This window comes from Budorcas taxicolor, chromosome 1, assembly GCF_023091745.1.
Source record: "Budorcas taxicolor isolate Tak-1 chromosome 1, Takin1.1, whole genome shotgun sequence".
NCBI lineage: Eukaryota > Metazoa > Chordata > Mammalia > Artiodactyla > Bovidae > Budorcas > Budorcas taxicolor.
In genome coordinates this window covers 140,195,503-140,267,591 of record NC_068910.1, presented here as the reverse complement: position 1 = coordinate 140,267,591, position 72,089 = coordinate 140,195,503, and the positions used below count along the sequence as shown (strand labels likewise).

Below are 72,089 nucleotides of genomic sequence, written 5' to 3'. Positions count from 1 at the left end.
CTTGCCTGGAAAATCCCACGGATGGAGGAGCCTCATAGGCTACAGTCCATGGGGTCACAAAGAGTCGGACATGACTGAGCGACGACATGTATCAGTCCTTGGAGATTTAGCACTAATTGGATTGATGAAGGTGATCATCTCTTCATATAGTCATTCAGGAACTCAAGAAGATCAAGTCTGTTGTATCTTTTCCCCAGTGGTTTCCAAAGTTTTCTTGGATGTTAAAATTTAGCTAAAAGAAGGGAAAAGATCACAGCAAATGGCATGTGGGAGGTTTTTAATGGGAAGGCCTGAAGCTTAAACTTTTACTTATTGGCTAGGAAACTATCAGGAAGCCATACCTAACTGCCAGTGAGATTGAAAATGTAGTGATATGGCTGTGTGCCCAGGAAAAGAGGAAATGAATTTTGTTGAATACAGTTTTTTTTGTCATGGATACAGGGACCTACTTTTTATTATATAATCGGTGGTTACTGCCTTAACTTAAAAATAATGGGTGTATTTTATCTTTGCATGGAAATAATCACAAAAATGACATGAAAAATGCCCTTGATGTGCTTTTTGCTTTAAATTTTGAGTTTATTTTGTGATTTTAAAGTTAAATGCATGCCCTTTATATAAAATGGAAAAAGAAAGATAAAAATAAGTAGGCAGAAGAAACTGTCCAATAACCACCGTGATCTCACCATAACAATCTTATGAGGGGAAGTGAAATTACAGTCTCTATTTTACAACTGAAGATGTTAACCCCCAGGAACTTAAAGAAACTTGCTGTATCTAGGAAGTTGTGGAGTTTAGAGGAAGGCAATCTTTCAGAGAGGAGGATACAAGAATAGAAACTGAATTATTAATAAATACATTTTGCAAGTCATTTTAGAATTTTGCTGTTACTTTGGGAGAGGGAATAAAACTGGAGAAACATGTAATGCAAGGGAAATAATGCAACTGGGTTTATATATTTTGTGTTTGAAGTACATTTTAAATATCTATGTGTAACTGTCCAACTGGCGGTGTGAACCTGGGTACTGGAAAGAAGACTTGTCAGAATATTGAGATTCATGTGTCAATGACAGAGACTTTTTTTTTGGATTGTGGAAGGCTAGAATTGATTTTTGTTTCTTTTCTTGATGCTCTGGTTTGTTTCCCTAAGAGCTCCCACTGGAACAGTTAGAGCTGGATGCAGCCTGAGAGGCGGGCCAAGGTTCTAAATGGTGAAAGTAGCAACTAGTAGACTGCCTGATATTAAAAACATCCAGGTGTTCAATTCTACTGAGCCCCAAGGTTGTTATTCTTAACTGTTGTGAACATCTGTTCCTATAAGTATCAGAAGACAGAAAACTTGGAGAACTTTCTTTCTGACTCTTACTAATGAGCTGTATGAACTAGAAGAAATTATTTTTTCACTCAAGATTCTGATTTCTCATATCAAAAATGAGGAGACTAGACTAAATAATCTTTAATTACCTTTCATTTCTACAACCCAGAATTTATGATAAAAGTCATAACTATTCTAAACTTCCCAAACTTGATACTTTCTTCTGCTTTTAGAGAAAATTTACTTTTGTTGTCATTCTAGATATGTAGGTATAACCTTATGTAGATAATATTATTTTTATAAAAGTCTCATCAGTTCTATTAGACCATAACTACCATAGGTTAGAAAAGCAACAATTATCCGTGTCTTCCTTGGCATCTAGTACAGAATCTTGCACACAGTAGGAATCAATACAAATTTAAACAAGGAACAAAGACATATTTACGCTGAAAACTTGGAGTGGTTTGCTGATTTCTCTGACAATAACATTCCAAAGTTTGAATCCATTCTCATGAAAAGTGTATTCTAGAACCATTGGACTTAGAGCATAAGACTTTCTGGACAATTGTAGAATAAAGCTTGAATAGCCCCCACAATATTTCTCATGCCTGTAATACTAATGTATAAAAAATTCTCTGAAAGATATACCTCAAGTGTCTATGACCTGGTGAAGTTTCTCAATTGCACATTGAGCATAGTGTGGCAATATTCACTTATCTTCACTCATTGGAACCTTGGCCCTACACTGCTTTGACAGATTGTCATGAGTACATCTTGTCAAGCAGGGTTTTCCCTTTGGAAAATTTCACACAGCTTGTGTTGCTAGTGAGAAGGAAAGGAAAACATAGCAAGCTTGCTTCACCCAATTAACAAAGACATGTAGGTTGCCTTGTGCAGCTGGGCAAGTGGCAATGGAGAAAGTTAATTTTATGGTCTATGAAAGACTCTCATTTGTGGTGACAAACTCAGGAACTGAGAAGAGTACTATAAGCTCTCTCCAAAAAATTTCCAATTTCTTTGCTTTGATGATTGAAGCAATGAAAAAAAAAACACAACTCATTCTTTGTGTAAGTAGGAATGGTTCAGTATGTATATCAACACATTAGAGATTACTGAATAATCATCAATGTGGATCTTAATGGGTAGAATATTTAAGTTTGTATCTTCCTCTCTGGTATTTAGACCTGATAGAGGGTGTTACACAAAAGGTATTAAAGTTTTAGTTATAGAAATGTTGTAATAAGTATAAAATCTAATACTTCTAGACTGTGATCGCAAGTTATTTCACTGTTAGGATCTCAGTTTTCTCGTAGTTGAATGATTTAAATAGTACTATATTTTCTTTATTGTCATCAGATCATTTTGAAGATCACTGTATAACCATTTGTGGAGCTGTAAAATCCAAAGCAATATATCAATATAGGTGTATATATGGTTTTGCCATATTACTGTTGTCAGTGAAATATTGCTTCCAATTATTTGCAATCACTTAAAAAATATAATCCTACATCCTCAAAGTTTTGTGAGATTAATGACCCATTTTCATGCAGATGTATACTCAGAATTTTGCCATACTTTATTTTTACCTATTTTACAGATTAAAAAAAGGGAGATGCAAATCTTTAGAGGCTTCTTCTATAATACCACCAAGTCTCAAGATTCTGTGGAATTTTATCCAAATCTACTATTTTCTGCTTCTGCCATGCTATTTTAAATGGGGTCATTTAGGGACACCATCTGTTGAAGTGATAGTTGGGCAAACCCCTAAATGAAATGAGACTACAAGTCATCCCTGGGGCAAAGAGCACTCCAGCATGAAAAAAACAGCAAGTGGAAAGGTCCTAAGTCAGGGAAGAATTGTTGGCTTCAAGAAATACCAATAAGTCTAGTTCTGTTGCAGCCAAATGAATGAAAGAGAAAAAGTAGAAAGAGAGAAAGTCAAAGATATGGGCAGTTATCTATCTATGAAGTCCCTCAGACCATTGTAATTGCTTGAATTACATTTTAAAAGTGGTGATATGCCATTGAAGTATAAATAGGGAAGCAATATAATCTGTTTTATATTTAAAATGGACCTTTCTAGCTCCTATGTGGAGCACACAGCCTAAAAATGAAAGCAGGAACAATATTGGAGGGATAAGGGTAGACTATGGCTTTGCAGGTGGCTCAGCGATAAAGCATTCACCTGCCAAAGCAGGAGACACAGGAGACGAGGGTTTGATCCCTGGCTCAGGAAGCTCCCTGGAGTAGGAAATGGCAACCTGCTCCAGTATTCTTGCCTAGAAAATTCCATGAACAGTGAAGCCTGGAGGGTTACAGTACATGCATATGTAACAACATAACAGTAGACTGGAGCTTGGCTTGGCAGTTGGGATTATAAATAATCAGATTTGGATTTTTTTTTTACTAATGCCAACAATTATATTGATTTGTTGAAAGTAGGAATTGAGAGAATGAACAATTAATAAAATGTCTCAGGTTTTTGGTGTAAACAATAGCACTAATGGTGGGGTGATTTTGAAGGTAGTGATTTTGGAGTAGAAAATCTTTGAGCTTTTTAGAAAATCTTTGAGGTGCTTAATCATCCAAGGGAGGAAGTTGAATAGTCATTTGGATTTATAAATGGCAATCCACTCCAGTACTATTGCCTAGAAAATCCCATGGACATGGGAGCCTGGTAGGCCCCAGTCTATGGGGTCGCAAAGAGTCAGACACGACTGAGCGACTTCACTTCATTGAATTCAGATAATAGTCATAATAATAATAGTTGTGTTTTCAACTCAGATAATGAAAGCAACACAGAGAAGCTATCATCCTTGCTATAACCATCAGCTCATGTAATGGGTTAATTGTGCTTTGTATAAGATGTCTGGCTGCAGGGTGTCAGAATACCTGAGAAATGGTGTAAGCAAAGAATCTATCTAATAACCTCATATAACAATATGTCTTCAAGGAGTTGTTTCAGGTTGGATTGCTTTTGATGACCTCTAGTATGTAGACTTCTACTAATTTTTTATTCTGCCATGCTGAACATTTTGATTTTTTTCCTTTAAACTTATTACTTGGTGGCCACATCAACTTCAAGAAGTAATGAAGGCATGGTGAATTGCCCAAGTCAGGTTAAGCTGGGACTTTATCAGAGAGGAAAATCTTCTCTACAGGGGCTCTGATCAAATTGATGGATCCTTGTTTTTTATTGGACTATTTTTTTTCCCAAAGAATTAATGAAAGAAATTCCCTCTTTACATTTTTCCTTTCACTGCTTTTAATGAGGGATTTGTAGTTGATGGCTAAGAGGGAAACTATGAATTGCGTTAAAACATAGAACTGAAAACACTAAATGAAAATGATAATAATAGTCTCTCACCATACCTTAGAGAGTGTATTTGTGGTTAATGGATGTGTGTGTATGGATATGTGTGTTTATATGTGTTTATGACTATCACTCAGAAATTATTTTGAGTGAAATGTCTCAGAATTCTGGAAACACAATAAGCCATACCTTTATCTCAAGACTCATATCACACAACTGATCTTTGCCAACCAATTCAGCTTCCTTGTTACAGCAAAACGTTAACAGCAGAAAAATCTATAGATAAAAAGTAAATATGAAGGTACCTGGAATTATGTAAGAGATTGTAAGACACTGGGAAATACCAAGATAAATTTTTTCGTCAATATAATCATTATTAGTTATAATTTGCTTTAATAACATACTTTTGCTTTCCAGATTAGGCATTTTAAAAATTTAAAATCGATTCTGCAAAGCTCATCACCATACCATAATGTGGCCCTTTGGCCTCAACTGCTTTCGTAGCTGGGGAAAGATATAGCTAAGTTAATGAGGAGCTTTAAGGAGGAGGGAAATTTTCAAAGAAAAGTGATGAGAAGGAGTTCCTTTTAGACATGTTCTAATATTTAATACTGTACAGGAAACTTTCAATGGTCTTTTAAGATTCACAGGAATGGTCATTGTGTAGGGTAACTCAATGATATCAGACTTAGTATGGAACTTTTCTTATAGTAGGCAGAATGTATGTTACTAATCTTTTTTTTATTATTGCAGTCAGCATGATATGCAGTATAGCAAATGGATTGGCTGGCATTTTAATATTTCTTCTGCTGTTTGTGGCATGATATTCTAGTCTGATGGCCTCGTCAGATTCTTAATTTGAGAGATGGATTACTTGATCAAGATCATTCACTATCAGGACAAGAACAAAACTTCATTTTTCTGATCCCCAAGGTTAGTAGTGAGACTGGTAAAAGCCAGCTAATGACATTTTTCCTGCTCAAGATTTACCTTAATATTAGGTCATTTTAAAGAATGGTATTGTCAATAAAGAGGCTCCAAAAGAATGGTTCTCTTTTTCTTGGCATTAGTATTACATCCTGAATTACATACTGAAAATGCCAGATTATAGGACTAAATTCTGCTACTAGAACAAGGGAGATTAACCATGGCAAAGTTAACTGAGCAAAGAAACTCAGTAAGCAAATACATCCATTCTCTCTACTGAAAAAAGGCAGGGATTACCTTAGAACTTTCTGGAAGCTTTCCTGTTGCCTTGACCTTCTGCTGTGTGCTCAGAGAGAAGGAAACTCTCTGAGAAACCTTATGAAGAGTTAGTCAGTGATTATGCCTTTTGCTTAGGAATACCATCTCCACTAAATACAATTCAAATTAAAAGCTTAGCATCAATATCATCTAATTAGATGAGCTTTTCCCTCCAAGTACAATGATTGCTTCTTTCTCAGTATTGTTATTTTAGCTGTTTGTATACATGAAAATTGTCCTGGAATTTCTAGGGACATACATTACTAGATACCAACTGGTAGTTTGTGTGTTCCATTTTTTTTTTTTTCAAAGACTCCCATTAGACTGTCAGAAACTGTTCATGGTTTCCCAGCCTCTCAGATGCAACTTGTCAGTCAATAAATTCCTTAAGAAGAAAAAGATCAATGTGCTGAATCTTGCACCCACCTTTCTCTCCTCTCTATTTTGGCCTCTCAAGTCTGATAGTTTTAGAAGATATTAGTGATACCATTGAGCAGCCCTTTTAAATATGGTTTCCGTATTTTCTAGCTGTTCTCAAAAGAATGATTGATCTGCAATAAACTAGGGTAAAATTATCAGAAAAAGAAATTACTCTTAGAAACAAAGCAAAACTTAAAGGTATACATAAATACCTTTTTCTTATCAACTTTCTTAAGCAGAAAGTCCATACAAGAAACTGTATTTATTTAAAATGTGTTATCAATGAGTATTGACAGCTGTATATACCCCCAAACTCACCATCTTGTGATATATAACATTTCATTGTGTTTAAAAGATCCTTCTTGTGGCTTTATAGTTAGTTGTCCCTCCACCTCTGGCTGCAAGCAACCATGTATATGATTTTTGTTGCCACAGTTTAACTGGTATTTTTATAAAGGGAATCATCTCATATTGTCATCTTCTGTGTCTAGCAGCTTTCTCCTAGCAAAAGTATTTTGAGATTTTTCTATATTATTGTATGTATCAGTAGTTAAATCTTTGTTGAATTGAATTCCACTGAGTGGATAATGAGAGAGTCACTTCCTAGGCAGGTTGATAAGAAGTCCCCAAGGAGAGAGGGGTCTAGAATTCTCAAGGAGGAAGAAAGGACAAGCCTTCTTTTTCCCCCCTCTACATTCCTTAGGATTATGTATCCTGCCCGAGGACAGTCTCTGGATTAAGCCTGGCTAAAGTTGGACACCACGACTGAGCGACTGAACTGAACTGAACTGAACTGAACTGAATGTTATATTAAAATGTAAATTAAGGGAGTAGGTCTGGTGAGATCTTTACAACTTTCAGACATTCTTTGGATTCATTGGAGAGTAAATAACTCCATTGCTAACACTAGCAAGGGGATTACTCTTTCTACCCCCTTCTGATGTCTATGTCAGAAGCTTTCTCTATCTCCTTTATACTTTAATAAAACTTTATTACACAGAAGCTCTGAGCGATCAAGGCTTGTCTCTAACCCTGGATTGAATTCTTCTCCTCCGGAGGCCAAGAATTCTGGTGTCTTTGAGTGGTTCAGCAACAACCTTTCAATAACATTTTCTTTTTATTTTATTGGCTCACTCAATGTTGAACGTTGCCTTTTCTCCATTTTGGAATATTGCAAATCAAGATATGAGCAATTATAGATATACCTTTTCATGGACATTGGTTTTATTGACTTGTGTCAATATCTAGGAGTGAAATGGCAGAGTCTATGGGCAGTATATTATCAAATTTATAAGAAATGGAAGAACTGTTTTTGTTGGTTGTATCATTTTACACTCCTACCTGTAGTTTATGAGAGTGTCAGTTGTTCCATATCCTAGCCAACATTTGTTACTGTCAGTCTTTTTCATTGTAACTGTTTTTAAGGTTGATAGTAGTAGTTCTTTGTGTTTTAATTTGTATTTTTTAATGATTAATGATGTTGAGTATCTGTTCATGTAGTTATTGGCTATTCACATATATTATTCTATAAATTATCCATTCAAATCTTTTGAACATTCAAAAAAAGAAAAGAATTACTTTCTAACTATTGAGTTGTAAGAGCTGTTTACATTTTCTAGATAAAAGTTATTTGATATATATGTATGCAACTTTTACATGAATATTCTTGTATGTATGTGCTATGATTATGCCTTATATATTTTAAGATATGCTTGTTTACCCTTAATTCTCCATGGTTATGCTTACTTTAAAATAAGTAAAATCGGTGTCTTATGGGTTTAGTGTGTATGCTTAAGCCTTTAAAACATTTAGATTTTGTGTGAATTAAGGTTAAGTGTTTTTTTTTTTGTTTGTTTTGGTTTTTTCCTCTCGCACGCTAGTAAAGTGATGTTTAAAATTCCCCAGCCCAGGCTTCAGCAATACGTGAACTGTAAACTTCCAGATGTTCAAGCTGATTTTAGAAAAGGCAAGGGACCAGAGATCAAATGGTCAATATCCGATGGATCATAAAAAAAGCAAGAGAGTCCCAGAAAAACATCTATTTCTGCTTTATTACCTATGCCAAAACCTTTGACTGAGTGGATCACAATTAACTGTGGAAAATTCTGAAAGAGATGGGAATACCAGACCACCTGACGTGCCTCTTAAGAAACCTGCATGCAGGTCAGGAAGCAATAGTTAGAACTGGATACGGAACAAGAGGCTTATTCCAAACAGGAAAAGGGATACATCAAGGCTGTATATTGTCACCCTGCTTATTTAACTTCTATGCAGAGTACATCATGAGAAACGCTGGGCTGGAGGAAGCACAAGCTGGAATCAAGATTGCCTGGAGAAATATCAATAACCTCAGATATGCAAATGACACCACCCTTATGGCAGAAATTGAAGAACTAAAGAGCCTCTTGATGAAAGTGAAAGAAGAGAGTAAAAATGTTGGCTTAAAGCTCAACATTCAGAAAACGAAGATCATGGCATCTGGTCCCCTCACTTCATGGGAAATAGATGGGGAAACAGTGGAAACAGTGTCAGACTTTATTTTTCAGGGCTCCAAAATCACTGCGGATGGTGATTGCAGCCATGAAATTAAAAGACGCTTAGTCCTTGGAAGGAAAGTTATGACCAACCTAGACAGCATATTAAAAGCAGAGACATTACTTTGTCAATAAAGGTCTGTCTAGTCAAGACTATGGTTTTTCCTGTGGTCATGTATGAATGTGAGAGTTGGACTATAAAGAAAGCTGAGCGCCGAAGAATTGATGCTTTTGAACTGTGGTGTTGGAGAAGACTCTTGAGAGTCCCTTGGACTGCAAGGAGATCCAACCAGTCCATTCTAAAGGAGATCAGTCCTGGGTGTTCATTGGAAGGACTGATGTTGAAGCTGAAACTCCAAAACTTTGGCCACCTGATGGAAAGAGCTGACACATTTGAAAAGACCCTGATGCTGGGAAAGATTGAGGGCAGGAGGAGAAGGAGACGACAGAGGATGAGATGGTTGGATGGCATCACCCACTCGATGGACATGGGTCTGGGTGGACTCTGGGAGTTGGTAATGGACAGGGAGGCCTGCCATGCTGCGATTCATGGGGTTTCAAAGAGTCAGACACGACTGAATGACTGAACTGAATCTGATTTCTCTTCGTTTTCATGCTACCTTTTGAAAATGCATTCCCCTCCCTCACATTGGCTTGGCATCTTATTTTAAAATCAATTCATCTATATGTTTGGGTGTATTTCTGGATATTCTGATTTGTTCCATTTATCGTTACATCTATCCTTAGGCCAATACTCCATTGTTTGATTATTATAATGTTATTGTAATTTTCAGAGTCTGGTAGTGTAAGTTATCCAGGGCTCGTTTTGTTTTGCAATGCTTTCACTATTCTACATAATTTGTATTTCTACTTTTAAAATCAACTATTCAATTTCTATAAACAACTTTTCTACAGAGATTTCATTGACTTTGTAGATCACTTTGAAGAGATTTTACATCTTACTGATATTGATTCTTCCAATCCATCAGTTCAGTTCAGTTCAGTCGCTCAGTCATGTCCGACTCTTTGCGACCCCATGAATCGCAGCACACCAGCACACCAGGCCTCCCTGTCCATCACCATCTACCGGAGTTCACCCAGACTAACGTCCATTGAGTCCGTGATGCCATCCAGCCATTTCATCCTGGGTCGTCCCCTTCTCCTCCTGCCCCCAATGCCTCCCAGCACCAGAGTTTTTTCCAATGAGTCAACTCTTCACATGAGGTGGCCAAAGTATTGGAGTTTCAGCTTTAGCATCATTCCTTCCAAAGAAATCCCAGGGTTGATATTCTTCAAAATGGACTGGTTGGATCTCCTTGCAGTCCAAGGGACTCTCAAGAGTCTTCTCCAACACCACAGTTCAAAAGCATCAATTCTTCGGTGCTCAGCCTTCTTCACAGTCCAACTCTCACATCCATACATGACTACTGGAAAAACCATAGCCTTGACTAGATGGACCTTAGTCAGCAAAGTAATGTATCTGCTTTTGAATATACTATCTAAGTTGATCATAAATTTTCTTCCAAGGAGTAAGCGTCTTTTAATTTCATGGCTGCAATCACCATCTGCAGTAATTTTGGAGACCAAAAAAATAAAGTCTGACACTGTTTCTACTGTTTCCCCATCTATTTCCCATGAAGTGAGGGGACCGGATGCCATGATCTTCGTTTTCTGAATGTTGAGCTTTAAGCCAACTTTTTCACTCTCCTCTTTCACTTTCATCAAGAGGCTTTTTAGCTCCTCTTCACTTTCTGCCATAAGTGTGGTGTCATCTGCATATCTGAGGTTATTGATATTTCTCCTGGCAATCTTGATTCCAGCTTGTGTTTCTTCCACTCCAGCGTTTCTCATGATGTGCTCTGCATAGAAGTTAAATAAGCAGCGTGACAATATACAGCCTTGATGTACTCCTTTTCTTATTTGGAACCAGTCTGTTGTTCCATGTCCAGTTCTAACTGTTGCTTCCTGACCTGCATACCGATTTCTCAAGAGGCAGGTTAGGTGGTCTGGTATTCCAATCTCTTTCAGAATTTTCCACAGTTTATTGTGATCCACACAGTCAAAGGCTTTGGCATAGTCAATAAAGCAGAAATAGATGTTTTTCTGGAACTCTCTTGCTTTTTCCATGATCCAGTGGATGTTGGCAATTTGATCTCTGGTTCCTCTGCCTTTTCTAAAACCAGCTTGAACACCAGGGAGTTCATGGTTCACGTATTGCTGAAGCCTGGCTTGGAGAATTTTGAGCATTACTTTACTAGCATGTGAGATGAGTGCAACTGTGTGGTAGTTTGAGCATTCTTTGACATTGCCTTTCTTTGGAATTGGAATGAAAACTGACCTTTTCCAGTCCTGTGGCCACTGCTGAGTTTTCCCAATTTGCTGGCATATTGAGTGCAGCACTTTGACAACATCATCTTTAGGATTTGAAATAGCTCAACTGGAATTCCATCACCTCCACTAGCTTTGTTCGTAGTGATGCTTTCTAAGGCTCACTTAACTTCACATTCCAAGATGTCTGGCTCTAGATTAGTGATCACATCATCATGATTATCTGGGTCGTGAAGATCTTTTTTGTACAGTTCTTCCGTGTATTCTTGCCACCTCTTCTTAATATCTTCTGCTTCTGTTAGGTCCAGACCATTTCTGTCCTTTATCAAGCCCATCTTTGCATGAAATGTTCCCTTGGTATCTCTAACTTTCTTGAAGAGATCTCTAGTCTTTCCCATTCTGTTCTTTTCCTCTATTTCTTTGCATTGATTGCTGAAGAAGGCTTTCTTATCTCTTCTTGCTTTTCTTTGGAACTCTGCATTCAGATGGGTATATCTTTCCTTTTCTCCTTTGCTTTTCACCTCTCTTCTTTTCACAGCTATTTGTAAGGCCTCCCCAGACAGTCATTTTGCTTTTTTGCACATCTTTCCCATGGGGATGGTCTTGATCCCTGTCTCCTGTACAATGTCAGGAACCTCATTCCTTAGTTCATCAGGCACTCTATTTATCAGATCTAGGCCCTTAAATCTATTTCTCACGTCCACTGTATAATCATAAGGGATTTGATTTAGGTCATACCTGAATGGTCTAGCGGTTTTCCCTACTTTCTTCAATTTGAGTCTGAATTTAGTAATAAGGAGTTCATGATCTGAGCCACAGTCAGCTCCTGGTCTTGTTTTTGCTGATTGTATAGAGCTTCTCCATCTTTGGCTGCAAAGAATATAATCAATCTGATTTCAGTGTTGACTATTTGGCGTTGTTCATGTGTAGAGTCTTCTCTTGTGTTGTTGGAAGAGGATATTTGATATGACCAGGGCATTTTCTTGGCAAAACTCTCTCAGTCTTTGCCCTGCTTCATTCCGCATTCCAAGGCCAAATATGCCTGTTACTCCAGGTGTTTCTTGACTTCCTACTTTTGCATTCCAGTCCCCTATAATGAAAAGGACATCTTTTTTGGGTGTTAGTTCTAAAAGATCTTGTAGGTCTTCATAAAACCGTTCAACTTCAGTTTCTTCAGCGTTACTCATTGGGGCATAGAGTTGGATAACTGTGATATTGAATGATTTGCCTTGTAGACGAACAGAGGTCATTCTGTCATTTTTGAGATTGCATCCAAGTATGGCATTTTGGACTCTTTTGTTGACCATGATGCCTACTCCATTTCTTCTGATGGATTCCTGCCTGCAGTAGTAGATGTAATGGTCATCTGAGTTAAATTCACCCATTCCAGTCCATGTTACTTCGCTGATTCCTAGAATGTCGACGTTCACCCTTGCCATCTCTTGTTTGACCACTTCCAATTTGCCTTGATTCATGGACCTAACATTCCAGGTTCCTATGCAATATTGCTCTTTACAGCATGGGATCTTGCTTCTATCACCAGTCACATCCACAACTGGTGTTGTTTTTGCTTTTGCTTCATCCCTTCATTCTTTCTGGAGTTATTTCTCCACTGATCTCCAGTAGCATATTGGGCACCTAATGACCTGGGGATTTCCTCTTTTGGTATCCCATCATTTTGCCTTTTCATGCTGTTCATGGGGTTCTCAAGACAAGAATACTGAAGTGGCTTGCCATCCCCTTCTCCAGTAGACCACATTCTGTCAGGCCGCTCTACCATGACCTGCCCATCTTGGGTTGCCCCGCTGGCATGGCTTGGTTTCATTGAGTTAGACAAGGCTGTGGTCCTAGTGTGATTAGATTGACTAGTATTCTGTGAGTATGGTTTCAGTGTGTTTGCCCTCTGATGCCCTCTTGCAACACTTACCATCTTACTTGGGTTTCTCTTATAAATGCATAATATTTCTCCATTTAAGTTTTTGCTAATTACTGTAATTCTCTGTAGTTTACAGTGTAAAGGTCTTGCACAATGTTTTTGAAGGGTTTTATGATTTGGAGATTAATGCAGATTATTTAAAATCTCATTTTCAGTGTGTTTGCTGCAGGTATACAAAATGAAGTTGATTTTCTACAGTAACTTTGTATATTAAGGGAATTATGAGAAATTATTTGTATTTAACTGTTTATTGACTACTTTAAATCTTTATTTATTTAAACTTTAATAATTCTTAAAAATCTGAGATTCCCTCTGATATCAATTCTCTTGGAGTCTAAAGAAGTTCAATTGCATTTTTTGTCATTTTACTTTGTTTGAAAATGTCTTTTAAAAAAAACTCAATTATATTTTTACTTGATATGGAATTCTGGGTTAACAATTAGTTGTTTTTTTTTTTTTCCTCCTCTCTAGAGTTTAAGTATGTTGTTCCACTGTTTTCTCTCTGTTCTTAATGGTCTGATGTCATATATACTATCATTTGAATCATAATTCACCTGGATGTAAAGTTTCTGTTTTCTGGATACTTTCAGTATTTTCTCCATCCAGATCTTTGACTTTCAACAGTTTGACTGTGATGATATGCCTAGGTATTATTCTTTACAAATTTATCTTGTTTGGGATTTACTGATATTTTGGAACCAATAAATGTGTTTTTCATCAGATTTGGCAAATTTTAGATCCCTTTCTTCAAAACTTTTCTGCCCCAAACTTGCTTCTTTTCTTTTTGAAACTCTAATTGCCTATGTGCCTTGAAATTACCCATAAGTCACTGAGGCCCAGATTATATTTTTTCAGTCTTTTTCCCCTCTTTTTCAAATTGGATTATTTCTATTGATCTATATTCAACCTCACTTAAACTTCCATTTTCCTACTTAACCCTAACCAGGAAATCTGTAGTTTAGATCTTATATTTTTCAGTTCTACCATTTCTATTTAATTCCTTTTTATATTTTCTATTTGTATGCTGAGACTTCTTATCTTTTATTTCTTGAAAGTCTATTTCTCTTTATCTCATTGAGCATAGCTATAATAACTATATTAAAGTTATTGTCTGATAATTCCAACATCTAGTCATCTTAGGGTTGACATCTGTTGATTTTCTTTTTCCTTTAAAATGTGTCACTGTTTCTGGCTCTTTGTACATGAAGTGACTTTGAATTGAATTTGGGGCATTCTGAGTTCATTGTGCAGGTTCTAAATATTGTTGTAGTATGATAAATAGTGCTGATACTTTTTTTTTTAATCCAAAAATTAACTTGGAATCAAATTAAGCTCAAAATAAACTGTAGTGACAGTGCCTCATATTGTGCATTGGTTCTTCAGATCTTAAGTTCTAATTGCTTTACCCATGCATGCCTACTTCAAGTGTCAGTGATTCAGGCTTTAGGGATTCCTTTTCCCTGGATGGGCTTCCTGCATAGCTCAGTTGGTAAAGAATACACCTGCAATGCAGGAGAGCCCAGTTCAATTCCTGGGTCGGGAAGTTCCCTGGAGAAGGGATAGGCTACCTACTCCAGTATTCTTGGGCTTCCCTGGTGCCTCATATGGTAAAGAATCCACCTGCAATGCAGGAGACTGGATATTTCTTTTCCAGAGGCTCTGGTTTCTTTGGGTTCTCCTCTACGATTCTGCTGCCAAAAAGAGTGAATTTTTTTTCTATTGCAATTATAGCAACTCTATGCCCAGTACTGCTTCTGTGATGGTTTTCTGTGCAGAGCAGTTAAGAAAGAATATTCTCACTCCCTGCTGGCACATGCTCCAAGTTTCAAATCCCCCTGCAAATGATTCTCCCTCAGCTTCCATCTCCAGTGCCCTCCGGTAGTTGTGTCTTGACAGTCAATAGCTCTTATTTGTGGAAAGATCGTTTTATTAGGAGCTTATCCTATACGGTAGAAACAGAACCCTGGTATACATATCATGAGAAAGCCAACAATAGCTCTATTTTCTATATATTTTAACCCCTTTTCAATAAAAAATTAATATTCATTGTTCCAAAAAATAAGTTAATTAAGATAGACAAATTATTTTTCTCTAAGTTATTATCTTTATATACAAATTGTACCATAGTCAAAATATTTCCTGCTTTCAAACCCTCTTCTTCTGCTCTGAAACTTTACCTATGGAAAAAATTATTTCATCAGTTCCATCAACATAAATATTAGGCAATGATATCTGGGAAGAAGTTATTTGGATGACTTTCAAAAAAAAAAAATTAAGCTTGGTAGGATCAAGCTGTTACATGGTCCTGCCATCTTTTGTACTGCAATGAAACAACTATATCTCACCCTAATGTGCACATGAACATGAATGAAAAGTAAACCTTTGTCACTTTAAGCCTAAGATCTTGGAGTCATTTGTTATTATAACATAACTTGGCCTAAATTCATTGATATAGACATTCTGTATGATTTAGCCTAAGCTATGACCAACTAGATAGCATATTAAAAAGCAAAGACATTACTTTGCCAATAAAGGTCTGTCTAGACAAGCCTATGGTTATTCCAGTGGTCATGTATGGATGTAAGAGTTGGACTATAAAGAAAGCTGAGCACCGAGGAATTGATGCTTTTGAACTGTGGTGTTGGAGAAAACTCTTGAGAGTCCCTTGGACTGCAAGGAGATCCAACCAGTCCATCCTAAAGGAGATCAGTCCTGGGTGTTCATTGGAAGGACTGATGCTAAAGCTGAAACTCCAATACTTTGGCCACCTCATGAGAAGAGTTGACTCACTGGAAGAGACCCTGATGCTGGGAGGGATTAGGGGCAGGAGGAGAAGGGGATGACAGAGGATGAGATGGCTGGATGGCATCACCAACTAGATGGACATGAGTTTGAGTAAACTCTGGGAGTTAGTGATGGACAGAGAAGCCTGGCATGCTGCGGTTCATGAGGTCACAAAGAGTTGGACACGGCTGAGCGACTGAACTGAACTGAACAGATAACGTATATGAATATGAGACAAATAGTATATGTGAATATGAGATGGGGTAGTTTTCATTGTAGATATTAATAACACAAATAACAATGATAACAAAAACTTTGGTTTTACTAAATAATTTCCTATTTCTTCAGAAAGAAGAAGCATAAAGTGGTGGGCAAAACTCTATACTGAGATGAATCAAATTCTGTTCATTGTTTAGACATTAACGATGCATTACCTTTTGAAAGACACTTACTCCTTTATTCTTTGATGTTCCCATTTGTATAATAATAAGGTTACTTTTATAACTTCTGAAAATTTGCTAGCTTTAACAGATATAAAATTTATGAATGACAACAAAGCAAGATTCACAGTTACTACTGCAAAGCCTGTCTATAATGAGGTACTCAGAATAATACCAGAAGGACTTCTGTTATAACAGAAAAAGCCTACCTACCAAAAAATATCTAGGATTCTAACATATATTAAGATAGTAACTTATGCTTAAAATTTCTATGTACCTCTCACTCTTTTTCTCTGCCATAAGCAAGTAGTATATTGCAACTTTTTGTGATGTAAAACAGTCACTGATTTTCAAAATATCTACAGATATCGAGTAGGCTGAGAAAACTGCTCAAATCCGAAGAAGGTGTTGTTCTTATAGACAAAGGCTGCTCTCACAGCCTGTTTCCCGGAATGAAAACTCACAGGGAGCAGCGATAAGAGAAGCCATAGCAGCCAGAGTTTGAAAATAAGAAAGTTTGTTTCTGTAAATCACTGAAGTTTTGGTGCTATTTTTTTATATAACAAAGCCAACTGTTAGACAAAATGTGGTACCAGAAATAAGTGCTGCCCTAAGAAAATACTCCAAACTATATCATAAGAAATGTGTAGCAGGTCAGTGATGGAAAGTTTTTGGAGTGTAGAAAAAAATGTCAATAAATATCACTGGAGGTAAAGACTTGGTATATTTAAGATATTGAGAACTTGAAAGGCAAACAATGTACCTAATAAATGTGTGGATTTAGGCAAATGGGTTTTGTGATACATAATTTTACTATGGCTTTTGTTTACTAGCTGTGTTAGGTAAATAATACAAGACAAACACTATTTTATGTGCTTAGAAAAGAATTGGCCCATTTGTAGGCAAGGATGCAAAGAAAAAAATTTTAGAAATTCTCAATGTTGCAAACTTAAGATTTGTAAGTTTTTACTCATGTCTAATGGGTTAAAGAACAAACAGAGAAATTATTCAAAGAATCATTCTTGATTTCAAGGCATAAACCAAATCAATGATACAGCCATGATTCCCTTTGTTAAGATATCTCTGTAGTTTAATACAGATCCCAAAGCATCTTTTTAGTTGGACATACAGGCTCAAGAAGAAGGGATTAAACGTGTTCTTACAAAGAGGTTTTGTTTCTGATGTGAAACAACATTGGTTTTCAAAATATCTGCAGGCATTAAATAGGCTGAAAAATTGCTTGGTTTCCAAGGAGGTCATGTTTTTCATTGCATTCTTCAGATTTAGACAAAGGGGAAAATGAAAAAGACAGGAACTCTCAGAAAACAGACTAAAGATTCATGGAGAGTGATAAACTGTGAAGTCACTTGAAGGAAGAATGTTGTTGTTCAGTCACTAAGTAGTGTCCAACTCTTTGCAACCCCATGGACTGTAGCCCATCAGGCTCCCCTGTCCGTGTAATTTTCCAGGCAAGAATACTGGAGTGGATTGCCATTTCCTTCTCCTATAGGAAGTGTGCCTGGGCCCAATCAATGATACACTACCAAGCTTCAAGGTAAGAAATTAAATAATATTTGCCCAATGAGATTAACTTATATGCAGAGTGCATCATGAGAAATGCTGGGCTGGAAGAAGCACAAGCTGGCATCAAGATTGCTGGGAGAAATATCAATAACCTCAGATATGCAGATGACACCACCCTTATGGCAGAAAGTGAAGAGGAACTCAAAAGCCTCATGATCAAAGTGAAAGAGGAGAGTGAAAAAGTTGGCCTAAACCTCAACAATCAGAAAACGAAGATCATGGCATCTGGTCCCATCACTTCATGGGAAATAGATGGGGAAACAGTGGAAACAGTGACAGACTTAATTTTCTTGGGCTCCAAAATCACTGCAGATGGTGACTGCAGCCATGAAATTAAAAGACGCTTACTACTTGGAAGGAAAGTTATGACCAACCTAGATGTCATATTGAAAAGCAGAGACATTACTTTGCCAACAAAGGTCTGTCTAGTCAAGGCTATGGTTTTACCAGTGGTCAGGGATGTGAGAATTGGACTATAAAGAAAGCTGAGCGCTGAAGAACTGATGCTTTTGAACTGTGGTGTTGGGGAAGACTCTTGAGAGTCCCTTGGACTGCAAGGAGATCCAACCAGTCCATTCTAAAGGAGATCAGTCCTGGTTGTTCTTTGGAAGGAATAATGCTAAAGCTGAAACTCCAGTACTTTGGCCACCTCATGTGAAGAGTTGACTCATTGGAAAAGACTCTCATGCTGGGAGGGATTGGGGGCAGGAGGAGAAGGGGACGACCCAGGATGAGATGGCTGGAATGCATCACCAATTCGATGGACATGAGTTTGAGTGCACTCCGGGAGATGGTGATTGGCAGGGAGGCCTGGCGTGCTGCGATTCATGGGGTCGCAAAGAGTCAGACACAACTGAGCGACTGAACTGACTGACTGAATGTGATTAAATAATTTCTGTAACCCAGTGACCTCTGAGCAGTTTTCCCTTCCCCTTTTAACATGAAGTGTGCATTAGTGTGTGGGATAACAAAATTTTTAGCTACATGTCTCTGGATCAAAAGGAGCAATATGTGGATCTGATGTAAAAGCTATTATGAGTCTTAGTCTTCAAAGCTGAGTCCATGACGAGATGAAATTTTAGGGTATCTTCCTTGGAAAAATAAATAGAATATTTTGCATACAGAAATGAGAGAAGTAAATATTTGTGATCAAAAGAGAAGTCTTTGATAGACAACATTATTCACAATCATGAATTTCTCCTTTTCCGAAAGGAGTTTTTACTTGCTCACCAATTGTTTATTACCAGTGCCTCCTATGGGAGAAGTTTACATCAGCAATGTGTTGACATGGGGCTTAGCTTGCTTTACCAATAGATTATGAGGAAATAAGTTGCATCTACAGGTAATCAGAACCTTTTAGAGACATCCTAAGTTTTTGCCTTCCCTTTTGCTCTTTGGTCTATTGACCTAAAACAAATTTCCAGTTATTTCTTCAGCAAAAATGGGTTTATTTCAGATCAACACATGATTACAATTCAGGGTCTGCAATCATTATAAATCACCTGCAAATCACTAACAAAAATAAATGGAGAACTCTTAAAAAGGAAGAAGGGCAGTTAGTTGGGAGAGCTATAGTAAACAGTCAATGGTTTTTCATTGCCTGCATTGTGATAATCTCTTATTGATTGAGCTCTTTCCGGGAAAGGAGAGGGAGTCTTCCTTTTGTTGGGCTCTACTATTGCAGGGCCCTTACCTGCCTCCTGAAAAATCTGTATGCAGGTGAAGAAGCAACAGTTAGAACCGAACATGGAACAACAGACTAGTTCCAAATTGGGAATGGAGTACGTCAAGGCTGTATATTGTCACCCTGCTTATTTAACTTATATGCAGAGTATATTATGTGAAATGTCAGGCTGGATGAAGCACAAGCTGGAATCAAGATTGCCAAGAGAAGTTTCAATAACCTCAGATATGCAGATGACACCACCCTTATGGCAGAAAGTGGAGAAAAACTAAAGAACATCTTGATGAAAATAAAAGAGGAAAATGAAAAAGCTGGCTTAACACTCAATATTCAAAAAGTAAGATCATGGCCTCACTTCATGGCAAATAGATGGGGAAACAAAGGAAACAGTGAGCGACTTTATTTTCTTGGGCTCTAAAATCATTGCATATGGTGACTGCAGCCATGAAGTTAAAAGATGCTTGCTCCTTGGAAGAAAGGCCGTCACAAACCTAGACAGAGTATTCAAAAGCAGAGATAATACTTTGCCGAGAAAGGTCCATCTAGTCAAAGCTATGGTTTTTCCAGTAGTCATGTATGGATGTGAGAGTTGGACGGTGAAGAAAGCTGAGCACTGAAGAATTGATGCTTTTGAACTGTGGTGTTGGAGAAGACTCTTGAGAGTCCCTTGGACAGCAAAAAGATCCAACCAGTCCATCCTGAAGGAAATCAATCCTGAATATTCATTGGAAGGACTGATGCTGAAGTTGAAACTCCAATAGGTTGGCCACTTGATGCAAAGAACTGACTTATTGGAAAGGACCCTGATGCTGGGAAAGATTGAAGGCAGGAGAAGAAGGGGATGACAGAGGATGAGATGATTGGATGGCATCACCAACTTGATGGACATGAGTCTGAGCAAACTCTGGGAGTTGGTGATGGACATTGGGGTCTGATGTGCTGCAGTCCATGGGGTCACAAAAAGTAAAACACGACTGAGTGACTGAACTGACTGGCCACAGGGCATGAGAGCTTCCCTTTAGTCTCCTGACTTTGTTTTACCTGAGGTTTCTGTTCTTTTTTTTTTTACATTTCCCCCTATAAATCAAGATTTTTTTTTTTCTGAAAGCATTAGTGATCAAAAGTTAGTTTTTCTGGTTTCAAGGGCTTTTTGTCCCTCAGACATATAAGACAAAGTTCATGCCTTTTCATTGATTTGGTTGTGAGGATCTTATTGGCTTAGCTCTCACCAGGAAAAAAACGACTGTGTTTTTTTCTGTTTTGTTCTGCTATTGACAGAGGATGTGAAAACCCCACACCTCCATTCTGATTCCCTGAGTTTATTTGCCTAAGTATTCTGTTTATGAATTCTTTTTCTCATCTTTTTCATGAGGATGCACATGGTCCCTAATTGGGGGAAGTCTTCAACCTAAATTCCAGAATAAGAAAACTCAAAGAGAAGAGATGAAGCAGAATGACAGATTACAGCAAAACCACAGATGAATCATAGGCCATATGTCCATAAAAAGAGCAAAGACATTACTTTGCTGACAAAGGTCCATCTAGTCAGAGCTATGGTGTTTCCAGTAGTCATGTATGGATGTAAAAGTTGGACCATAAAGAAGTCTGAGCATCAAAGAATGAATGCTTTTGAAGGAGATCAAACCAGTCAGTCCTAAAGGAAATCTAACCTGAATATTCAGTGTAAGGACTGATGCTGTAGCTCCAATACTTTGGCCACTAATGTGAAAAGCTGACTCATTGGGAAAGAACCTCATGCTGGGAAAAACTGAGGGCAAGAGGAGAAGGGGGCGACAGAGGATGAGATAGTTGGATAGTATCCACTGACTCAATGGACAGGAATTTGATTAAACTCAGGGAGATAGTGATGGACAGAGAAGCCTGGTGTGCTGTAGTTCATGGGGTCACAAAAAGCCAGTCATGCTTTAGCCACTGAACAAAAACAAGAGCCATGGATTGAGAAGAATCGTTTTATTTTGTAAAGGCTACAAATAGAGAAAAGGCTCCCACCACAAAGTCATTTACCTCTTATATTTCAATAGAAAGCAAGATTTTTTTTTGAAATCCACCATGTCTAAGAAATGGAGTTTGTTCAATTTGAAATGTATATGCACATACTTATAATTTTTAATACTAACCCAGACACAGATCATGTTTGATCTTATGTAGAAACAGTAAATAGAATTAATATTCAGTATTTTAAGAACAATCTTGCAAATCAATTTCTGGACTTCAGATTCTTCATCTGTCAAACAGAAATATAAACCATGTCCAATAATTATTGACTATTTTTTCAAGATTCAAAAAGATGTGTCAAATATTTTATAAGAATTACATTAACATTCAAATTTTGCTGTATGAAATTGAAACGAAGACACCAGAGAGAACCATTCTTTCTTTAAAAATGAAAAAGTTATTTGTTTTTAATGTAAAGTATATATTTGTTGAATATACATTCAAGTATAAAACTTCCCCAAGAAAATCTCAGAGGAAAGCACTCATTTCAGCTCAGTCGCTCAGTAGTGTCCAACTCTTTGTGACCCCGGAATGCAGCACGCCAGGCCTCCCCGTCCATCACCAACTCCCGGAGTTCACTCAAATTCATGTCCATTGAGTCGGTGACACCATCCAGCCATCTCATCCTCTGTCGTCCCCTTCTCCTCCTACCCCCAATCCCTCCCAACATCAGAGTTTTTTCCAATGAGTCAACTCTTCGCATGAGGTGGCCAAAGTACTGGAGTTTCAGCTTTAGCATCATTCCTTCTAAAGAAACCCAGGACTGATCTCCTTTAGAATGGACTGGTTGAATCTCCTTGCAGTCCAAGGGACTCTTGAGTCTTCCCCAACACCACAGTTTAAAAGCATCAATTCTTCGGTGCTCAGCTTTCTTCACAGTCCAACTCTCACATCCATACATGACTACTAGAAAAACCATAGCCTTAAGACAGACCTTTGTTGGCAAAGTACTGTCTCTGCTTTTCAATATGCTATCTACGTTGGTCATAACTTTTCTTCCAAGGGGTAAGCGTCTTTTAATTTCATGGCTGCAATCACCATCTGCAGTGATTTTGGAGCCCTCCAAAATAAAATCTGGCACTGTTTCCACTGTTCCCCCATCTATTTCCCATGAAGTGATGGGACCAGATGCCAAGATCTTCGTTTTCTGAATGTTGAGCTTTAACCCAACTTTTTCACTCTCCTCTTTCACTTTGATCAAGAGGCTTTTGAGTTCCTCTTCACTTTCTGCCATAAGGGTGGTGTCATCTGCATATCTGAGGTTATTAGTATTTCTCCCGGCAATCTTGATTCCAGCTTGTGCTTCTTCCAGCCCAGGATTTCTCATGATGTACTCTGTATATAAGTTAAATAAGTAGGGTGACAATATACAGCCTCAACATACTCCTTTTCCTATTTGGAACCAGTCTGTTCCATGTCCAGTTCTAACTGTTGCTTCCTGACCTGCATACAGGTTTCTCAAGAGGCAGGTCAGGTGGTCTGGTATTCCCATCTCTTTCAGAATTTTCCACAGTTTATTCTGATTCACACAGTCAAAGGCGTTGGCATAAGTAAAAATAGATGTTTTTCTGGAACTCTCTTGCTTTTTCCATTATCCAGCGGTTGTTGGCAATTTGATCTCTGGTTCCTCTGCCTTTTCTAAAACCAGCTTGAACATCTGGAAGTTCACAGTTCACGTATTTCTGAAGTCTGGCTTGGAGAATTTTGAACATTATTTTACTAGCATGTGAGATGAGTGCAATTGTGCAGTATTTTGAGCATTCTTTGGCATTGCCTTTCTTTGGGATTGGAATGAAAACTGACCTTTTCCAGTCCTGTGGCCACTGCTGAGTTTTCCAAATTTGCTGACATATTGAGTAATCTAAACATGTAATATAAATATAAAGAAAAAACACAGGGTCCTTTGAATACATATAATGGAGGCCTGAGCCACAGTCAGCTCCTGGTCTTGTTTTTGCTGACTGTGTAGAGCTTCTCCACCTTTGGCTGCAAAGAATATAATCAATCTGATTTCTGTGTCAACCATCTGGTGATGTCCATGTGTAGAATCTTCTCTTGTGTTGTTGGAAGAGGGTGTTTGCTATGACCAGTGTGTTCTCTTTACAGAACTCTGTTAGCCTTTGCCCTACTTCATTCTGTACTCCAAGGCCCAATTTGCCTGTTACTCCAGGTGTTTCTTAACTTCCTACTTTTGCATTCCAGTCCCCTAAAATGAAAAGGACATCTTTTGGGGGTTTTAGTTCTAGAAGATTTTGAATGTTCAACTTCAGCTTCTTCAGCGTTACTGGTTGGGGTATAGGCTTGGATTACCGTGATATTGAATGGTTTGCCTTAGAAACAGAGATCATTCTGTCGTTTTTGAGATTGCTTCCAAGTACTGCATTTAGGACTCTTTTGTCGGCTATGATGACTACTCCATTTCTTCTAAGGAATTCTTGCCCACAGTAGTAGATATAATGGTCATCTGAGTTAAATTCACCCATTCCAGTCCATCTTAGTTCGCTGATCCCTAGAATGTCATTGCTCACTCTTGCCATCTCCTGTTTGACCACTTCCAATTTGCCTTGATTCATGGACCTAGCATTCCAGGTTCCGATGCAATATTGCTCTTTACAGCATTGAACCTTGCTTCTATCACTAGTCACATCCACAACCGGGTGTTGTTTTTGCTTTAGCTCCATCCGTTCAGTCTTTCTGGAGTTATTTCTCCACTGATCTCCAGTAGCATATTGGGCACCTACTGACCTGGGGAGTTCATCTTTCAGTGTCCTATCTTTTCACTTTTTCATACTGCTCATGGGGTTCTCAAGGCAAGAATACTGAAGTGGTTTGCCATTCCCTTCTCCAGTGGACACATTGAGAAACCTGTATGTAAGTCAGGAAGCAACAGTTAGACCTGGGCATGGAACAACAGACTGGTTGCAAATAGGAAAAGGAGTACATCAAGGCTCTACATTGTCACCCTGCTTATTTAACTTATATACAGAGTACATCATGAGAAACTGGGCTGGAGGAAGCACAGGCTGAAATCAAGATCGCCGGGAGAAATATCAATAACTGCAAATATGCAGATGACACCACCCTTATGGCAGAAAGTGAAGAAGAACTAAAGAGCTTCTTGATGAAAGTGAAAGAGGAGAGTGAAAAAGTTGGCTTAAAGCTCAACATTCAGAAAACGAAGATCATGGTGTCTGGTCCCATCACTTCAGGGAAAATAGACGGGGAAACAGTGGCTGACTTTATTTTTCTAGGCTCCAAAATCACTGCAGATGGTGATTGTAGCCTTGGAATTGAAAGACGCTTACTCCTTGGGAGAAAAGTTATGACCAACCTAGATAGCATATTAAAAAGCAGAGACATTACTTTGTCAACAAAGGTCTTTCTAGTCAAGGCTATGGTTTTTCCAGTGGTCGTGTACGGATGTGAGAGTTGGACTATAAAAGGAAGCTGAGCACTGAAGAATTGATGCTTTTGAACTGTTGTGTTGGAGAAGACTCTTGAGAGTCCGTTGAACTGCAAAGAGATCCAACCAGTCCATCCTAAAGGAGATCAGTCCTCCGTGTTCATTGGTAGGACTGATGTTGAAGCTGCAACTGCAATACTTTGGCCACCTCATGCAAAAAGTTGACTCATTGGAAAAGACCCTGATGCTGGGAAAGATTGAGGGCAGGAGGAGAAGGGGACGACAGAGGATGAGATGTTTTGATGGCATCACTGACTCAATGGACATGGATTGCTGGGCTCTGGGAGTTGGTGATGGACGGGGAGGCCTGGTGTGCTGCGGTTCATGGGGTCACAAAGAGTCGAACAGGACTGAGCAACTGAACTGAACTGAATAGAGACCTTGTTTCAATATAGGTATGAATTTCAAGAGATTTTTTCCTGCGGCAATGATACATGATATGAGACCTGATGGATGAAGAGAAGTTAACCTAGGTAAAGAATGAAAGAAAGAAACAAACTTCTAGGCAGGAAGAATAGCCTATGCAGAAAGTTGAAAACAATGAAAATCTTGGTGTCTATAAGAGCATGAAGGGGGCAGATGGAGCTGGAACTACAGAATAAGAGAGAAGTTTAAGATGAGGCTGGAGGGTTGGGAAGAAGCTAGCTCTTACAGGGCCTTTTGGTGAGATGAAGAATTTGGGTTGAATTCTCTTTTATTTCATCAGCAATGACAAACACGTAGAAAAGGTCCAAGATGTTTCAGACAAAAAAAAAAAATTATCTATGGAAAGTTGTAGAACATGACAAAGATGACCTAGATGAAACTGCAGATGCATGAACTGAGGGCATTCTTACTCACTGATTAACTATTGCACCATCAAAACAATTATTTGTAACAAGTGTCTTCTAAAAATTTTTGGGCTCCTTGTATCCTTCTCTCCTAATCTCAGCACATTTATGAATTTATTTTCTTTTGTATTTTGTTGCTGTCATATTATTGGGTTTTGAATTCTAAAGTAACTGAAGTCAACTTCTGCTTTGCAACTTTGCTGTATTGGCTCATCAGTTCTTGAATTAATCACACCTATACTTTTTGATTTTCAAGTATCATGTAGGGCAGAAAACACACTAGTTTTTTATTAAAAAAGAAATTATTCTAAATAGTGACTTACAAAATGCTAGGACAGAAAATCACTTGGAAGAAATCAAGTCCATACTATCAGAGTGAAAATTTGAGTGAGACAACTGAAAATAAATAGTCCAAGATGTAATCACCATATTGAGCAAAATTTAAATCAAAATTCTCAACCTTTTACCTTGTTTCAGAGATAAAACTAAATTATAAAAGTATCAGCTTGCCCTTGGTTAGACCAGTCACTAATAATAAATGTAAGATATTAAAATCTGGCTGATTTATTTTTCCACATAATTTTGCATGTCTCTTGAATTTGTGTTCTAGATTTCAGAATCTATATTCCCAACTCAAAAACAATGATTGTAAAGTAGTAATATTCAGGCAGTAATATCAGAGAACCAAAGAACTAAATATCTGGCTTGCAGAAATAGCATCTAAGTGGTATCATTTCAGTGTCTCTTGGGAAGTCTCGGTTGGAAGAGGAGAGGCAGAGTGTGAGGGTGCACTGTCTTTTATCTTTTCCTTCCAGAAAAAAAAAAAAATTGGGGGAGAAATGTTACCTTTTACGAGCTGTAAACAGTTATTCACACCTTCAGCAAATAAAGGTACAAGTTTTTCTGGGAGGTGAAGGAGAAAGCAACGGGGTATTAATAATATGGGGCAAATAACTCATGAGAAATTCCCTTGGATACAGGGAGAAGCTGAAAAATATGAGCTTAAGAGTTTCAATTTCCTGATTTACCTGTGTTTCATTCAGTATTGGAACAAGATCTTTTTTATTCCTTTCAAATAGATTTTGTAGCTGGTCTATTCGCACAGCACATCTTTTTACTCTAGTACTTATTTCTTTCTCATTACCATGTAGCAGACTGTTACCCTAGCAACTCAAGTGTCAGATTTCACATGCAAACACCTGCACTCTTCAAGGAGAAGATCACACATTTCATGTAAACAATAATGTGATTGGAAAAGACGACTTTACAAATGTCTTTTTAAGGGAGGCATACACTTGATGGGGAATATAAAACAACAAAAAGTTGTAGGTAAGAAAAATTTAACCTTTATAAGTTAACTGGAGGCTAATTATTAAATGTTTATTTGCCAAATTTTACTGCATATCTTGTTCATAAAAATATAGGTCTATCTATATTGGTATTTCCTAGCTCTTATTTACACAGTAACATATATAAATTTTATCCACCTTTATTTATTCTTTTCAAGATATTCTAAAGACAATTTACATGGAAGTATGTCAAGATGCTCTTACTTTTTGAAACAGGAATGCATGATTTTTAAGAGTTCTTCAAACTCTGACCTTTTATTTAGAGTCACAGAAAGAAACAGCAACTCTCTATTGTTTTTGCTTATCTATTTTTTCCTTTAAAGCTTGTTTTACAATATATTGCTTTGTCCACCAGTTGCTTACATTGAACTTATAGTAAGTGGGAAGTCTGTCTCTGATCTATGCATTCTTCCCTTTTTTTTCCATAAGGAAATTGTCCTCTACTTCAATCAACAATTACAGGGTGCCCAACATGGGAAATTGATGGAGAAACACTGTAAGACTTTTTTTTTTTTTTTTTGACTCCAAAGTCTCTACAGATGGTGATTGCAGCCATGCAATTAAAGTACGCTTAATCCTTGGAAGGAAAGTTATGACCAACCTAGATAGCATATTCAAAAGCAGAGATATTACCTTGCCAACAAAGGTCTGTCTAGTCACCTCATGCGAAGGGTTGACTCATTGGTAAAGACCCTGATGCTGGGAGGGATTGGGGGCAGGAGGAGAAGGGGCCGACAGAGGATGAGATGGCTGGATGGCATCACCAACTCGATGGACATGAGTTTGGGTGAACTCTGGGAGTTGGTGATGGACAGGGAAGCCTGGCATGCTGTGATTCATGGGGTTGCAAAGAGTCGGACATGACTAAGCAACTGAACTGAACTGAACTGAACATATTTTGGTTACCTGGTTAGGCACTAAGCATTCAATAGTGGCAAGCATGTTAGCTGCATTCAAGGTACTTAAAGTCTAGTATAGAGCAGCAAATATGTTCACAGAGAAAATCAATAATATATTAAAATTTCTATTAACATATGCTGGCATTTGAGGAGGACAATAACATATAATCTAAAATATTAAAAAGGGGATTGTTATAGGCTGAATGTTTGTGTCTTCCCCGAATTTTAGTGCCTAATCACCCTTATGGCAGAAAGTGAAGAGGAACTAAAAAGCCTCTTGATCAAAGTGAAAGAGGAGAGTGAAAAAGTTGGCTTAAAGCTCAACGTTCAGAAAACGAAGATCATGGCATCTGGTCCCATCACTTCTCACTTCATGGGAAACAGATGGGGAACAGTAGAAACAGTGTCAGACTTTATTTCTTGGGGCTCCAAAATCACTGCAGATGGTGATTGCAGCCATGAAATTAAAAGACGCTTACTCCTTGGAAGGAAAGTTATGACCAACCTAGATAGCATATTCAAAAGCAGAGAAGCAGAGACATTACTTTGCAGATTAAGGTCCGTCTAGTCAAGGCTATGGTTTTTCCTGTGGTCATGTATGGATGTGAGAGTTGGACTGTGAAGAAAGCTGAGGGCCAAAAAATGGATGCTTTTGAACTGTGGTGTTGGAGAAGACTCTTGAGAGTCCCTTGGACTGCAAGGAGATCCAACCAGTCCATTCTAAAGATCAGTCTTGGGTGTTCTTTGGAAGGAATGATGCTGAAGCTGAAACTCCAGTACTTTGGCCACCTCATGTGAAGAGTTGACTCATTGGAAAAGACTCTGATGCTGGGAGGGATTGGAGGCAGGAGGAGAAGGGGACGACAGAGGATGGGATGGCTGGATGGCATCACTGACTCGATGGACGTGAGTTTGAGTGCACTCTGGGAGATGGTGATTGGCAGGGAGGCCTCGCATGCTGCGATTCATGGGGTCACAAAGAGTCGGACACGACTGAGTGACTGAACTGAACTGAACTGAACTGAATATAATCATCCCCTCCATGGATCACAGCCTTGTCATGGCAAAAGGACTTGTGTAACTCAGTGAAGATATGAGCAAGTGAAGTTGCTCAGTCGTGTCCAACTCTTAGCGACCCCATGGATTGTAGCCCACCAGGCTCCTCAGTCCATGGGACTTTCCAGGCAAGAGTACCGAAGTGGGGTGCCATTGCCTTCTCCAGCTATATCATTCAGGGCCACCCAAAATGGACAGGCCATAGTGAAGAGTTCTGACAAAACTGAAAGAGGGAATAGCAAACCACTCCAGTATTTTTGCCTTGAGAACCCCATGAACACTATGGAAAGGCAAATAGATATGATACTGGAAGATGAGCCCTCCAGGTCAGAAGATGTGCAGTATGCTACTGGGGAGGGGTGGAGGGCAATTACTAATAGCTCCAGAAAGAATGATGTGGCTGGACCAAAGGAGAACCGATGCTCAGTTGTGGATGTGTCTGGTGGTGAAAGTAAAGTCCAATTCTGTGAAGAACATTATTTCATAGGAACCTGGAATGGTAGGTCCATGAATCAAAGTAAATTGGGACATGGTCAAGTAGGAGACGGCAAGATTAAATATTGGTATCTTAGAAGTCAGTGAACTAAAATGGATGGGAATGGTCACATTTCATTTAAGTGATCATTATATCTACTACTGTGGGCAAGAATCCCTTAGAAGAAATGGAGTAGCACTCACAGTCAACAAATGAGTCCAAAATGCAGTACTTGGGTACAACCTCAAAAGCAACAGAATGATCCCAGTTTGTTTCCAAGGCAAACCGTTCAACATCATAGTAATCCAAGTGTGCACCAACCATGGATGCCAAAGAAGCTGAAGCTGGCCGTTTCTATAAAGACCTGCAGCACCTTCTAGAACTAACAATGAAAAAAGATGTCCTTTTCATCATAAGGGATTGGAATGCAAAAGTAGAAACTCAAGAGATACTCAGAATAACAGGCAAACTTGGCCTTGGAATACAAAATGAAACAGGGCAAAAACTAACAGAGTTTTGTCAAGAGAACATGCTGGTCAAAGCAAACACCCTTTTCCAACAACCCAAGAGATGACTTTAATAATGGACATCACCAGGTGGTTAATACTGAAAATCAGATTGATTATGTTCTTTAGAGCCAAAAATGGAGAAGCTCCATACAATCAGCAGATATGAGATCTGGAAATGACTATGAGTCAGATCATGAGCTCCTTATTGTAAAATTCGGGCTTAAATTAAAGAAAATATCACAAGGGTGGAAGCTTCATTGATAAGATTAATGCCCTAAGTAAAAGAGACCCACAGAGCTCTTTTGCCTTTTCCTCCATGTAAAGGTAGACCTAGAAGACAGTGTCTATGAGCCAGAAAGAATACTCTCACTAGACACTGAATCATTTGGCATCTTGATCTTGAACTTCCCAGCTCCTGGAACTTTGATATCTATTGTTTCTATTGTTAATATGGCATCTAGTCTACAGAATTTGTTATAGCAACCTGAACTAAAACAGGGATCAACTTATCTTTTCATACTGATAAGATTTATTAGAGAATGGAGCTTGGATCAGATATAAAAGTTTGCCTCTTAAGTACCAATCTATTAAGTGAATTGATTTATCTGAACACATCACAGTTTAAGAACAATTCTAGGGGGCAGTCCTAAGATGGTGGAGGAATAGGACAGGGAGACCACTTTCTCCCCCACAAATTCATCAAAAGAATATTTGAACACCAAGCAAATTCCACAGAACAACTTTTGAATGCTGGCAAAGGACATCAGTCACCCAGAAAATCAGCCCATTGTCTTCGAAAGGAGATAGAGAAGTCTTGAGGCTACTGTAAGAATAAAACTGAAAACCAGAGGCAGAAGGCTTAAGTCCAAATCCTGAGAACACCAGAGAACTCCTGAATCCAGGGAACATTATCGATGAGCTCATCAAACGCCTCCATACCTACACTGAAACCAAACACCACCCAAGGGCCAACCAGCTCCAGAGAAAGACATACCACGCAAGTTTCTAGCAACACAGAATCTCCAACAACATAACCCTCAGCCTCAATATACAGTCCCAAAGTCACATCAAACCCACTGACATTTCAAAATTCATTACAGGACACTTCATTGTACTCCAGAGAGAAGAAATCCAGCTCCACCCACCAGAACACTGACACAAGCTTCCCTAACCAGGAAACCTTGACAAGTCACCCATCAAACCCCACTCATAGCTAGGAACCTCCACAATAAAGAGAAACCACCAACTGCCAGGATACAGAAAGGCCACCCCAAACACAGCAATATAAACAAGATGAAAAGACAAAGAAATACCCAGCAGGTAAAGGAACAGGATAAATGCCCACCAAACCAAACAAAAGAGGAAGAGATAAGGAATCTACCTGATAAAGAATTCCAAATAATGATAGTGAAAATTATCCAAGATCTTGAAAACAAATTGGGGTTACAGATAAATAGCCTGGAGACAAGGACTGAGAAGATGCAAGAAAGGTTTAACAGGGACCTAGAAGAAAAAAAAGAGTCAATATATAATGAATAATGCAATAAATGAGATCAAAAACACTCTGGAGGGAACCAATAGTAGAATAACGGAGGCAGAAGATAGGATAAGTGAGGTAGAAGATAGAATGGTAGAAATAAATGAAACAGAGAGGAAAAAAAGAAAAAAGAATTGAAAGAAATGAGGACAATCTTAGAGACCTCTGGGATAATGTTAAACGCCCCAACATTCGAATCATAGGAGTCCCAGAAGAAGAAGACAAAAAGAAAGACAATGAGAAAATACTTGAGGAGATTATAGTTGAAAACTTCCCTAAAATGGGGAAGGAAATAATCAACCAAGTCCAAGAAACCCAGGGAGTCCCAAACAGGATAAACCCAAGGCGAAACACCCCAAGACACATATTAATCAAATTAACAAAGATCAAACACAAAGAACAAATATTAAAAGCAGCAAAGGAAAAACAACAAATATCACACAAGGGGATTCCCATAAGGATAACAGCTGATCTTTCAATGGAAACTCTTCAGGCCAGAAGGGAATGGCAGGATATACTTAAAGTGATGAAAGAAAATAACCTGCAGCCCAGATTACTGTACTCAGCAAGGATCTCATTCAAATAAAAAGCTTTATTTGAATGAAGCTTTTTGAAAGAAGAAAATCATTTGAATGAAGAAATCAAAGCTTTACAGACAAGCAAAAGCTGAGAGAATTCAGCACCACCAAACCAGCTCTCCAACAAATGCTAAAGGATCTTCTCTAGACAGGAAACACAGAAAGGGTGTATAAACTCGAACCCAAAACAATAAAGTAAATGGCAATGGGATCATACTTATCAATAATTACTTTAAATGTAAATGGGTTGAATGCCCCAACCAAAAGACAAGAACGGCTGAATGGATACAAAAACAAGACCCCTATATATGTTGTCTACAAGAGACCCACCTTGAAACAAGGGACACATACAGACTGAAAGTGAAGGGCTGGAAAAAGATATTCCATGCAAATAGAGACCAAAAGAAAGCAGGAGTAGCAACACTCATATCAGATAAAATAGACTTTAAAACAAAGGCTGTGAAAAGAGACAAAGATGGACACTACATAATGATCAAAGGATCAATCTAAGAAGAAGATATAACAATCATAAATATATATGCACCCAACATAGGAGCACCACAATATGTATGACAAATGCTAACAAGTATGAAAGGGGAAATTAACAATAACACAATAATAGTGGGAGACTTTAATACCCCACTCACACCTATGGATAGATCAACTAAACAGAAAATTAACAAGGAAACACAAACTTTAAATGATACAATAGACCAGTTAGACCTAATTGATATCTATAGGACATTTCACCCCAAAACAATTAATTTCACCTTTTTCTCAAGCTTACACGGAATCTTTTCCAGGATAGATCACATCCTGAGCCATAAATCTAGCCTTGGTAAATTCAAAAAAATTGAAATCATTCCAAGCATCTTTTCTGACCATAATGTAGTAAGATTAGGTGTCAATTACAGGAGAAAAACTATTAAAAATTCCAACATATGGAGGCTGAACAACACGCTACTGAACAACCAAAAAATCACAGAAGAAATTTAAAAAAAATCAAAATATGCATAGAAATGAATGAAAATGAAAACACAACAACCCAAAACCTATAAGACACTATAAAAGCAGTGCTAAGGGAAAGGTTCATAGCAATACAGGATTAGCTCAAGAAACAAGAAAAAAGTCAAATAAATAACCTAACTTGACACATAAAGCAACTTGAAAAGAAAGAAATTATGAATCCCAGGGATAGTAGAAGGAAAGAAATCTTAAAAATTAGGGCAGAAATAAGTGCAAAAGAAACAAAAGACCATAGCAAAAATCAACAAAACCAAAAGCTGGTTCTTTGAGAAGTTAAATAAAATTGACAAACCATTAGCCAGACTCATCAAGAAACAAAAGGAGAAAAATCAAATCAATAAAATTAGAAGTGAAAGTGGAGAGATCACAACAGACAACACAGAAATACAAAGGATTATAAAAGACTATTATCAGCAACTATATGCAAATAAAATGGACAATTTGGAAGAAATGGACAAATTCTTGGAAAAGTACAACTTTCCAAAATTGAACCAGGAAAAAATGGAAAATCTTAACAGACCCGTCAGAAGCATGGAAATTGAAACTGTAATCAGAAATCTTCCAACAAACAAAAGCCCAGGACCAGACAGCTTCACAGCTGAATTCTACCAAAAATTTAGAGAACCTATCCTACTCAAACTCTTCCAGAAAATTGCAGAGAAAGGTAAACTTCCAAACTCATTCTACGAGGCCACCATCACCCTAATGCCAAAACCTGACAAGGATGCCACAAAAAAAGAAAACTACAGGCCAATATCACTGATGAACACAGATGCAATAATCCTTAACAAGATTCTAGCAAACAGAATCTAACAACATATTAAAAAGATCATACATCATGACCAAGTGGCCTTTATCCCAGGGATGCTAAGATTCTTCAATATCTGCAAATCAATCAATGTAATACACCACATTAACAAATTGAAAAATAAAAACCATATGATTATCTCAATAGATGCAGAGAAAGCCTTTTACAAAATTCAACATCCATTTATGATAAAAAAAAAAAAACCCTCCAGAAAGCAGAAATAGACGGAGCATACCTCAACATAATAAAAGCTATATATGACAAACCCTCTGCAAACATTATCCTCAATGGTAAAAAATTGAAAGCATTTCCCCTAAAGTCAGGAACAAGACAAGGGTGCCCACTCTCACCACTACTATTCAACATAGTTTTGGAAGTTTTGGCCACAGCAATCAGAGCAGAAAACGAAATAAAAGGAATCCAGATTGGAAAAGAAGAAGTAAAACTCTCACTGCTTGTAGATGACATGATCCTCTACATAGAAAACCGTGAAGACTCCACCAGAAAATTATTATAGCTAACCAATGGATATAGTTAAGTTGCAGGATATAAAATCAACACATAGAAATCCCTTGCATTCCTATACACTAACAATGAGAAAACAGAAAGAGAAATTAAGGAAACAATTCCATTCACCATTGCAATGAAAAGAATGAAATACTTAGGAATATATCTACCTAAAGAAACAAAAGACCTACATATAGGAAACTATAAAACACTAGTGAAAGAAATCCAAGAGGACCCAAATAGATAGAGAAATATACCATGTTCATGGATTGGAAGTATCAATATGGTGAAAATGAGTATATAACCCAAAGCAATCTACAGATTCAGTGCAATCCCTATCACGCTACCAATGGTATTTTTCAGAGAGCTAGAACAAATAATTTCACAATTTGTATGGAAATACTAAAAACTTCAAATAGCCAAAGCAATCTTGAGAAAGAAGAATGGAACTGGAGGAATCAACCTGCCTGACTTCAGGCTCTTCTACAAAGCCACAGTCATCAAGACAGTATGGTAGTGGCACAAAGACAGAAATATATATCAATGGAACAAAATAGAAAGCCCAGAGATAAATCCATGCACCTATGGACACCTTATCTTTGACAAAGGAGGCAAGAATATGCAATGGAGAAAAGACAATCTCTTTAACAAGTAGTGCTGGGAAAACTGGTCAACCACTTGTAAAAGAATGAAACTAGAACACTTTCTAACACCATACACAAAAGTAAACTCAAAATGGATTAAAGATCTTAATGTAAGACCAGAAACTATTAAACTCCTAGAGGAAAACATAGGCAAAACACTCTCTGACATAAACCAAAGCAGGATCCTCTATGACCCACCTCCCAGAATATTGGAAATAAAAGCAAAAATAAACAAATGGGACCTAATTAAAATTAAAAGCTTCTGCACAACAAAGGAAACTATAAGCAAGGTGAAAAGTCAGCCTTCAGAATGGGAGAAAATAATGGAAAACAAAGCAATGGAAAAAGAATTAATCTCAAAAATATACAAGCAACTTATGCAGCTCAATTCCAGAAAAATAAGCAACCCAATCAAAAAGTGGGCCAAAGAACTAAACAGACATTTTCCCAAAAGAGACATACAGATGCTAACAAACACATGAAAATATGCTCAACATCACTCATTATCAGAGAAATGCAAATCAAAACCACAATGAGGTACCATTTCATACCAGTCAGAATGGCTGCAATCCAAAAGTCTACAAGCAATAAATGCTGGAGAGGGTGTGGAGAAAAGGGAACCCTCCTACACTGTTGGTGGAAATGCAAACTAGCACAGCCACTATGGAGAACAGTGTGGAGATTCCTTAAAAAACTGGAAATAGAACTGCCATATGACCCAGCAATCCCACTGCTGGGCATACACACTGAGGAAACCAGAATTGAAAGAGACATGCGTACCCCAGTGTTCATTGCAGCACTGTTTATAATAGCCAGGACATGGAAGCAATCTAGATGTCCATCAGCAGACAAATGGATAAGGAAGCTGTGGTACATATACACAATGGAGTATTACTCAGTCACTAAAAAGAATACATTTGAATCAGTTCTAATGAGGTGGATGAAATTGGAGCCTATTATACAGAGTGAAGTAAGCCAGAAAGGAAACACCAGTACAGTATACTAATGCATATGGAATTTAGAAAGATGGTAGCGATAACCCTGCATGTGAGATAGCAAAAGAGACACAGATGTATAGAACAGTCTTTTGGATTCTGTGGGAGAGAGTGAGGGGGGGATGATATGGGAGAATGACATTGAAACATGTAAATTATCATATGTGAAACAAATCACCAGTCAAGGTTCGATGCATGATACAGGGTGCTCAGGACTGGTGCACTGGGATGACCCAGAGGGATGGGATGGAGGTGGGTTCAGGATGGGGAACACATGTACACCCATGGCAGATTCGAGTCAATGTATGGCAAAACCAATACAATATTGTAAAGTAAAATAAATAAAAAGAAGATAAGAACTGTTTCTTTTCATACGGTGCAGGAAAGACTGTCTCTGTGGGTGTACTCCACAAGAAGTTATATGCAAGAAGGGTGATCTGAAGTACAGTTATCATGAAGGCTATGGCTCTTTATTTAAGTCACTAATCAGGTAAGGCATTGTGTCTCCCTTGGAGAGAAGCAAATGAGAAATGAATAGATGCTTTATATTGTAGTTAATTGGATAAGGGCATTGAGCAAGTATAATGACATAATGTATTTGGTGAAAAGGAGGGGATTCCATATGGCTTCAGCCTCATTGTTATATTACTGAGCATTCCAGTGTTACATTAAATCACACAATGGTGCAGATTATTGACATAAGAACAACAAGAACATTGAACAACAAGACACTGTTCTTTATTCTTGCTACATTCTCAAAGCTGAGAAATATTATACTGAGTCCTTGGGTTTCTCCCTCAATCCTCCACATTTTTTCAAGACTTAGTTTTTTTAGCTTGACTTTATATTTTTCAAGAATATATTCTATCATTTCCAACCTTTTCCTACATTTCATTCACAGAAAAAAACATATCATAAAACAAGATCTTCCTTAACTGCTTCTCTCCACAATCCTAGACTCTTGGTATTCTGCCATTCCTGTCCCCATTCTGTATTTCCATTGTACTAAAAGAGTTCACTTTTTTCCTGATGAAGAGTTGTGCAATCACCTTTGTTATGCGTCTCATCTCTTACCACCCCTGGAGACTTTGGAAAAATTACATTTCGTTCTTGATCTTCAAATAATCTCACCTCACAAAATTCTTGCCTATCATTTTAAAAAATGATTTTACACTTTTGTTCAATACTGTATATAGAACTCATGTAGAAAAGTACCCTCCCTGTCTGAAATACATGAATTTGTAGGTTAAAAGAGAAATTTTTAAAATTCTCTTCCCTGAAATCAAGAAAATAAAATCCCAGATTGAAGAAGAAGTGTAAGGGTAGCAAGTGGAACCTAAAGGTAAAAATCTTGTAGGAATCTAGATTAGCCATAAAGTGAAGTGAAGTGAAATCGCTAAGAAGTGTCCGACTCTTTGTGACCCTGTGGACTGTAGCCTACCAGGTTCCTCCGTCCATGGGATTCTCCAGGCAAGAATACTGGAGTGGGTTGCCATTTCCTTCTCCAAGGGATCTTCCCAACCCAGGGATTGAACCCGGGTCTCCGCATTGCAGGCAGACGCTTTAACCTCTGAGCCACCAGGGAACTCTGACTAAATTCCATCACAGATAGAAGCACTCTGGAATGGCAGATTAAGGACTTTGGAAAATATGCTTCTTCATAAAGCAATGAGAACACTGGCAAAATCTGTCTGAACCCTTTTTTCAGAATTCTGGAAATTAATGTAATGCTTAAAACATTCCAAAGAGTGCTATTCGAGAAAACCAGCTGTATCTCAGTAATAACACTGAGCTTTGTGATGTTTTTATATTTCCCTAATTCTGTCCCTTTTCCCCAACTTAATGGCAGCTTTGAAGGTCAACAGCATTACCAACAGCCTAGCAGTCACTGGAGGAGACAAAAAGGTTAAAAATCCCTCCAAAGTCCCGTCCTCAGAAATGTCACTATTTGACCTGTCTAGAAGCTCACTGAAAAGCTTTATTCCTAGGGCTTTTCCTTATTTGACCTCAGTCAGAGCTCAGCGTGAGTAGCTCTATCGTCAGGATTTTTTTTGAAATATTAAGGGGCAATTTTTTAACATTGCAGTGTCAGAGGTGACACTACCAGTTGGACCTTAAAAAAGTTGACTGAAAAGAGAGAAAATTAAGGAATGAGATGTTCTTACTGGGCTTTGAAAATATTTGCCATATCCTGGGAATCTTGAAGGCTACTTGTAGGAGCAGGGCTGATTTCGTCTACTGAGGAAAGGCTGAGAAAGTACTAATCTTTTAAATTTTATGAAAATGCAAGGGATGCAGAATAGTAGTATATATCTATACACACATATATTTGTGAATATATATAGTATATATGAATATATTAAATGTATATAAATATATAAAATATTTATAAATATATATATGAAAAGAATAACTTTGGAGACATATTTCTTGATTCAAAACTTGACACAAAATCTACAGTAATCAGGAATATCAATAAACTCAGATACGTAGATGCTGCTGCTGCTGCTAAGTCACTTCAGTCGTGTCCGACTTTGTGCGACCCCAGAGACGGCAACCCACCAAGCTTCCCCGTCCCTGGGATTCTCCAGGCAAGAACACTGGAGTGTGTTGCCATTTCCTTCTCTAAGGCATGAAAGTGAAAAGTGAAAGTGAAGTCGCTCAGTCGTGTCCAACTCTTAGCGACCTCACAGACTGTAGCCCACTAGGCTCCTCCGCCCATGGGATTTTCCAGGCAAGAGTACTGGAGTGAGGTGCCATTGCCTTCTCCATCTGGTCCTATCACTTCATGGCAAATAGATGGGGAAACAGTGGAAACTGGAAACAGTGGCTGACTATTTTTCTGGGCTCCAAAATTACTGCAGATGGTGATTGCAGCCATGAAATTAAAACATACTTACTGCTTGGAAGGAAAGTTATGACCAACCTAGACAGCATATTAAAAAGCAGAGACATTACTTTGTCAACAAACGTCCGTCTAGTCAAGGCTATGGTTTTTCCAACGGTCATGTACAGATGTCAGAGTTGGACTATAAAGAAAGCTGAGTGCCAAAGAATTGATGCCTTTGAACTGTGGTGTTGGAGAAGACTCTTGAGAGTCCCTTGGACTGCAAGGAGATCCAACCCATCCATCCTGAAGGAGATTAGTCCTGGGTGTTCATTGGAAGGACTGTTGTTGAAGCTGAAACTCCAGTACTTTGGCCACCTGATGGAAAGAGTTGACTCATTTGAAAAGACCCTGATGCTGGGAAAGATCGAGGGCAGGAGGAGAAGGGGATGACGGAGGATGAGATGGTTGGATGGTTATCACTGACACAATGGACATGGGTTTGGGTGGACTCCAGGAGTTGGTGATGGACAGGGAGGCCTGGCGTGCTGCAGTTCATGGGGTCACAGAGTAGGATACGAATGAACAACTAAACTGAGCTGAATCAGGACTATGTGGTACTGACAGGATGGCAGATACATATATATATCAATGAAATAGTATTGAAAATCCAGAAATAAAAATCATACATTTATGATATATATTTTTCATTTTAATGACATTTATTGTTTTCTAATTGTACAAGTATTACATGTCTGTTGTGGATAGGTAGAAATGAATCAACAGGTATTTAGACATTAGAAAAGAAACTATTACTGAATTTGAAGACATAGCAATAGCAATAGAAGTTATCACAATGAAACACACAAACATGGAGAGAACAACAATAAAGACCAGAGCATCAGTAAGCTGCTGGTTGACTACAGTCAGCCTAATAACCATTAAATTAGAATATTTAAAATAGAAGAGTGAGAGGTGGGGACAGAAAAAAATATTTGAAGAAATAATGGCCAAGTTTTTCCAAAATTTGATGCAAATTATAAGCCTGTAGATACAGGGGTTAAATAAACTCTTTAAGGCTAAAATGGTACATTATAATCTAACTATTTAAAATCACCAATGAGGAGATAAATATTAAAACTATCCAGAGAAGAAAAAATATCTTACTTTATTTACAAAGGGTCAGTGATAAAGATGATAGCAAATTTTATATGGGAAATAAATGTAGCTTATTGACAATTTTTGATATTGGCTGAGAAGGAAAAAAGAAATACCAATAACAATTTTTGTACATAATAAAATAATTCATCTTATTTTTACAATGTTTCTCATTTCACAAACCACATTTATAATTATTGAACTTACTTTTATTTGATCATCTTTATCCTTTGAGATAGAGATTGAATATAGCTAATTCACCATTTTATAGATGGAAAGACAGATGATTTGAGTTTCTCACTTTAATGAGATTATACAATGGCTATATTAACCCAGTAGAATTAGATAGTACATAAATTGAATCCAATATTGTATTATTGTGATAAATATGACTTGGTCTTAATATATTACCTATTTAGTATATTTTTTGATTCGGTTTGATTGATTTTTAAAGATTTTGCTTTCTTGTTTATGAATAGGGTTGATGAAATATATGGGTATTTTTTCTATTAGTGTTTATGCTATTGATTTCTGTCTTAATTGTTTTGAGGTCAGAAAATATTATCAAAATATACCAACTGTTTGTAATTTCTTACCTAACATGTGACAAATCTTCATTATAAGCTTGAAAAGAATGCATAATTTCCAGTTTGGTGCAATAGTCTATATATTTAAATTATATAAAGTTTAATTATTTTACTGTATTTTCAAATCTTCTTTTGTTCTACTGATTTTTTTCCTGCTTGATGTATACACTACTGAAATAGCTATGCTAAAAATCTTGCTCTATGATGCTATTTTTAAAAAAATATCAATATAGCTTATGGATTATTATATTTAAATCTGAATTATTTAAAATATATTATAACTTTAGGAATTTAAAATTATTATAATTTCCTGAATTATTGAAACTTTTGTCATTACATAATGATCTCTTTGCCTCTAGCAATGCTCTTTTTTTTTTTTTTAGTTTTTTTTTAATTTTAATTTTTATTTTTTTTAATTTTAAAATCTTTAATTCTTACATGTGTTCCCAAACATGAACCCCCCTCCCACCTCCCTCCCCATAACATCTCTGTGGGTCATCCCCATGCACCAGCCCCAAGCATGCTGTATCCTGCGTCAGACATAGACTAGTGATTCAATTCTTACATGATAGTATACATGATAGAATGCCATTTTCCCATATCATCCCACCCTCTCACTCTCCCTCTGAGTCCAAAAGTCCGTTATAGACAGCTGCGTCTTTTTTCCTGTCTTGCATACAGGGTCGTCATTGCCATCTTTCTAAATTCCATATATATGTGTTAGTATACTGTATTGGTGTTTTTCTTTCTGGCTTACTTCACTCTGTATAATCGGCTCCAGTTTCGTCCATCTCATCAGAACTGATTCAAATGAATTCTTTTTAACGGCTGAGTAATACTCCATTGTGTATATGTACCACAGCTTTCTTATCCATTCATCTGCTGATGGACATCTAGGTTGTTTCCATGTCCTGGCTATTATAATCAGTGCTGCGATGAACATTGGGGTACATGTGTCTCTTTCAATTCTGGTTTCCTCGGTGTGTATGCCCAGCAGTGGGATTGCTGGGTCATAAAGGAGTTCTATTTGCAATTTTTTAAGGAATCTCCACACTGTTCTCCATAGTGGCTGTACTAGTTTGCATTCCCACCAACAGTGTAGGAGGGTTCCCTTTTCTCCACACCCTCTCCAGCATTTATTGCTTGCAGATTTTTGGATCGCAGCCATTCTGACTGGTGTGAAGTGGTACCTCATTGTGGTTTTAATTTGCATTTCTCTGATAATGAGTGATGTTGAGCATCTTTTCATGTGTTTGTTAGCCATCCGTATGTCTTCTTTGGAGAAATGTCTATTTAGTTCTTTGGCCCATTTTTTGATTGGGTCGTTTATTTTTCTGGAATTGAGCTGCATAAGTTGCTTGTATATTTTTGAGATTAGTTGTTTGTCAGTTGCTTCATTTGCTATTATTTTCTCCCATTCAGAAGGCTGTCTTTTCACCTTGCTGATATTTTCCTTTGTTGTGCAGAAGCTTTTAATTTTAATTAGATCCCATTTGTTTATTTTTGCTTTTATTTCCAGAATTCTGGGAGGTGGATCATAGAGGATCCTGCTGTGATTTATGTCTGAGAGTGTTTTGCCTATGTTCTCCTCTAGGAGTTTTATAGTTTCTGGTCTTACATTTAGATCTTTAATCCATTTTGAGTTTATTTTTGTGTGTGGTGTTAGAAAGTGATCTAGTTTCATTCTTTTACAAGTGGTTGACCAGTTTTCCCAGCACCACTTGTTAAAGAGATTGTCTTTACTCCATTGTATATTCTTGCCTCCTTTGTCAAAGATAAGGTGTCCATATGTGTGTGGATTTATCTCTGGGCTTTCTATTTTGTTCCATTGATCTATATGTCTGTCTTTGTGCCAGTACCATACTGTTTTGATGACTGTGGCTTTGTAGTAGAGCCTGAAGTCAGGCAAGTTGATTCCTCCAGTTCCATTCTTCTTTCTCAAGATTGCTTTGGCAATTCGAGGTTTTTTGTATTTCCATACAAATCTTGAAATTATTTGTTCTAGTTCTGTGAAAAATATGGCTGGTAGCTTGATAGGGATTGCATTGAATTTGTAAATTGCTTTGGGTAGTATACTCATTTTCACTATATTGATTCTTCCGATCCATGAACATGGTATATTTCTCCATCTATTAGTGTCCTCTTTGATTTCTTTCATCAGTGTTTTATAGTTTTCTATATATAGGTCTTTAGTTTCTTTGGGTAGATATATTCCTAAGTATTTTATTCTTTTCGTTGCAATGGTGAATGGATTTGTTTCCTTAATTGCTTTTTCTACTTTCTCATTATTGGTGTATAGGAATGCAAGGGATTTCTGTGTGTTGATTTTATATCCTGCAACTTTACTATATTCATTGATGAGCTCTAGTAATTTTCTGGTGGAGTCTTTAGGGTTTTCTATGTAGAGGATCATGTCATCTGCAAACAGTGAGAGTTTTACTTCTTCTTTTCCAATTTGGATTCCTTTTATTTCTTTTTCTGCTCTGATTGCTGTGGCCAAAACTTCCAGAACTATGTTGAATAGTAGCGGTGAAAGTGGACACCCTTGTCTTGTTCCTGACTTTAGGGGAAATGCTTTCAATTTTTCACCATTGAGGAGAATGTTTGCTGTGGGTTTGTCATATATAGCTTTTATTATGTTGAGGTATGTTCCTTCTATTCCTGCTTTCTGGAGAGTTTTTATCATAAATGGATGTTGAATTTTGTCAAAGGCCTTCTCTGCATCTATTGAGATAATCATATGGTTTTTATTTTTCAATTTGTTAATGTGGTGAATTACATTGATTGATTTGCGGATATTGAAGAATCCTTGCATCCCTGGGATAAAGCCCACTTGGTCATGGTGTATGATCTTTTTAATGTGTTGTTGGATTCTGATTGTCTAGCAATGCTCTTTTCTTTACAATTTATGTTGTTATCCAGACTATCTTAGCTTGCTTTTGATTAACATTGATATAGTGCATATTTGTTTAAAATTTTTATCTCATTTTCTTCTAGAGGAGGTAGTAAGGTGTTCTGGTTAAGAGGGTAAGAACCTTAGAGCAGAACCTGGCACAACAGAAAGTAGTAAGGTGTTCTGGTTAAGAGTATAAAGACCTTAGAACAGAGTCTGGCACATATTAAGTTCTCACTTAAAGATGAAACTTACCTGGGACCAAAGTCTGTACTGGGCCTCTCCATGCTGCTTGAGTTGTTCACACCAGCAACTGGGCTCTGTACAGAAGCTTTCCAAATATAAATGTTGCAAGGAGGAAAAACTGAGAGATGATCATTCTCTCCAAAGCTAAGCTTGAAATTTGCAAAATTTAATTTCTGTTGCATTCTCTTGCCTAAGTACCTCAGAGACAGCCCATAGTCAATGGGAAGGGATATAAGCACCACCTTTCAAACAGTAATAAACTTTTGTAACCATATTTAATCCACCAAAAGTCTGTTCACATTTGATTCTCATATATCTGGATTAATTTATACAAAATATCCATGTCATAATCTCAAATGTATTGCTTTTAATTTCTTTTTTAAATACCATCTTTCTTGTCTTCCTGGAAATGTTTAACTTCTTGCCTATTTTCAGAAGTTATATACTCACTACTTATTACTTTAGAGATACCTCATTACCTTTGCATGAGTCTATACAACCTAACAAAACTCTAACACCAATGTTCCTAAGCATATTAATTCTCAAGGATACTTTGAATCTAATAACAATCTTCCAACTCTACTGTTATTCAGAAATTTGGTTCTAGCCTCAATTCAGTTCAGTTCAGTCACTCAGTCATGTCCGACTCTTTGCGACCCCATGAACGGCAGCACTCCAGGTCTCCTTGTCCATCACCAACTCCCAGAGTCTACCCAAACCCATGTCCATTGTGTCTGTGATGCCATCCAACCATCTCATCCTCTAAGTATTGGCGTTTCAGCTTCAACATCAGTCCCTTCAATGAACACCCAGGACTGATCACCTTTAGGATGGACTGGTTGAATCTCCTTGCAGTCCAGGGGACTCTCAAGAGTCTTCTCCAACACCACAGTTCAAAGGCATCAATTCTTCAGCGCTCAGCTTTCTTTATAGTCCAACTCTCACATCCATACATGACTACTGGAAAAACCATAGCCTGGACTAGACAGACCTTTGTTGACAAAGTAATGTCTCTGCTTCTTAAAATGCTGTCTAGGTTGGTCATAACTTTCCTTCCAAGGAGTAAGCGTCTTTAAATTGCATGGCTGCAATCACCATCTACAGTGATTTTGGAGCCCAGAAAAATAAAGTCAGCCACTGTTTCCACTGTTTCCCCATCTATTTCCCATGAAGTGATGGGACCAGACGCCATGGTCTTCGTTTTCTGAATGTTGAGCTTTAAGCCAACTTTTTCACGCTCCTCTTTCAGTTTCATCAAGAGGCTCTTTAGTTCTTCCATTTCTGCCATAAGGGCGGTGTCATCTGCATATCTGAGGTTACTGATATTTCTCCCAGCAATCCTGATTTCAGCTTGTGCTTCCTCCAGCCTAGTGTTTCTCATGATGTACTCTGCATATAAATTAAATAAGCAGGGTGGCAATATACAGCCTAGATGTACCCCTTTTCCTATTTGGAACCAGTCTGTTGTTGCATGTCCAGTTCTAACTGTTACTTCCTGACCTGCATACAGGTTTGTCAAAGGCAGGTCAGGTGGTCTGGTATTCTCATCTCTTTCAGAATTTTCCGCAGTTTATTGTGATCCACACAGTCAAAGGGTTTGGCATAGTCAATAAAGTAGAAATCCAGTTTTTCTGGAACTCTCTTGCTTTTTCAATGATCCAGCAGATGTTGGCAATTTGATCTCTGGTTTCTCTGCCATTTCTAAAACCAGCTTGAACATCTGGAAGTTCATGGTTCACATATTGCTGAGGCCAGTTATTCAGAATGTTGGATCTAGCCTGCTTTTCCTCAAAATCAAACACTATTGTTTGATGTAGTCATTTCTTATAGATATAACCCCTTTTTATCATTCCATTTTTATTCTCTTTTTGGTTTTACATTATTTTGTGTGTGTGTGTGTGTGTGTGTTTGTGTGTGTGTGTGTATTTCTTGGGGCTCTTGAATCTATGGACTCTATATTTGAAGGATTAATGGCTGATAGTTTTTATTTTTGCACCAGTGGAAAACTAGGCCATTAATTCTTCAAATATTGCCTTTGCCCCATTCTCTCATTCATTTTCTGAAATGAAACTCTAATAATATGTATTAAATCTCTACACTTTAATTTTCATATTTCTTGATCGCTAATACTATCTATCCTTCTTTTTTTTTCCCCCCCGTCTGACTGTATTCTAGATCCTTTCTTTGGATCTGTCCTTTAGTTCACTAATTCTTTCTTCAGCTGTGTTTAATATTCTAGTTAATCTACCCAATAAATTTTGAAATTACATTTATTATATATATTTAAAATTTCAAATTTTTAAATGATTTTCAATTTTTCTTTTACTCCTCATGTTTTTAACCTTTCTTTCATGTCTTTAGTCACATGTTTTATATTTATACTGTAGTCTATGTCCATACAAAAGCCAATATATTTTTAAAAATTTCTATTGCCACTGTTTTCTTGCACTTGGCTTTATTCTCTAATGGCTATACTCTGAAAAGTTGTATGAATAAAACTCCAATCTTCTAGGGCTATGCAAATATACTCTGGGTGGAAGTAAACTTTGATACTTGCTTCTTTTCCAGGAGAAGAATATATGCATCTTATTCAGAAATACAGTGAAGAATCTGACTGCAATACAGGAGAACTGGGTTCGATCTGTGGGTCAGAAAGATTCCCTAGAGAAGAGAAATACCCACTAAAGTATTCTTGCCTGGAGAATTCCATGGACAGAAGAGCCTGGCAGGCTACAGTCCATGGGGTTGCAAAGAGTTGGACATGATTAAGTGAATAGCACACACACAGAAATATGTACATATCTTTAATATGTGATAAAGCATTTTAGTTATTGTAGTTGAGAGAATTCTTTATATATCTTTGAAATTGTAGACTGAAACTGAATGGCAGACCATTTAATAGTTTTAAGGACCAATACTTTGAAAAAACAGAATCAGAGAGAATAAAATGAAATGAAATAGAATAGAAAATATCAGACACATTATAGATAATAATGATAGTATTATTTTGTAGGGGGGAAAATTTCCTTCTGCACTCTAACTTTTCCTCTTTTTTGCCTTTCCTGAGACCTTGCTATTGTTCAGATTTAAAGGCATTTTTTACTACTATGCAGGCTTCCCTGGTAGCTCAGAGGTTAAAGCGTCTGCCTGCAATGCAGGAGACCCGGGTTCGATCCCTGGGTTGGGAAGATTCCCCTGGAGAAGGAAATGGCAACCCACTCCAGTATTCTTGCCTGGAGAATCCCATGGACAGAGAAGCCTGATGGGCTTCAGTCCATGGGGTCGCAAAGAGTTGGACACGACTAAGTAACTTCACTCACTTCACTTTACTACTATGTGCTACTATCAATAAAGTTGAAAATGTTCTCGAAATATCTAATCTGCCTCTGGGAAATTAGCAAATTACAGGATCCTTTTCAAATCTTACTTGTTTTCATGGTCTTAGAATGTAAGTGTTTCTTTAAGGATAATCCAATTGGCTTGAGGAAACTGAAATTCTCTGAGCTCTTAAAAATTACTCATAAAGATATTTTTCTCAGAAAGCGAAAGTCGCTCAGTCATGTCTGACTCTTTGGAACCCCATGAACTGAGCCCACCAGGCTCCTCCGTCCATAAAATTCTCCAGACAAGAGTACTGGAGTGGGTTGCCATTCTTTCTCTAGAGGATATTCCCAACCCAGGGACTGAACCTGGGTCTCCTGCATTGCAGGCAGATTCTTTACCATTTGAACCACCAGAGAGCCCTTTTTTCTTGGAGTTAGCATTGTTTGGACTCAAATGCATTCTTTTAGAAATGCGATTTCCTTTAGGAAAAAGAGCAAAATAATAATCCAAAGTCATTGCAGATGGTAATTGCAGCCATGAAGTTAAAAGACGCTTGCTCCTTGGAAGAAAAGCTATGACCAACCTAGACAGAATATTAAAAAGCAGAGGCATTACTTTGCCAGCAAAGGTCCATCTAGTCAAAGCTATGGTTTTTCCAGTAGTCCTGTATGGATGTGAGAGTTGGATCATAAAGAAAGCTGAGTGCCAAAGAATTGATGCTTTTGAACTGTGGTGTTGGAGAAGACTCTTGAGAGATCCTTGGACTGCAAGGAGATCAAACCAGTCAATCCTAAAGGAAATCAATCCTGAATATTCATTGGAAGGACTGATGCTGAAGCTGAAGTGCCAATACTTTGACCACCTGATGTGAAGAACTGACTCATTTGAAAAGACCCTGATGCTGGGAAAAATTGAAAGTGGAAGGAAAAGGGAATGACAGAGGATGAGATGATTGGATAGCATCACTGACTCCATGGACATGAGTTTGAGCAAGGTCTGGGCGTTAATGTTGGACAGGGAAGCCTGGCGTGCTGCAGTCCATGGGGTCGAGTTGGCCATGACTGAGCAACTGAACTGTTCACAAAAAGTAATATCCACAACCATGTTTGAGAAACTATCATGTACATTGGCCTTATTACTGGAGATGCTTTGAAAGAATTGCATTAGACTCACAGGCAAAGCAAATGATGAGCATCATCAGTGAAAAGCACAGTGTAAATCACTAATTCCATCATCTCCCCAGCTTCATGCTAAGGAAATTCCTTTGCCGATTCCATCAGAATCTCTGTCCCAGGCTTTGCTGCTATTTCTGAGCAGAAATTACCAAAGACTCTGTTAAGGGGGCCAGGGTTTCCCCCTTTGGCAGGTGTTGTAATCTTTGTGATTCTGTGCAGTTATAGTGCACCTTGTGACAAGAACGCGTGGGATGGCTTTCCCTGGAGTGCAGCCTATTCTGGGCCACCACCCACAACCTCATGAATATTTAAAATCTGGCTCTGGCACTGCTGGCTGATCTGTGTCCTACTCTGGAAAACAGTGCATAATGGATCACTCCTTTTGCCTCCCTCCCTTCCACAAACACAGGATGTCTCTCTGATTTATTTATTGCTAGAATGCATGCCAACAAGGGAAAGCACTGCAGACTGCATTGTTCAGCAATTCTCTAGGATTTTACAATCACATTTTATTAGTTTTTTCCTTGCTAAATCCTATGACATTGACCTAGCTGATTTTCTTAATAGGAAAACCAGATTTCTAGATATCACAGCTTAATGTTGTGGGAAAAGGAAGATTTAAACTATTTAGTTAAAACTCTTGATTTCTGACTCTGCTAGTAATGACCTGGGGGGAGGAGGGGCAATATTATTTTCCAAATACATACTTGTTTTCCTAGCTGTAAAATGGGGGTGAGCCTGCTTTGATCCCCTCATAATTGCAAGGATTATGAGAAAATGTTATTTTATATTTGCATAAATAAAAGTCAGTTAGAAAAATCTGGCACAGTAGCTAAGAGTTAAAAGCTGTGTAGATAATTTTTGGGTAGATAATTCACCTTTTTTGAGCTTAAGCATCCTTATCCATAGTGTGGAGAAAATAATCTTACATATAAGGGTTGTTTTTAGAATTAAATGTGGCAGTATGTAAATGAAATTTAAAAGAATTCCCATGTATACTAAGCTCCCAATAACAGCTAGTTCTTATTAAAAAACTTACAAACATTCAATTTTATAACTGTTTCAGGACCTCCAATGATTTATAACAATGAGAGCTTCTGGATGACAAAGATGTTTCTATGCAAAGTACAGAATGTTTTGGCAGTGGGAGCATGAAATCTCCCAAGCTTAAACCTAGAGGATAAAATATGACCCATATTTCTTTTCACTCCTCAGCAAACTGTTATTTTTGTTCTTTTCTCAGGAAACCCCTCTGATTAGTATTTGATGATCTGTCTGTGGATCTGCCTGCAGCCTTGTGACTTGCATTCTCTTTAAGATTTCTTTAAAAAGGTAGCTTATGAATGCCTTTCATACTTCAAATGTGGAACACAGAAACCCTTTGTTGTTTTTAGCTCAAAATAATGCACATGTGAGACAGACATTTTTGAGTGACAAATTTTGTTTTGTTACAGCATAAACACCAACTTCAAATACACAGTTCGTATATGGGTAGTACTGATTCAGGGTATACATGCACTGAACCATAGTACTAGCATTTTATTTCTTTGTCTTGTATGCCACATAAAATTTTGCATGCATTGGCTCCAAAGTTTAGACTTTGTGTGTTTTCCAGGACTGTGAATGTGACTAGGAAAGAGGAAGACTGTGCTTTTTGGCTCTGTTTCAATCAAGTGATCAGTTCTACCCCTGTCTTTTTGTTTTCCTATACTATTTTTCATTCAGTTTTCACCTTGTGAAAGCCACCAGTCATCAGTAAATACCTAGTTACCTCTGTTCTTCTGTGGTATATAAATGATAGGCTCAATACAATGGGTATCACTTCTCTTGAAAAATAACCAGGAAAGAAGATTTAAGTTCTTTTTACCAGTGGCTGCCATCACCAAAGGCTGCCAAATCACCTTTAATTCAATTTTCTTTCCTCAACTCCTACCCTTGGTCAGAAATGCTTCTCATCCCCAGTTTATCTTCTTCTGATCTTGCTTCCTCTTGGTTTCCCAACACTTTATACTCAACATAAATTGGATTTATTATGAGAATAGTGATAAAAGGGAATAAGTGTGATGGCAATAAAAAGAAAGAAGCAATAGCAAGTATTTTCATGATCATAAAATTTCACAGCTGAATGCCACCTTAAAAAGTTCACTTAGACAGTGAAGAGGTATAGAACAGGCTTTGTTATTTACATGATTTCTCTTTCTTATATAGATAACAAATACTTATAAAATATGAGAGCCAAAGAAAATCTTAGAAGTTACTCAGCTTCCTTCAGTTCAGTACAATTCAGTTGCTCAGTCATGAATCACAGCACTCCAGGCCTCTCTGTCCATCACCAACTCCCGGAGTTTACTCAAACTCATGTCCATTGAGTTGGTGATGTCATCCAGCCATCTCATGCTCTGTCATCCCCTTCTCCTCCTGCCCCCAATCTCTCCCAGCATCAGGGTCTTTTCAACTGAGTCAGCTCTTCGCATGTGGTGGCTAAAGTATTGGAGTTTCAGCTTCAGCATCAGTCCTTCCAATGAACACCCAGGACTGATCTCCTTTAGGATGGACTGGTTGGATCTCCTTGCAGCCCAAGGGACTCTCAAGAGTCTTCTCCAACACCACAGTTCAAAAGCATCCATTTTTTGGCCCTCAGCTTTCTTCACAGTCCAACTCTCACATCCATACATGACCAATGGAAAAACCATAGCCTTGATTAGACGGACGTTTGTTGGCAAAGTAATGTCTCTGCTTTTGAATATGCTATCTAGGTTGGTCATAACTTTCCTTCCAAGGAGTAAGCGTCTTTTAATTTCATGATTGCAGTCACCATCTGCAGTGATTTTGGAGCCCCAGAAAAATAAAGTCTGACACTGTTTCCACATCTATTTCCCATGAAGTGATGGGACCAGATGCCATGATCTTCGTTTTCTGAATGTTGAGCTTTAGGGCAACTTTTTCACTCTCCTCTTTCACTTTGATCAAGAGGCCTTTTGTTTCCTCTTCACTTTCTGCCATAAGGGTGGTGTTATCTGCATATCTGAGGCCATTGATATTTCTCCTGGCAATCTTGATTCCAACTTGTGCTTCTTCCAGCCCAGCGTTTCTCATAATGTATTCTACTTATAAGTTAAATAAGCAGGGTGACAATATACAGCCTTGACGTACTCCTTTTCCTATTTGGAACCAGCCTGTTGTTCCATGTTCAGGTCTAACTGTTGCTTCCTGATCTGCATATAGGTTTCTCAAGAGGCAGGTCAGGTGGTCCTTAGTCAATCAAAAATGCAGATTGATTTCCTACTGTGTGTTGAGCAGTGTTCTTTGGCTTTGGAATATAATAGTATAGGATAGCAATGGTAAATAGTATTAGTAAACAAGATGGAAATAGTTTCTAGCCTTCAGAGAGATTACGTTTAAATTTTTTTTAAATATGGAAGTATAATTGACATATTAATTTCAGGAATACAATGTAGTACTTTAATGTTTGTATGTACATCATGAAAAATCACCACAATAAGTCTAGTTAACATCCATAAACACACTTAGTTACAAATGTTTTTTTCTTGTGATGAGAAATTTTAAGTTATACGCTCTTAGCAACTTTCAAATATTCTGTATAGTAATATTAATGATTAGTATTACTGTACATCACACTGTGCTGTACATTACACCATCCTAAGTGCTAAATTGCTTTAGTCATGTGCGATTCTGCAACCCCATGGACTGTAGCCTGCTGGGCTGCTCTGTCCATGGAATTCTCCAGGCAAGAATACTGGAGTGGGTTGCCATTTCCTCCTCCAGGGGATCTTCCCAACTCAGGGAGTCAAACCCACGTCTCCTGCACTGCAGGTGGATTTGTTACCATTGAGCCACTGGGGAAGTCCACATTGCACTGCCAAGGCTTATTTATTCTTAACTGGAAATTTGCACCTTTTGGCTCTCTTCACCCATCTATGGATGAAGCTTACAGTTTTTGAGTGAAAAGAGATACTGTATTTTAAAAACAAATAATCACACATAACTTTAGAACTTGAAGTGATTGGAATGGGATTAAAAAAGAAAAACCCAACAAGAGACATTTAAATTAAAACAAAAATAAGAAGACAATGCAAGCCATGTTTTCAACTAGGGAAGAATGTTCCAAGCCAAAGGAACAATAAATGCAAAACCCCTGAGACAAGAGTGAGCTTGGAATACTCAAGAAACATAAATGAGGGCACGGTGGCTGGAGTGAAGTGAATAGTGCAGAGTGTAGGTAGGATGGGTGACAAGGAAATGAGAAGGGGCCAGATGACATGTGGTCTTGTAGTGTCTGGTAATTGGACATGGTTGGATTATTTACTGAGATGGAAATGCTTGATGGACAGTAGAGTCTGGTGGTGTCTCTGGGTTGATGTATGCCACCGCTGCTTCTGCTGCTGTCACTTCAGTTATGTCCGAGTCCGTGCAACCCCATAGACGGCAGCCCTCCAGGCTCCTCCGTCCCTGGGATTCTCTAGGCAAGAACACTGGAGTGGGTCGCCATTTCCTTCTCCAATGCATGCATGCATGCTAAGTCGCCTCAGTCATGTCCGACTGTGTGTGACTCTATGGACAGCAGTCCATCAGGCTCCTCCATCCACAGGATTCTCCAGGCAAGAATACCGGAGTGGGCTGCCAATTACTTCTCCAGTTGAAGTATGAGGGAATCAATATTTCTCTCATGGAGGAGGTAAGAGGGCTCTAAGAAAGAAGAGGGTTTCCCACAATGTGTGTGTGTGTGTGTGTGTGTGTGTGTGTGTGTGTAAATGAAACAGCAAGCAATGAGACCACTTGACTTTTACTCATGTTCTTTTCCCAGCCTAATGGTTGGGCTACACTCTACAGGCCTACAAGCCCTGTACTTGCTCAGCCTTGAGACTAAAGAAAGAGAACAGAGCCAGGAACAGCGATATTAATGGTTTAATCGATAGGAGAATCTTACTTGTCTGAAACAAGGTCCTAGAGCGACATCTCACCATGTGTGCCAGATGGCGGGCAGGACATGCCAGCAATCTTCACTACCAGAGGAAGGGGGAGATTACCAGTTTGTAGGGGCAACTGATGTCAGGTTGTCTTATCAGTTGTCAGGGAAACTGGCAGGGGGTGTGCACCTCACCACCCCTTTGATAAACTATCATAGTGGAGATCATTCTGATTCAAAGATTATAACAGTTATTAGCTGGGGCTAGAGGCAAGTACGTACACATTTACTGATTAGGATTTATGATTAAGAGGAAAGTTCAGTCAGGTGAGTAGGGTGTGGATGAGGCAGGGACAGGTTGAGCAGAGAATATACAGAGAGCAAGAGAACAGCCATCTTGGGTGGCCTGATGGTACAGCGATCCTAGTTATGAAAAACCTAGATAAGACCATACTGTTCTCAGATCTATCCACTGAACTTCCTGGCCCTTATTTGCTACTGTGGCTCATTAGCAGGAGGCACACTTATGTTTAGAACTCAAGAAAATGATCCGATTATCAATGTGCTTTGTTTATCTTGAATTTTCAGTAGGTTTCACTATGGCATCATCTTTTTACTTTCCACGTTAGAGAATACTCACTAAAAATGAGGCAGCAATATTTGGCTTATATTCATATGAAAAATGTATCCCAATTCTGGTATGAAACTGTCTCCTAGGAAAGGGACAAGTCTTTCAGCTACAATCTGAATGTTATCCACAGTTCAGCCAAAATTATATGGTGAAAATAATTACATATTTGCCTGACTAATACCATGCAGTACTTTAAAAATAATCTATTTTATCAGCTGATGCTGAGCTCTGTGTTAAATCAGAGGTTCTATACTAAAAAAAATTGTGCTGCAGTGTGGGAAATATGGGACTCCTCCAAAATGTCCCATTAAAAACAATTAAGAGGCTATTAGCCTCTGCAGAAAAAAATAATGCAACTATTAATCTTCATGCTTAAGTACTGACAGCTGAGGAAAACAAATGAATGAAACCACAAGGATAGATATACAAAAAAGGAAGGGAAAAACCCTCTCTTTTGCACTTTCACATACAATTTGTGTGGAATAATAATTTTTTAAAAGTGTTTTGCTTTGCTGTTGTTTTTGTTCAGTCACTAGTTGTGTCCAGCTCTTTGTGACCCCATGGACTGCAGCATACCAGGTTCCTTTGTCCTCCACTATCTCCAGAGGTTTGCTCAAATTCATGTCCCTGAGTCAGTGATGCTATCTGCTGTCTAATCATCTCATCCTCTATTGCCCCCTTCACCTTTTGCCTTCAGTCTTTCCCAGCATCAGGTTCTTTTACAGTGAATCGATTCTTTGCATCAGGTGGCCAAAGTATTGGAGTTTCAGCTTCAGCATCAGTACTTCTAATGAATATTCAGTATTGATTTCCCTTAGGATTGACTGGTTTGATCTCCTTGCAGTCAATAATTTTATGTATTTTGCTTACTGTTCTCCAAATATTTTAGAATCACAGACGGTGAGAAGTAAAACATAGAACTTTAACTCACTTTAGAACTCACCTTGGAATCATTAATTTCAAGCTGCCTATTTTACATATTCAGAAATGAAAGGGATTTCTCAATGTCATGTAGCAAGCTGGTTGGGATGTCAGGATAAGAACTAGAATCAGCTCTGGTGTTATTCATAGGCTTATTTTCTCTGATTTTTCCTTGCTCATTTAGAAAGTCTACATTTTCTTCAGAAAGCTGATATCAGAATGTCATAGTTATATTTCAGTAAAGAAAAAGAAGTTTAGAAATCTTCTAAGGAAACAAATATTATCAAAAATACAGCTGCTAGCTATTTCCTAGATGATAAATTTTATCTCATGAAATACCTAATACATCAAGATCCTTCTTACAAAACAATGAGGAGGGGCTTACTTTGTGTTCTAGTGGTTAATAGTCTCCCTTGCAATGCAAGGGCCACTGTCTTGACTGCTGATCTGGGGAAATCTCATATGCCTCTGAATAACTAAGCCACGTATCACAACTACTGAGCCAGTGCTCTAGAGCTTGTGAGCCACAGCTACTGAACTTGCACACCTAGCATCCTTGCTCCACAAGAAGAGAAATCATTTCAGTGAGAAGCCTGCACACTGCAACGAAGAGTATCTGCTCCTGCTGCAACTAGAGAAAGCCCATACCCAGCAATGAAGATCCAAGCAAACATAAATTAAATAAATAAATACATATTAAAAAAAAAAAAAAAAACAGTGAGGAGGGACTTCTTTAGTTGTCCAGTTGTTAAGACTTTACCTTCCAGTGCAGCGGGTGCAGGTTTGAACCTTGGTCAGGGAGCTAGGATCCTACATGCTTTGAGGCAAAAAAACAAACAAACAAAAAAAAAAATAAAATAAAAAGACAGGAGCAATATTGTAACAAATTCAATAAAGACTTTTAAAAAATGATCCACATCAAAAAAAAAATATCTTAAAAAAAAATTGAGACATGACACCTGACTCCCTTTGTGAAATACATTCTGATTAGGAAGATAATTGTAGGCCCCTCTGGCCCACTGACTTTCCTGGTGGCTCAGAGGGTAAAGTGTCTGTCTACAATGCGGGAGACCCTGGTTTGATCCCTGGATGGGGAAGATCCCCTGGAGAAGGAAATGGCAATCCACTCCAGTACTATTGCCTGGAAAATCCCATGGACAGAGGAGCCTGGTAGGCTACAGTCTGTGGGGTCGCAAAGAGTCGGACACGACTGAGAGACTTCATTTCACTTCTGTCCCACTGTTGAGCTGCTACTTCTAATGGTCTAAGCCACATTGCATATGATTGTTGCTTTAAAATGGTTGTATCAAATCATTATACATTGCCTGGAGCTTAAGCTTGAGAAATATTTTCCAAGAAATAGGTTTTGGGTGAAAAAATTAACTGACATGTTAATTGTACTGAGTCACTGAAGAGAAACAGGATGAAAAGAGCATAAATTCAAATAAACAAAGCATTATCATTTTACAATTGCCATTGCATCATGAATTAGAAAGGAATAAGATGAATCAAATTTTGTTTACAAAAGGTGTTTTTCTCTCTCTTCTATTTTTTTTTAATAGAAAATGATTTATAGCCAGAGGGAAAAAATCTGCTAATATATAACCATTAGTAGCTTATACTATCTCTGATAAGACAACAGTTCATCAAATTTAGATAGTGTTTCCTAAGTGTTTCCAAGATTCCTTTAGGTAATCATTTCATTTAATCCTTTCAACAATCCCATGAGGCAGATTTCCCATTATACAGGTGGGCAACTGGTACAGAGAACAATAAAGTGATTTGTCAAAAATAAATGGAGAAACTGTGACTTTTAGCTGGATTTTCTTCCCCTGCTCATTTTACCATAACATTATCTTCCTCCTCTCTCTGAGTTCCCTCAGATTTAAGATTTTAAACTTAAGGTTTCCAGAATGCCAATGTGTTGGATCTCTGTTCCTAGTGCAGAGGACTTTCCTGGACAAAGCATCAAGGTTTAAATGAAATAATGTTAGATGAGGATATCCTGGTTTCAGTTCAAGTTTAACTGGGGAAAGTTACCAAACCCTGGGGGTCACTGATCCTTTAAATGAGTGACAATCATCAGGAGATTTCTGGCCAATGTCACTAAGAGAGCTGGGTCACTTGTCACAAATTTTAATTTTTGAGAGAAGACTTGTTCTCAGATGCCGAGTCATATCCTACTCTTTGAGACCCCATGAACGGCAGCACACCAGGCCTTCCTGTCCCTCACCATCTCTCAGAATTTGTCTAAATTCATGTCCATTGAATTGGTGATGCCATCCATTCATCTCCTGGGTCAGGAGATCCCCTGGAAAAGGAAATGGCAACACACTCCAGTATTCTTGCCTGGAGAATCCCATGGAACCTGGTGGGCTACAGTCCATGGGGTTACAAAGAGTCAGACATGACTGGCAATAAACACACACACTGCTATGTCTGAGTCCCAGCTGTGAGAGAAGATTGAAGTGAAAGTTGCTCAGTCGTGTCTAACTCTTTGCGATCCCATGGAATCCAGTTCATAGAATTCTCCAGGCCAGAATACTGGAATGGGTAGCCTTTCCCTTCTCCAGGGGATCCTTTCAACCCAGGTATCAAGAGAAGACTGACTGATTCTTAATAAGGTGGAGGAGAGTAAGAGAGTTTAGCCAGATCCCCAATGAAACTAGTGGAATATTCCCCTTTACTGTAGGGAATATCCTAGGCCTAATGAGAGAAAGTGAAGATGATTTGTATTATGGAGATTGAAACTAGCAGAATTGAGTTGACCACTGTAATACTGACGAAAAAATAAAACAAAATACACACAATGCAGGAGGGTAGAAATTATTTGTGGTCTTAGGGATTGCAACTTGAGAGACACAGCTTCAGGTAAAAATGGAAGAGGGTTTTGAGGAAGAGAAAGTCAGTAGCTTATAAAGACAAAAATTAGCCACAAGGTTGTTCATTTTGAGAACTGTGATTGACTCATATGAGTCAGGGAATATCTGTCCTTAAAGAATCAAAGGTTATTTTAGGGTAGGGGTCTGATGAGTTGTTAGGCTTTTATAGGTTATTTTAGGATAAGAGATCTAAGACTTAGCTTGAGTTTTTGGAAAGTGTTCTTGATGACTTCATTAGGAGAATAAATGGTCAAAAGGTCAGATTCTATGTAGGCTGAGATGTGATAAGCCATACTTCCTTAATGGCCTCTGATCTCCATTGTAGAGTGCCCTCTGGTCAATACTAACTTCATCCTGAGTTTTCTTTTGTAATATACAGAAGCATTTTCTATCTGAAGTGTTTTACAAAAGGAGGAATACAGTATTTCCCTGTTCCATCAAAGGTTCACCACTGGTGAACCATTAGTTACTCATACAGAGATCTTCCCTCCCTTTCTCACAGATTGTTAATAACAAGCTGGCTCAGTCCTACTGTGCTTCCTCTAGTTATGTTGCCATCGTTGAAAAACAGTTTTTTCTTTTTTGCTGATTTGTGAAAATGTCCATGTTTTTCTCTACTTGAGAAGGTAATGAATAGAAATACTAGATCACCTAAGCATGAACCTGGGCAGATCTAGGTTTTAAGGAGTGTATAAATACCTATTTCCCTACATATAGATGTTCTTCCTAGGTGAGATAGTGGTAAAGAACATGCCTGCCAATGAAGGAGACACTGGTTCAACCTCTGGGTTGGGAAGATCCGCTGGAGGAGGAAATGGTAACCCAGTCCAGTATTCTTGCCTGGGAAATCCCATGGACAGAAGAGCCTGGTGAGCTACAGTCCATGGGAGTCACAAAGAGTCAGACATGACTGAGCGACTGAGCACACACACACACAGATACATTGAGCATATACTATCAAATACCAATGATTGCACATTTTTTAGAAAGTTGGACAGGGGGTATTAGTAGTCAGTAATTGTTAATATTTCAGTGTACAGTTCCTTGTTTTATTTTGTTTTTTTAACATAGACACTGTCCTAATTGTATGCATCTATGTGCTCTGATAAAGTATACTATATTTATTCTACTGGTTTAAGGCTAATTATTTTGGTTTTTGAAAGTTGTTTGTGCTAAGAAAGCCTGTTTAAGGCAATAGTACCAAGTCAAATGAGCAAAACTATTAAACTGAGAAAAAAATCAGTATTAATGTCCTATAGTCTTTAAGGTCTTCCCTGGTGGCTCAGACAGTAAAGAATCTGCCTGTTATGCGGGAGACCCGGGTTTGATCCCTGGGTTGGGAAGATCACCTGAAGGAGGAAATGGCAACCCAGTCCAGTATTCTTGCCTGGAAAACCCCATGGACAGAGGAGGCTGACAGGTTACAGTCTATGGGGTCTCCAAGAGTTGGACACGACTGAGCTACTAACACTTCTGGATAGTCTCTAGTGGCAGATAAGCAGTGGTCCAAGTATTCACCATATTTATCATTCATTAAGTTCTAGAAAACTAGGCACTCATCAATAGACATTGTTAATGAAATTTAACATGAAAGCTACTTTTTCCACCCTATATTTATGTACCAAAGAAGAAATTTTTCTATCTTTCTGTACAAGTATTTAGAAATTTAGACTTTACCTCCACCCTGCCCCAGCTGTAAGGGCCAAGCAGGATGTGATTCAGAGGGAAACAAGCATAATTCCCATTCGGTTTCCTGGGCAGCCATCCAAGCAAGCACTCCTTGCTGCAGCTTTGAAGTAAGACAAAGAAATAGCTGCCCCAGGTGGTGTAGCAGCAAGATGCATTCACACTGCAAGAGAATCTCATCAAGGAAAATCAGCTTGGTGAGAAATATTACTGAAGTGATTTGGAGTGATGGTGTTTCAGAAGGGAATAGCTAAATAGAATTCAAAAGATTACCTAGGTTGACAGCTCTCCTCTCCTCTGATAAAAATCCCCTCATCCTTTTCTTAGCCCTTCACTCCCATGTTTGTGGTTTAGAACATCATTATAACTCATTTAATATATTATGTGCTAGTTAAACAAAATAGAATGCAACATTAATCTATATTTTCCCCTTTATCTGCTCTTTGTGAAGTAAAGGTAACTCACTTTTTACTCTGGTTGATGTTTTTATTATCATGGGGAAATAATAATTTTAAATTTAGGCTTCTATTAGTGAAAATATTTGTGAAACTAAGTATATTTCTGTAAGTTTTCTAAGGAAAAATATACTGCATGTAAACACAAAGTATTTTATTTGTCTATAAGAAGATTCTTATACTCACCCCAATCAAATTTATCATACGTATATGAACAGAGTTGTCATATTCTTAAATACCTAAAAAGGAGAAGTTTTTTATGATTTTTTATTCAAAACATTTTGTTAGTAGTAAAATAGATAAATATAAGTAGCAACAATGTTTCTGTAGCAGTTTTATTGCATTACATAGTAAAATGTCACTGACATAAGAGATATTCAGAATGACAGTTAAAATAATTAAAATGAGAATTTGCAGTGATCTGTAAAGAGTATACTTCTGACTTCATTGGAACACGATTCAGTAAGAGGATTATAATGAGAAAGTCCAGCCTCATTTCAATTGTGAACTCTTAATATTACTCTTTCTGTGACTGAAAGCAAGGTTTATTTTATCCCCTATCACTCAACATTCCATATCTAAAGGTCAAAGACCCCAATGATAATCTACTAAAAGAAATACTCTTGATTTTTGATATGATTTTTCACAAATTTATGGATATTGCTTGCTCAATAGGAAGCTGCTTATGAATCAGTTTAGTTCAGTTGCTCAGTCATGTCCAGATCTTTGCGACCCCATAGACTGCAGTTATGCCAGGTTTCCCTGTCATCACCAACTCCCGGAGTTTGTTCAAATTCATGTGCATCTCACCTTCTGTGGTCCCCTTCTCCTCCTGCCTTCAATCTTTTCCAGCATCAGGGTCTTTTCCAATGAGTCAGTTGTTTGCATCAGGCAGCCAGTATTGAAGTTTCAGCTTCAACATCAGTCATTCCAATGAATATTCAGGACTGATTTCCTTTAGGATGAACTGGTTGGATCTCCTTGCCGTCCAAGGGACTTTCAAGAGTCTTCTCCAACATCACAGTTCAAATCCATCAATTCTTCAGTGCTCAGGTTTCTTGATAGTCCAAGTCTCACATCCATACATAACTACTGGAAAAATCATAGCTTTGACTAGATGGACCTTTGTTGACAAAGTAAGTCTCTGCTTTTGAATATGCTGTCTAGGTTTGTGATAGCTTTTCTTCCAAGGAGCAAGCATCTTTTAATTTCATGGCTGCAGTCACCATATGCAGTGACTTTAGAGCCCAAGAAAATAATCTCTCACTGTTTCCACTGTTTCCCCATTTATTTCCCATGAAGCGATGGGACCAGATGCCATGATCTTAAGTTTTCTGAATGTTGAGATTTAAGCCAACTTTTTCACTTTCCTCTTTCACTTTCATCAAGTGGTTCTTTATTTCTTTTTCCTTTTCTGCCATAAGGGTGGTATCATCTGCATATTTGATATTATTGACATTTCTCTGGGCAATATTGATTCCAGCTTGTGCTTTATCAATCCCAGAATTACACATGATATACACCGCTTAAAAGTTAAATAAGGAAGGTGTCAGTATACAGCTTTGACATACTCCTTTGTCAATTTTGAACCAGTCCATTGTCCATGTCAGGTTCTAACTGTTGTTTCTTGACCTGCATATGGGTTTCTCAGGAGGCAGGTAAGGTGGCCTGGTATTCCCATCTCTTTAAGAATTTTCCACAGTTTGTGGTGATCCACACAGTCAAAGGCTTTGACATAGTCAATAAAGGAGATATCGATATTTTTCTTGAACTCTTCTTGCTTTCTTGATGATCCAACAGATGTTGGCAATTTGATTTCTTGTTCCTCTGCCTTTTCTAAATCCAGCTTGAACATCTAGAATTTCTTGGTTCACATACTGTTGAAGCCTCAGTTGGAGAATTTTGAGCTTTACTTTGCTGGCATGTGGCTGGCAAAGTAGAAACAGTGGCTGACTTTATTTTGGGGGGCTCCAAAGTCACTGTAGATGGTGATTGCAGCCATGGAATTAAAATACTCTTACTCCTTGGAAGGAAGGTTATGACCCACCTAGACAGCATATTAAAAAGCAGAGACATTACTTTGTCAACAAATGTCCATCTAGTCAAGGCTATGGTTTTTCCACTGGTCATGTATGGATGTGAGAGTTGGACTGTGAAGAAAGCTGAGCCCCGAAGAATTTATGCTTTTGAACTGTGGTATTGGAGAAGACTCTTGAGAGTCCCTTGGATTGCAAGGAGATCCAACCAGTCCATCCTGAAGGAGATCAGTCCTGGGTGTTCTTTGCAAGGAGTGATATTGAAGCTGAAACTCCAATACTTTGTCCACCTGATGTGAAGAGCTGACTCATTGGAAAAGACTCTGATGCTGGGAAAGATTGAAGGCAGGAGGGGAAGGGGATGACAGAGGATGAGATGGTTAGATGGCATCACCAACTCAATGGACATGGGTTTGGGTGGACTCCAGGAGTTGGTGATGGACAGGGAGGCCTGGCTTGCTGTGGTTCATGGGGTCGCAAAGAGTTGGACACGACTGAGCAACTGAACTGAACTGAACTTGCTAGCATGTGAGATAAGTGCAATTGTGTGGTAGTTTGAATATTTTTTGACACTGCCTTTCTTTGGGACTGGAATGAAAATTGACCTTTTCCAGTCCTGTGGCCACTGCTGAGTTTTCCAAATTTGCTGGCATATTGAGTGCAACACTTTCACAGAATCACCTTTTAGGATTTGAAATAACTCAACTGGAATTCCATCACCTCCACTAGCTTTGTTCTTAGTGACACTTCCTAAGGCCCACCTGACTTCAGACTCCAGGCTCTCTGGCTCTAGGTGAATGATCACACCATCATGGTTATCTGGGTCATGAAGATCTTTTTTGTATCTTCAGTGTATTTTTGCCACCTCTTCTTAATATCTTCTGCTTCTGTTAGGTTCATACCATTTCTGTCCTTTAATGTGCCCATCTTTGCATGGAATGTTCCGTTGGTAACTCTAATTTTCTTGAGGAGATCTCTAGTCTTTCCCATTCTACTGTTTTTTCCTCTATTTCTTTGCATTGATCACCCTAGGAAGTCTTTCTTTTCTCTCCTTGCTATTTTTTAGAACTCTGCATTCAGTTGGGTATCTCTTTCCTTTTTTTCCTTTGGCTTTAGCTTCTCTTCTTGTCCCAGCTATTTGTAAGGCCTCCTTAGACAACCATTTTGCCTTTTTTATATTTCTTTTTCTTGAGGATGGTTTTTATCACTGCCTCCTGTACACTGTTATGAACCTCTGTCCATAGTCTTAAGGTACTCTTTCTATCAGATCTAATCCCTTGAATCTATTTGTCACTTTCATTGTATACTCATAAGGGATTTGATTTAGGTCATGCCTGAATGGTCTAGTGGTTTTCCCTACTTTCTTCAATTTAAGTCTGAATTTGGCAATAACTCAGTTCATGATCTGAGCTACAGTCAGCTCCCAGTCTTGTTTTTGCTGACTGTATAGAGCTTCTCCATTTTTGGCTGCAAAGACTGTAATCAATCTGATTTCGGTATTGACCATCTGGTGATGTCCATGTGTAGAGTCATCCCTTGTACTTTTGGAAGAGGTATTTGCTATGACCAGTACTTTCTCTTGGCAAAAATCTGTTAGCCTTTGCCCTGCTTCATTTTTTACTCCAAGGCCAAACTTGTTAATCCAGGTATCTCTTGATTTCCTACATTTTGCATTACAGTCTGCTATGATGAAAAGGCATCTTTTTTGGGTGTTAGTTCTAGAAGGTCTATAGGTCTTCATACAACCATTCAACTTCAGCTTCTTTGGCATTAGTGATCACTTAATGCTGTTCAACTTCATTTTCTTCATTCAGCTTCTGTTCAGCTTCAGCTTCTTTGGCATGTGTTGGTCAACAAAGGGCCCAATTCTCCATGCAGTGCTCAACCACATGTTGCACAACATTCCATATCTAAAGGTCAAATCCCCTGAACTACAACCTACTAAAAAAATGTTAATGATTTTAATATGATTATTCATAAATTTATGTATCTTGATTGCTCAATTGGAAGATGCTTATGAATGGAAATGATCAATTCATCCCTGTTCACTGAACATTATTGGAGAGATGATTGATACATGGCCTGAGACCAAAATATTTACTTCTTCCAAAACTCATTCAAGAAATTTTTTTTAGACATCTATATCACTTCACCATTCCTAAAATTCTATGAGGCAGGATTTAATTATTTTGAGCTAGGTATTTCTTTACTCTTTGAAATTAGAGTGGATTGCTCTAGTTATAAACTGGGATTGATTTAAAGTATAAACATAGATTTAAGACCTATTATATTTATGGTAGGTACATTATTAAGAGTATAATCCATTAGTTTTGCCAAGTGGTAGTTTGAAATCCATGGTAATTTTAAAGGGACAAGTATTTGTGAATTAGAGTTATTACTGCTTTGGGAATTGCATTTTCCATCTGATGTTTAAGTTAGCCATTAGAGATACTGTAATTGGGCTTCCCAGGTGGCGCTAGTGATACAGACAGAATCATCTGCCAATGCAAGAGACACAAAAAATGTGGGTTTAATCCCTGGGTGGGGAAGATCCCCTGAAGTAGGAAATGGTAACCTGATTCAGTATTCTTGCCTGGAAAATTCCATGGACAGAGGAGGTCATCATGGTCCAGAGTATTATCTTTAATTTTGCAAATGCAAACAGTTTGCTTATAGACTCCCTTAAAGGTTATCAAACTTTGGAGACTGATTCACAATAATCAAAATTATTTGAAACTGATAAATTGAATAAATGTGGTGAAATTAACTTTCCAGTGACTAGAAGATTCTCTTATGGTATTCAATGTACATGGGAAATAAAAATATTCATTATAATATTAGCTTTTTGAGTGTTTGTTATAGTGTTTGGGTATGGACAACTTGAAGTGTTTCAGTAGATTGAGAGGAATCAAAGTTGTGCCAACACAGATACTGTCCTTTTGTGACACATTTTATTATGCGCAGCTCTACATACTATTTCTTGTTTTCTTCCTGTCAATAATGATTTGACATGACTTGTTACATGAAATATCAAGTGAGGTGAAATTTTAAGCATCTTATTCTAGTGTCTAAAGTTATAACCAATTTTCCCACACAAATGTGTGCATCTGCACAATTATATGGAAACACACATATGCACCCCTCACCCCACCCCCTCACAGGCATTTTTCAAAACCACTGTGAAATGCTCCAGTCCAATTAATCAGGGAAGACATGCTGCACAGCTTGCTTGCTTGTTTGACTCTAGCTCATGGTACGGGTTCAGGGGCTAGACTGAAACTCAGCCTCCAAGAGAATCTGATTCCCTTTCCCCGAATAACTCAATGCCAGGTTGCATTATGTGTTTTTCTAAATGTTTAGGAATTGAGCTAGTACACCAGACATGGGATCTATTGAAAAATCTCTATAACCTGAAAGAATGTAATACTAAAGACAGAACAAGAACATTTATTTGTAGATTTATATTACAAAACAAATAAATTTAACAAAGCTTCTGGACTTTGCTCTCAATATAATTCAATGAAACACAGAATCTATAAAACAACTTCAAAGATGATATAAAACAACAATATGAGACAACAGACTGTGATGAAAAGGCAGCTGGCTGAGAGGCGGAAGTAAAGAGAAAAAACCACATGAGATAAGAAACAGTGTGAAGAAACTAAAATTGCTATTACAAAAGGGGCTCAGTATCCCTGATTTAAAATGTCATCTGGATAGAAAAAACTAATAGATTTTGCTCAACATTTTTTCTGAAAAACTCATAAAGAAATGCCTTTCACAGTATTGAGAACAAAGATTGATAGAAAACTAATGAAAGGAAATTTAATTAAAGGATGCTTCCACTGGAATTAAAAAAAAAAAAAATTGCTACATAGGTTTTGCTCCAACCTACCTCAGGACCTTTGGATTTGCCTTTTCTTCTTCTTGAAGTATTCTTTCTCTCACTTTTAACAACACAATGGTTTGACTCCTACTGATACTTCATATCACTGTACAAATGTCACATGTTCAGAAAAGACTGCTGAAGACTAAATCAGATCTATTATTTTACATTTCCTCTTGACAATAGGCTAGCCCACTAAAATAAAAGATACTCAATGGGAACAAGACATTTTTCTTTTTTCACTAATCTATCCACAGAATCTGGAATAGTTAATGGCACTAAGAAGGCACTCAACGAATATTTGTTGGTTAAATGAATTAATGATTAAATGGCAATCATCGGAGTCATTTATTGTTTCTGCACATGTGGTTGTCTGTTTCCTTACTTGATCAATAGGGCTCCATAGGACTAGGGACATGTTGTGCTTTGTATCTGTTTTGATCACCACTATTGTCAGCAGTAAACAGAATGCTTGGCACATAGTAGACAACTAAATGTTTGTGTGATATTTATTGAGTATTGGACAAATAAAGGCAGAAGCAGAAATATGAAAAACTGGTAGCACTGACCACTAGCAAGTATATCTGCTCAAGGGTATATGATAGTCATGCTGTGAAGAAAAGAGGAAGATAATACTACTGAAGAGCAGATATATCTTGGCTGGAAGACCAGTGGAAACTTGGAGATATATATTTTATTCTGTTCTCCATTTGAGGACTATAAATGACACTTAACAGACACATCAACAGACAGTGAGATGAGAACAATCTATTAGATTGGTGCAAAAGTAATTGTGATTTTGCATTGTTGAACTTCTCACTCACCGTTTGATATTAGAATGCATTCTTAAATGTTATGTTATACATCATTTTAATACACTTTTCTCACTTTATGTTTTTTTTTTTGCTAATGACTTATTACTTGTTTGTTTTATATTTATTTTAGACTATAGAAATTATGTTAGAAAGCAAATTCAAGTGATTTTCTTATTTGAGTTCAAAATGGTCATAAAGCAGTGAAGACAACTTGAAACATCAACAATACATTTGGCCCAGGAACTGCTAACAAACATACAGTGCAGTGGTGGTTCAAGAAATTTTGCAAAGAAGATGAGGCCTTTGAAGATGAACAGTGCAGTGACTGGCCAGTGGTAGTGACAGTGACCCACTGAGATCATTGAAGCTGATCCTCTTATAACTACATGAGAAGTGTCTGTAGAACCCAACATCGACCATTCTATGGTCATTCGGCATTTGAAGCAAATTGAAAGGTGTAAAAGCTCGATAAGAGGGTGCCTCATGAGCTGACTGAAGAAAAAAATCATTGTTCTGAAGCATTTTCTTCTTATTCTTTGCAAAAACAACGAACCATTTCGCGATCAGATTGTGACATGTGACACAAAGATTTTATACAACCAGCAATGACCACTATTGAGAAGAGGCTCCCAAGCACTTCCCAAGTCATTGTCACTATCTGGTGGCCTGCTGCTGGTCTGATCCACTGGAGCTTTCTGAATCCCAGCAAAACTATTACATCTGAGGAATACAACTCACAGCCAACCCGTGAGATGCACTTAAAACTGCAACACCTGCAGCCAGCATTGGTCAAAAGAATGGGCCCAATTCCCCATTCAGTGTTCAACCACATGTTGCATAACCAAAGCTTCAAAAGTTGAATGAATTGGGCTACGAAGATTTGCCTCATCCGCCATATTCACCTCACCTCTCTCCAAGAGACTACCACTCCTTCAAGTATCTTGACAACTTATGCAGGGAAAACACTCCCACAGCCAGCAGGAGGCAGAAAACACCTTCCAACATTTGTTGAATCCTGAAGCTTGGATTTTTACACTACAGGAATAAACAAAGATTTCTTGTTGGCAAAAATATGTTGATTGTAATGGTTCCTATTTTGATTAATAAAGATGTGTTTAAGCCTAGTTATAATGATTTAAAATTCATGGTCTAAAATGGCAATTACTTTTGTACCAATCTAATACCATCCTCTCTTAAGAAATACCAAGTTTATATAGATTCTGTGTTGCCTGAGAATATGTGCAGATAGCTTTGGAGGGCCCTATGGAAAATTTTTACAGAGAAAGAGAATAGAATATTCAGATGTACAGAATTCCTCTGAAAAGTTTAATTTGTTACAGAAAAAAAATAGAAAATTATGTGATCTCAGAATAATGCATGAAGATCTAGAATTATATAGCTTAGGAGCAATGTCAAAAAGAATAGTTTGAGATTAAAGGACAACAAAATTATATACAGAAAGGAAATGAATGGGATAGAAAAGGATTTCAAAGAAACAAAAATAACATAGCAGAAATAATTCAGCATTGCACATAGCAAAAATCAGAATTTATTCTTGGAGTATATGTACCAGTTATATGAAGTACAAACTTGGATTTTTTTTCTAAAATATTCCAGAAAAACAGAATAATAAAATTATGAGAAAGAAGATAATTGCAGGAAATTAACACTGGAATGCTCACACATAAATTTGGGCATTTTTGAATGAAAGGCTCTCCTAAATGGATCAGAAGCAATAGCAGAAGACCATTTCTTTGACATAAGACTTGACAATGTAAACCAAAAGAACATAGTATCTTCAAAGCTTAACAATAGGAAAGATATTAGCACCAGGACATCCTTAGGCAAATCTTTTTTATTTACATTGATAATTTTAAAAGTATAAAACATGAAACATAAATATACACTTTGATTTTTACCAATACTAAATACTAGGGGGAAATATCATCCATTTTGAGGGAAAATATTGACATACAAGACTTTTATATGTTGCCAAGTTTTTTCCATATTAAAAAAACAGAAGACTCTCAAATATTTGCTGGCTCAGAAAAGATGCACTTGCAAATCCTTCTTTTTATTCTTAAAAAAAAAAAAAAGCTTGAAAAATTACTTCAAAACTCCAAATAACTGATCAAGCAAACTTAAGAGTCCAGTATAGGGACACTTGTGGCATAAATTCTGATTATAATGGTGAATATACAGGCAAAGTTTAGAATAAGTACAGAAACAAAATTTGTAATATAATTTTAAAAACCTACATTATTTTAGCAAATATTTAAAACCAAATGAGGGAAAGGAGATAGGAACATTGTAGGCAACTCTTTGCCAAAATAAAGGAGAGCTAAAAACAAACTCTTAAGCTTATTCCTATTAGATTTACTGTCATCTAGCAAATACATATGTTAATGGTAATTATTTGTTAAATTTTGTCCTCTGTGTTTTTTCATATATTAACTCATTTTATTAAAAGATTATATAGATACTATTTTTAGAAAAATTGAAACAAATATTTAGTGAAATAAATAGGATGCGTAGCTTTCAAAACTCTAGGGGAAATAAGGACAAAGAGAAAGATACAAAAGAGAGTAAAAATATGTAATAAACATGAGAAAGAGAACATGATGGCATAAAGGAAAGCTAAATATTTTACTTCAAAAGGTAAATGAAAATGAAACTAATCCTAAAATAAAACCATAGACTTTCTAATTGGATTAAAATTATTTGTGGTTTATGAGTCATGCCAAAATAGTTATGAATACAGCAATACATGCAAGGGATAATGAATACTATTAACAGAAGGATTCAAAGCAAAAGATAATCAAATGATCTCAAGATAAAGATAGTCATATCAATAAAACATAAAAGTAGCAATGAAGATTTATCCAAACTTAACATATCACCATTTGACAAAGGCAAGTGCTCTTTCTACAAGAGGTCAAAGCCCTGGCAACACATTTGCCTATGGTTTCTCTGCAGTTAATCTAGGACTTCTTAAGTAGACCCTGACTACTAGACCCTGACTGACTTCCAGAGAGTCCCTAGCCTTATCCATGGGCCAGAAATTTGCTGATGTTAAATTTTGGCACCTGTCTAGAAAAACATCTATTTCTGCTTTATTGACTATGCCAAAGCCTTTGACTGTGTGGATCACAAGAAACTGGAAAATTCTGAAAGAAATGGGAATACCAAACCACCTGACTTGCCTCTTGAGAAACCTATATGCAGGTCAGGAAGCAACAGTTAGAACTGGTCATGGAACAACAGACTGGTTCCAAATAGGAAAAGGAGTATGCCAAGGCTGTATATTGTCACCCTGCTTATTTAACTTCTATGCAGAGTACATTATAAGAAATGCTGGGCTGGAAGAAGCACAAGCTGGAATCAAGATTGCCGGGAGAAATATCAATAACCTCAGATATGCAGATGACACCACCCTTATGGCAGAAAGTGAAGAGGAAATAAAAGGCCTCTTGATCAAAGTGAAAGAGGAGAGTGAAAAAGTTGCCCTAAAGCTCAACATTCAGAAAACGAAGATCATGGCATTTGGTCCCATCACTTCATGGGAAATAGATGGGGAAACAGTGGAGACAGTGTCAGACTTTATTTGGGGGGGGCTCCAAAATCACTGCAGATGGTGATTGCAGCCATGGAATTAAAAGACACTTACTCCTTGGAAGAAAATTTATGACCAACCTAGATAGCATATTGAAAACCAGAGACATTACTTTGCCAACAAAGTTCTGTCTAGTCAGTGCTATGGTTTTTCCTGTGGTATGTATGGATGTGAGAGTTGGACTGTGAAGAAAGCTGAGCGCCGAAGAACTGATGCTTTTGAACTGTGATGTTGGAGAAGACTCTTGAGAGTCCCTTGGACTGCAAGGAGATCCAACCAGTCCATTCTGAAGGAGATCAACCCTGGGATTTCTTTGGACGGAATGATGCTAAAGCTGAAACTCCAGTACTTTGGTCACCTCATGCGAATAGTCGACTCATTGGGAAAGACTCTGATGCTGGGAGGGATTGGGGGCAGGAGGAGAAGGGGACGACAGAGGATGAGATGGCTGGATGGCATCACCGACTCGATGGCCGTGAGTCTGAGTGAACTCCAAGAGTTGGTGATGGACAGAGAGGCCTGGCGTGCTGCGATTCATGGGGTCGCAAAGAGTCAGACATGACTGAGCTACTGAACTGAACTGAACTGAACTGAATTAATCAGTTAAGCCCATCATGCTATAACTAGTTTTCTTCTGTGCAGTATTCTCATCACCATCATATTCAAGCTTCTTTTCCTTTGATTCAAACACTCACTACACTTTTAACCTTTCAGACATTACAAATGTATTCTCCGGGCCATGTGTTTTAGGTAACCAATTCTGCTACTTCTTGCCCTTTACTGAAAATATACTCTCTTCTGAGAACACTATTTCCATTGCATCTGTCTTAAACATATGGTGCTCATTTCTCTCACACCCCTTAGTAACCAGGGTAAGGGAGTGGTACCTGCATTTTCCTATAAACAGAGTGGTATTTCTAGGGCATTGCTATTTAACTCATTTAAAAACTCTGTTCCTTTCAGGCATTTGACCTTCAAGTATTGTTTTCTTCCTGTTCTTATTACCACTACCTCGTCAAAGCCACGTTTGACCAAGTCAGTGGATCATTGTTCAGCCTAGATTCCAAAGCTAATCATTTCAACAATTTCTTGGCCTGAATTCTCATCTTTGTGTCCTTCTATGTGCTTTTACCTATAACATATTTACTCCAGGTTCATCCATATGTCATCTTCTATCTGCTATATTCTAAACTGGATTAAGACCTTTACAGGCACTAAAGTTAAAATACTTCTGTTTTCCCTCATACTTCACCAAATGCAATTCAAAATAAACAGAGTTTAAATCATAAAATAAATGTAAAGCATCCAGAAATTCTGACTTTTTCATCAAAACTGCTTCCATGATTTTTCTTAAAACACTTGCCAAGTATCCACGTTGGATAATTCAGTACTGATTAGACGCAGGATACAGCATGCTTAGGGCTGGTGCATGGGGATGACCCAGAGAGATGTTATGGGGAGGGAGGTGGGAGGGGGGTTCTTGTTTGGGAACACATGTAAGAATTAAAGATTTTAAAATTTAAAAAATAAATAAATAAATAAATAAATAATTCCTGGATAATGTAGAGAAAAATCACATCTTCAAAGTGGTGCTTATTACAATTCCTGTTGCTGCATTACAAACTATAACAGTTCAGAATCCCAATACCACTATTTTATTATATTCATAAATTCTGTAGACCAGGCATTCAGACAGGGCACAGCAAGACTGGCTTTTCTCTAAAGCTTCAGCAGGAAAGACTTAACAGAAGA

At 37.8% G+C, this 72,089-nt stretch overlaps 1 non-coding gene across 1 annotated transcript; it reads left to right on the top strand.

The window, feature by feature from the left end:
• Window positions 1-47,102: 47,102 nt before the first annotated feature.
• Window positions 47,103-47,174, top strand: TRNAC-GCA (transfer RNA cysteine (anticodon GCA)). The gene has a single exon. It is a non-coding gene; the product is annotated as a tRNA-Cys (tRNA).
• Window positions 47,175-72,089: the final 24,915 nt, after the last annotated feature.